The sequence below is a fragment of the Carcharodon carcharias genome (genome assembly GCF_017639515.1).
Source record: "Carcharodon carcharias isolate sCarCar2 chromosome 27 unlocalized genomic scaffold, sCarCar2.pri SUPER_27_unloc_2, whole genome shotgun sequence".
In the NCBI taxonomy this organism is placed as follows: domain Eukaryota; kingdom Metazoa; phylum Chordata; class Chondrichthyes; order Lamniformes; family Lamnidae; genus Carcharodon; species Carcharodon carcharias.
The window spans coordinates 1,842,043-1,895,229 of record NW_024470635.1 but is presented as its reverse complement, the minus strand read 5'-3'; the positions used below and the strand labels follow the sequence as shown (position 1 = coordinate 1,895,229).

The following is a 53,187-nucleotide window of genomic DNA, read 5'->3' as shown; positions in this document are numbered from 1 at the left end:
ATCTTAGTGCCAGGAAGTATGAGGAAAATCAGGGAAGTGATGAAATTGTAACGACATTTAAGGACACTCATAACTGATAAAATAGCTCAATAATTAAACACAGATCAAAACATTAAGTGCAAATAACAAATGAATGCATGAATGACTTTGTTAATCAGTGTAATCAGTGTTTCGGCATTGTACAAAATGGAAATATTGTGGATTCTTAAAATCTAAGATAAAATCAGTAAAAACTCGAAACACTCAGCAGGTCTGCAAGAATCTGTGGAGAGAGATACAGAATTAACGTTTCACATCTGTGAGCAAGTGAAAGGGGAGGTGGGAAGAAAAACAGAAGGAAATGGTTGTAAAAGGCTGCAGGGCGGGAGAGATTAACTGACAAAAGGTTTTATGATGCAAGATCAAAGAGAATGGAAATGGAACGAGTAAAAGTACAAAATATGTTTCCAGATGAGGTGTGAATGGCACAATAGCAACCGTCTGAATGCAAAGTAGAGATAATGAGAGCGGAATGATAAAGGAAAACAAAGAAACAAATAAACAAGAAACAAAATGGGGGCAAAGATTATGATATTATATTGTTAAACTCAATTTTGATTACTTAAGGTTGTAAAGTGCCCCATTTTCAACTGCTAATAAACAATTACATTTCTATCTACTCCCCATCAAGATGAAAGCTAACGTGAATTCTGTTTCTCTATCCATAGATGCGGGCCAGACCTGCCGAGGATTTCCAGCATTTTCAGTTTCATGTCGGATTGTAAACTGTGAGAGTTTCTAAATAATGAGACTGTCCCAAGTTCATTTGTCACATCTACAACAACTGCCTCGGCCTCCAGTCTCATTGTTTTATATTCAGGTCTGGGGGATAATGTTCACTGTTTTATATTCGGGTCTGGGGGATAATGTTCACTGTTTTATATTCGGGTCTGGGGGATAATGTTCACTGTTTTATATTCGGGTCTGGGGGATAATGTTCACTGTTTTATATTCGGTTCTGGGGGATAATGTTCACTGTTTTATATTCGGGTCTGGGGATAATGTTCACTGTTTTATTTCTGGGTCTTGTGTGCATCAGAAGAAGCAGCTGGACGATTGTAACTGCATTTTGAGTTCCGGTTTTTAACAAAATAAACTATTCTGGTGTGAGGGACAATCATTTTCGGAATTGCTGTATTCAGTTAAGGTGTGTTTGAAGCTCAATCATCTAAGTCCTTAAATTTAAACTAAATCCAGACAGGGGCGGGCTGGTGCTGAGGGAGCAGGTGTCTGTAAGATAAAATACCTCTGCAGGTCAGTGAGGCTCCCCAAGGTACATGAGCCATCTGCATTCAGTGTTTAAGGGCCCTGGGAGAAGGGAGGCAGGAATAATTGGAGACAGAGCAAATGGCGGGAGGTTACACCCACCCCCTTCCTGGTTACACAAACGACTCACCTTGGACTAAAAACAAAAACAAAAAAACTGCGGATGCTGGAAATCCAAAACAAAAACAAAAACAGAATTACCTGGAAAAACTCAGCAGGTCTGGCAGCATCGGCGGAGAAGAAAAGAGTTGACGTTTCGAATCCTCATGACCCTTCGACACTGTCCCACACCTGGGCAGGGCGGGGTCAAGGTGCAGGAAGCTGCAAGCTGGTAGGTTGTGCTGTGAACTAGGCGGAGTTGGGGGGTTTGAGTGACAGGTCTGGGTCTATATCCGAACAGGCACAGTCACTGCTCCCCCTTTTCCTCGTGGATGTTTTACTGGAGTCGCGTTGGTGAGTGTTTCTAAACTCTGTCTCACTATCCCGGGAATGGAGGTGGATTGGAGGTTGCTGTGAGTGTTGGGTTATATTGTTTCTCCTCATTCTTCCCGCTTCTCCCTCTCCCAGTCTCAGGCTGTAAGTTCTGGTGAAGCTGAATGCGGTTGGTTGTTAGTCTCAGCCCTGGTGTGGATGAGCAAGCATGAAAGAAAGGCTGAATGTCCTGCAGTATTGATGGGTGATGCTAACCAGAATGCTCAGCGAGCTAGAATACAGTCTATTTCCACTATCAGGAGCCCAGTCCGCCCTCATTTCACAATTTTGAGTTACCTTTCCATTTATCCATGCAATCAGCCAGTCTGTTTATGTCTTCCTATATTTTGATGCAGTTTTTCACCTTCTTAACTGGAATTACGGGACTGTTGTCATCTGCAGATTCCATCAACCAACATTCAATTAGCAAATGATAAGTTTTAGATAGAGCGGTTTATTGGATGCATAGAATTGTTGGAACAATGGCCATCATTAGTCAGCGACTGTCGCTGAGATTTTTCTGACAGTCTCACGGCCAAGCTCTGTTTCTCACTCGATTGATGCGGACTGACCTGTTCAATATTTTCAGTGTTTTATCTTTTAAATTTCAGATTCAGCCATGCAGAGCAAGGACATGGGAAGCAGAGTTTTTAATGACCTCATCTTTATGTGGGCAGCTAGGAATAGTCCAGTTTAGCGGGAACAAAGGAATGGGTGAGTTTCAGCAGCAGATGAGCTGAGGCAGGAGTGAATTTAGGCAAAGTTACTGAGGTACAAATCGGCAGTATTAGTGATATGTGGTCAAAAGCTCAGCTGAGGATGAAATTTGACACCAAGATAGTGAACAGCCTGGTTCAGCCTCAGAATTGTCAGAGAGATGGATGGCATTGATGGTGATGGACTGGAGTTTATAGAAGGGATGAAGACAATGGCTTCAATCTTCCCAATACGTAAATGGAGGAAGTTACTGTTCATCCAGTGCTGGATGTCAGACAAGTCAGGACGGTGTGTGACTTGGAGGGGAACTTGGAGGTGATGGTGTACACCTGCTACCCTGGTCCTGCTAGGGGGTGGAGGATGAGGGTTTGGGAGATGTTGGTCGAATTGCAGATGCATAAAATCCCTATCCTTCATCGCCTGCCTCTCCCATCTCCCTCTCTACTCCCCTCAGTAGATGCTGATGTTTTGTATAGTCCCTGGACAGTTGGCAGGTTCCCTTCCCTGAAGGACATTAGTGAACCAGTTGGGTTTTTATAACGATCCAGCAGTTTTCATGGTCACTTTTTCCTAGTGCCGGCCCCACAAATTCCCAGATTCATTCAGCTCAATTTGACAACCTGTTTTTGTGCTATTGTGGTTTCTCTCTCATTCACTTTTGTCTGTTTAAACTATTTCCCTAGGATTTTAAATCAGGAAACCCAGCATTTCATCAGAAACTGACAGTGTCGCATAATTTGTCATAACCTGAATTTCATTAAGCATGAAAGATAAAATTGCTTTTCCCACTGGCGAGAAACCATCCACGTGTTCTGTGTGGACGAGGTTTCAGCCAACCATCTGACCTGTCAAAACACAAGCACAGTCACACTGGGGAGAAACGATGGAAATGTGGGCACTGTGGGAAAGGATTCAATTATCCAACCAGACTGGATACTCACTGGCACATTCACACTCGGGAGAGGCCTTTCACATGTTCTGTATGTGAGAAGGGATTTGTTGATTCATCCACCCTCCTGAGACACCAGCCCATTCACACTGAAGAGTTGGCCGTTCACCTGCTCCGTGTGTGGGAAGGGATTCACTTGGGCATCCAACCTGCTGAGACATCAGTGAGTTCACACTGAGGAGAGGCCATTTACCTGCTCCCTGTGTGGAAAGGGATTCACTCAGTTATCCAACCTGCTGACACACCAGCGAGTTCATACTGGGAAGAAACCATTTACCTGCTCCGAATGTGGGAAGGGATTCACTCATTTCTTGATCTGTTGAGATACCAGCGAGTTCACACTGGGGAGAGACAGTTCACCTACTCCCACAGTGGGAAGAGCTTCACACAGTTATCCCACTTGCTGAGACATCAGCAAATTCATGCTGGAGAGAGGCTGGTCATCTGCCCTGTATGTGGGAAGGGATTCACTGTGTCCCCTGAACTGCTGAAGCACCAGTGAATTCACACTGAGGAGAGGCCGTTCAGCTCTCCAAGTGGGTGAAGGGATTCGCCCGGTCATCCCAATTGATGAGATACCAACGAGTTCACAAATAACAAACAGGATGTTGCTGTTAATCACATCCAGGACTGAACCTTGTTCGTTGGGGTCTGTTTCTGCTGATGATAAACTCCAGCCCAGTTATAGGGGCTAATATTCTGGATAAGGCCAATAAGATATCTGTGTTAAATACAGCATGTCGAGTCTTGTTAATATCTCTAGCACAAGTTAGTTTCTCTGGAAGGGCTGTCCCCCTCGTCTGTCTCCTCCATCCTCACCCCCAACAAGTGTGAGGAGCACATGGAGCTTCTTTGTCACTAAGATTGGGACAATCCAATTAGCTGCCTCTGCTGTTTCCCTCCCTTCCACTAGTGCACTGGGACAAACTGTCTCTATAATTTTCCTCCTTGTCCAAGTTTCTCTCCCATCTCTCTTCCTGCCCTCTCAGTGTTCATCTTGTCCATGAGACCCACCTCCTGCTCCATCGACCCTATTCCCACAAAGCTGCTGATCCCCCAACTTCCCCATGTTGACTGATATTGTTCACAGTTCTCTCCATTCTGGTACTATCCCTCTCTCCTTCAAATCATCACCCTTTCCTCAAAAATCAAATACTTGACTCTACTATCCTTACAAAGCATTGATCCATCTTCAACCCCGTTTTCCTCTCCAAACCCCTTGAACATGTTCACACCTCCCAAATCCGTGTCCATCTTTCCCAGAACTCCCTGTCTGAATCCCTCCAATCAGGTTTCTGCCCCTCCCACAAGACTGAAACAGCTCTGATCAAAGCCACTATTGACATCCTATGTGACTGGGAGAAAATAAACGATCCCTTCTCATTCTTCTTAATCTGTATGCAACCTTTGATAGGGTTGACCATACTATTCTGCTCTAACACCTCTCCACTGTCGTCCAGCTGGGTGGGCCTGCTCTCTCCTGATTCCATTCTTCTCTATCTAATCATGGTCAGAGAATCATTTGCAATGTCTTCCTTTCCCATTCCCAGTTACTTCTGGTGTCCCCAAAGGATCTACCTTGGCCTCCTCTTATTTCTAATCAACATTCTCCCCACAACGACATCATCTGAAAACAGTGTCAGTTATCACATGTACACTGTCAGTGCCCAGCTCTATCTCACCACCACCTCTCTCCATTCTCCACTTTTGTTAAATTATCAGACTGTTTGTCGGATATCCAGTGGTGGATGTGCAGAAATTTCCTTCAATACAATACTTGGAAGATTGAAGCCATTGTTTTAATTCCCTGGCTACCAGCTCCATTCCTTATCTTATTTCTATCAGGTCATCTCTCAACCTTCCCTTTTCGAGAGAAAAGAGCTTCAGGCTGTTCAGCCTTTCCTGGTGATTTTAACCTATCTGTTCCTGGAACATTTGTGATTGAACTTTTATTTTCCTGTTCATTGCAACATCCAACCGCGGTATAAACAGTTCCCAATGTCCAAGGGATTTCAATTTGGTCTATTTGTATTTACCAATTCATTCTCTCAATGTGTCCATTGCCTTAACCACTTAAACAGACAGAGTCCTTGTGGTCAAATGTTGCTCAGTGACAATTTCCATCATCCTCCACTTTGTACCTTTTGGGCACTTCGAAGCTGAAATGTCTCCACTCAAAAAACCCCAGAAATAAACCTTCTCTTGCATCTTTTGAAACTGCTCTTCATTGTTCCCTGTGCCATTTAACATGAAGCCATAAAGCTAACATCAATTTTTGGATGGCAAAATGGGGAACAATCTGATTGAATCACACAGAGGACCACACACAGACATGTACACCGTTTGTTTCTAAGCAGAGACAAACATCCAGAAAGCAAACATGACACCAACCTGGCTCCTTTTTTATTCCATTTCAGACTGCAACGTTGGTGAATGCTTGCAGACAAATGGAAGTTAGAGAACACTGGAGGCGTTTGGATTTAATTTGGATTCAATTTAACCGATAATTAATTCTGCAGGCACACAGTAAAATTCAGGAATGATAATTGAAGAGTAGTTGGCAGGGTTACAGCCACCTGTGGAGACCTCAGTGCATTCACAACCTGTCCCCTTAACCACTCTGCAGTGAACAGAGGACCTGCACTGACATCACTGCTGTTTGTATAAAATCATTGACGGCTACATCAGACGGTCATTCAGCGTGTCACTCACATGCTGACTCTCTGGAAGAGCAATTCAACTACTGTAATTCCACACCCCACCTTTTCCCCACAGCAATTCATATTTATATCATCTATCCTTGTACTTCCTATCAAAATAAAAAAAGGCAGCACACTCCGCTGGATTTAATGTGAACTGGTAGCTGTTTGTCCGGATAGAGCTGCCACAATTCCCAAAATAAAGATCACGACTATATTTGGCAGCAGGGCAATTCAAAGCCGAGTTTCCAAAGAGACTGAAACCTTAATCCAGCACCTTAGAGCGCTCGACCACACGACCATAGTGGTGCAGTTTGTTAATCATGTCATTCACTGGTATTTCCACCGAGCGAGAACAATGTCAAAGGAGTTGGAATAGGTCATTCGGAACTTCAGTCAGTTAATCAGGTCATCCTGCGCTTTGTATCAAACAGAAATCATCTCCACTCAAAAACATAATGTGCTGCAGTGAAGGGTCAGCACCATTTAAACTGTCATTCAACTGGTCTGGTTCCAAATCTCCTGCTAGAAATGACAAGGAAACTTCTCACTGAATTCACTCTGGGTTTTGACTTCAGAAGGACAGGTCACAAGGTAACAAAGTACATTTCAATCGAATGGGTTATAAAATGGCAGAATGACTGGAAAAGACATTCGTGTTGTTAAGAAACATAAAATGACAGAAAGTTCCAGCAAAGAAAGAGGCCATTCGGCGTGCTGCTTTCAAAGAGCAATTATGATTGGTTCATCAGGAGTGATATTTGTGCCACTTTAAACAGCCGGCAGTAAAATCAGTTCCATTACTCCCCACATTGAGTCTTGCACCAACATCTCTGTAGTCAGTTCATGTCTCAGGCCTTGCAGTCTGAGAGGTGATGATGTGGTGGTATTGACACTGGAGTTGGGGTCAAATCCCACCATGGAATTTGAATTTGCATTCAATAAAAATTAGGAATGAAAAGTCTGTTGAGGACCAAGAAACAATTATTGATTGTTGTAAAAACCCATCCAGTTCACTAATGTCCTTTGGTGCGGGGGGGGGACATCTGCCTCCATGTGACTCCACATCAATGTCCTCTGAGGTGGCCTAGCAATACACCCAGTCGTATCAAACTGCTACAAACTCTCAAAAAAGGAATGAAGCTGGACAGACCACCCAGCATCGACCTAGGCACTGGAAACGACAATGGCAAACTCAGCCCTGCTGACTCTGCAAAGTCCTCCTTACTAACATCTGGGGGTGAGTGTTGAAAAAGCTGTCTCACAGGCTGGTCAAACAAGAGTCAGCCTCACGGAATCAAAACTTACAGATAATGTCCCAGACACCACCAGCACCAGCAGAGGTGGCAGCGCACTGACGTACAGTCAGGAGGGAGTTGCCTTTGGAATCCTCAACATCATTTGTTGGTCTCATGGCATCAGGTCAAACATGGGCAAGGAAACCTCCTGCTGATTACCATGTACTGCCATCCCTCCCTGATGGATCAGTGGTCCTCAATGTTGACCACCACTTGGAGGAAGCACTGGATTGACAAGGGTGCAGAATGTATTCTGGATGGGGGACTTCAATCACCAACAGTGGCTCAATAGCATCACTACTGACTGAGCTGGGGGAGTCCTAAAGGATATAGCTGTTAGACTGGGTCTGCAGCAGGTGGTGAGGGAACCAACAAGAGGGATAAACATACTTGGCCTCATCCTCACCAGCCTGCCTGCCACAGATGCATTTATCCATGACAGTGTTGGTAAGAGTGACCACCGGACAGTCATTGTGCAAAGTAGCACCTTCACATAGAGGATACCCCCCATCATGTTTTGTGGCACTACAACCATGCTAAATGGGATCAGTTCCAAAAAGATGTAGCAACTCAAGACTGGGCATCCAGGAGGTGATGTGGAGCCAGCACTTTGCACTGGAAAATCTACTGAACTCCATCTTAAACCTATTCAGCAACTGAACATCCAGCGCTTCCTGGGATAGAAATTTCCAAAGATTCACAACCCCTTTGTGTAAAGAAATTCTTCCCTATCTCATTCCGAAATGATCGACCCCTTATTCTGAGACTGTAATCCCCATGTTCTACATTGCTCAGCCAGGAGGGAAACATTTTCTCAGCATCTACCCCCCCAGGCCCCTTAAGAATGTTCCGTCCTTCAATGAGATTCCCTCTCATTCTTCTAAACTCCATTGAAAATAGGCCCAGTCTCCTCAATTTCTCCTCATTGGACAAACTCCTCATCCCAGGAACCAGTCTGCTGAAGAGTTGTTTCAACTCCCTTTGGGGCAAGTATGTCATTCCTTCGATAAGGAGAACAATACTGCACACAGTATCCAGCTGAAGCCTCACCACTGCCCTGTCAAATTATAGTCAGATTTGTTTGCTCATGTACTCCACTCCCTTTGGAATAAAAGCTTTCAAACAATTTCCCTTCTTATCTGTTTGCTGGATCTGCATGTTAACTTCCTGTGATTCACTGGACCATGGAAGAGCTAGAAACTGGTATATCTAGTCTAAAACACGGGAAAGCAATTGGTCTTGACAATATAGCGATGGAGCAGATAAAGCATTTTGGACAGCAAGCAGAGAAATGGCTCCTACAATTGTTCAACCACTGTCTGGCAACACACAAGCTACCTAATATTTGGCAGAAGGCACATGTAATAGCACTATTAAAGGCCGGAAAAGATCCCTCAGATCCTAAGAGTTTTCGGCCAATTTCACTGCTTTGCCACACCAATAAGCTGTTTGAATGCCTGATACTCAATAGGATAGTACCAATTTTAGATGAAAAGATCATTCCAGGGCAAGCAGGTTTCCGCCCCAGCAAATCAACAAGAAGCCAACTGCTCAACCTCACACAACATATCGAAGATGGTTTTGAGCAAGGGATGGTAACAGGTGCTGTTTTTGTAGACCTGTCAGCAGCATACGAGACAGTGAACCATAGATGTCTCCTCTGCTAGATCCTAGAGATGACAAAAGATATTCACTTAACAGAGCTGTTAGAAAGCATGCTTCAGAATTGCCGGTTCTATGTTGAACGAGGTAGGAAGTGTAGCAGGTGGTGTATTCATAAGAATGGTCTTCCTCAGGGAAGCGTGCTTGCACCACTGCTGTACAACATCTACACGAATGACCAACCTATAGACGGTGTCACACGCCGTTTTATACATGCTGATGACTTATGTGTCACTCCCGAAGTACTGATTTTAACACAGTGGAGAAAACGCTTTCTGAGGCCTTGGAGGGACTAACATCCTACTGTGAAGAAAACCACCTTCGCGCAAACCCATCAACGACGCAAGTTTGTGCATTCCACCTCACAAACCGTGAAGCCAAACGCCAGCTTAAAGAAACCTGGTGTGGAGCAACACTGACACATTGCGAGCACCCTATCTACTTAGGAGTCACCCTTGACAGATGCCTCACCTTCAAGAACCACATCAAAAAGACAAAGGCAAAAGTGAGCGCACAAAACAACATCCTGAATAAGCTCACTAACACAAAATGGGGAGCAAGCTCGAAAACATTGCGAACCAGTGCACTTGCTCTTTGCTATTCCACTGCCGAATATGCCTGCCCTGCATGGGAAAGATCTACTCGTGCTAAAAAGATGGATGCCGTTCTGAATGCAAGCTGCCGACTTATCACAGGTTGCTTAAAACCAACAGCCTATATATCCTGTCAGATATCGCTCCCCCTGATATAAGAAGAACGGTAGCCAGCAAGAAAGAGCAACTCCGTCAAACATCAGATGAGAGGCACCCCCTACATGGTCATACACCTACACCCAGCCACTTAAAGTCAAGGAAGAGCTTCATGAACAGTGTTGTTCCATTACAATCAACCCCATCTGAAGCCCGCATCGCCTTGAGAAAAGACCGGCTCACCAGTCTCGAACAACCCCCAGCAATGGAAATTCTACCAGATGAAAGCCATCCCCCAGGAGCTAATTGCAACTGGGTAACCTAGAAGTGCCTTAATAAACTTAGGACTGCTGTAGGTTGTTCAAAGGTGTCACTAAGCAAATGGGGATGTACAACCAGCCCGACAACTTGTGAATGTGGAACTGAGCCACAGACTATGCAACATCTCCTGCAATGCCTATCGCTAGAGGAACCCTGCACTGTTGCAGATCTTGCCGAATTCAACAACAAGGCGCAAAAATATGTCCAGTTCTGGCTGGGCCATGTATAGAATGTCTGTGGACACAATAAGATGACGACACAAATCTGATTTATTTGATTTTTATATTATCCATTATCCTTTATAACTAGGCTGCATTTAATTAACATCAGCAGAAATAGACCCAATGACAAAAATTCATCACAAAATCCAATCACTGTGGTTACTTGTGAACTCGCTGGTGTCTCAGCAGGATGGACGACCGAGTGAATCCCCTCCCACACTCAGTACAAGTGAATGGCCTCTCCCCAGTGTGAGTGTGTTGGTGTGCACTGAGTTGAGACGACCACTTGAACCCAGTCCCACACTGAGAGCACCTGAAGGGTCTCTCGTCAGTGTGAACACGTTGATGGGATATCAGTTCTCCAGAACTTTTCCAGCACTTCCCACAGTCTGGACATTTAAAAGGTCTCTCTCCAGTGTGACCTCGCTGGTGTTTCAGCAGGTTGGATGATCGAGTGAATCCCTTCCCACACTCAGAGCAGGTAAATGGCCTCTCCCCCGTGTGAACTCGCTGGTGTGTCAGCAGGTCAGATAACTGAGGGAATCGCTTCCCACACTTGGAGCAGGTGAACAATCTCTCCTCAGAGTGAACTTGCTGGTGTCTCAGCAGGTCGGATGACCGAGCAAATCCTTTCCCACACTCGGAACAGCTGAACGGCCTCTCTCCAGTGTGAGCTCGCTGGTGCATAGTGAGTTGAGATGATTGCCTGAACTCAGCCCCACAGTGAGAGCACCTGAAAGGTCTCTCGTCAGTGTGAACACGTTGATGGCATATTCGTTCCCAGGAACTTTTAAAACACTTGCCACAGTCTGGGCATTGAAAAGGTCTCTCATCAGTGTGAACACGTTGATGGTACATCACTTCGGCAGAACTTTTAAAACACTTCCCACATTCTGGACATTGAAAAGGTCTCTCATCATTGTGAACCCGCTGGTGTGCCATGACATGAGATAACTGAGTGAATCTCTTCCCACACTCTGAACAGATGAATGGTCTCTCTCCAGTGTGAACTCGCTGGTGTGTCTGCAGGGTGGATGAACGAGTGAATCCCTTCCCACACACAGGGCAGGTGAATGGCCTCTCCCCAGTGTGACTGCGCTGATGTATTTCCAGCTTTGATGGAAAATTAAATCCTTTCCCACAGTCCCCGCATTTCCATGGCTTCTCCCTGCTGTGGCTGTATTTGTGTTCTGACAGGCCAGACAATCGGCTGAAGCCTCGTCCACACACAGAACACGTGTACGGTTTCTCCCCACTGTGAATGGTGCTTTTTCCTTCCATGTTCAGGTTACGATAAATTGGGTGACTCCGTCAGATCCTGATGTGAGGTTTGGTTTCAGTTTCCTGACTGCAATTCCTCCGCTTCTAATCTCCTGTGAAATTGATTTAAAACAGAAAATAGGGAGTGAGAGAAAACCCACAAAAACACAAAGGCGGGTTGTGAAATTGAGCTGAATGAATCTGGTAATCGGTGGGGCTGGCACTAGGAAAAAGTGACCATGAAAACTGCTGGATTGTTATATAAACCCAACTGGTTCACTCATGTCCTTCAGGGAAGGGAACCTGCCACCTAGTCTGGGCCTACACAGGAGTCTGGCCTCTATGTGAGGAATGGGACTAAGAGAGATGGGAACAGAAGGGGTGAAGCAAGGCATTTTATATATCTAAAACAAGACTAGAACTTTGTCATTGCTTTAACAGAATCTCTGAAAGGCCTTTACCTCCACCACCTAGAACCAGGGTAGCAGGTGAATGAGAACACCATCAGCTCCAAGTTCCCTCCAAGTCACACACTGTCCATTGTCTTCAATCCCCTACAAACTCTGGCCACCGACTCCATCATTCTCCCTGGCAACTGTCTAAGACTAAACCAGACTGTTCACAACTGTGGTGTTTTATATATAGACACGTACATAAATGGATATATAAACATTTTGTATAAATATGTTATACATACATATATATGTACATATGAATATATATGTTACACCAAAGTTGTAAACAGTGTGAAATAAAAACAGAAAATACTAGAAAGTCTCAGCTGGTCTAACTGTGTGGAGAGAGAGCTTTTCCACAGATGACGTCTTCTGTGCTCATTTCAGCCAAGGGAATGGTTAATTGTGGTTTCAGTGCTGTATCATGTCCGATCAGCTGATGGGACAAGCTTTTGTTTGTCAACCTTATCGAAACTCGTACACCCCGATCCAATCTCCCCTCAAATTCCTTTGCTCCGGAGAGAACAACCACAGTTTCTCCTGTTATCTGAAGAAGCGTCATATGGATTCGAAACATTAACTCTGTTTCTCTCTCCACAGATGCTACCACACCTGCTGAGTCTTTCCAGCATTTTATGTTTATTTCAGATTTCCAGTATTCTGCTTGTATTTCTGTGAACAGTCTGGTTCAGTCTCAGACAGTACATATAAATATCACCCTGTCCTATGTACTGAGTCCCAGTCACTCACACATCACCCTGTACTTACTGACCTAGACAGGCTTCCAGTTAAACAGAAATCAATTTAAAATTCTCACCCTTCTTTCCAAATCCGTCCATGACTTTGTTCTCCCCTATTTCTAGTCACACAGAGGCTTGAGGTGACAATAAGCAAGTAACATACACACCACACAAGTTGTGGGTGTGTGCAAATAAACTAACCCTTTGAATTCATCCTATCTTGACTTTGCTGTGGGGTTACTAATAGAAATTATATCATATGAAAACCAAGGGTTGGAAAATACTTAAAAAGAGGGAAGCAAATCAAAAACACCTTTCTGTTTGTGGATGGGAAATGAAAGAAATCAGTGTGGTTTAAATTAACCCCCATCTTGTTCATAAAATGTTGCAGTAATGTTACTTGTTTTGGCCCTGTCTCAGCTCATGTTTCTGAGCTCTCATCTATTCGTTATGACCTCAAGTCTTGACTGGCTGGCCTCCATGATAAACTTGAGTTTATCCAAATCTCCGTTGTCTATGTCCTCTGCACGAGTCCCATTCACTCACCCATCACCCTGTCCTCACTGACCTATACAGGCTCTGGTTAAACAGCAACTCAATTCAAAATTCTCATCCTTCTTCTCAAATCCCTCCATGACTTTGCTCTCCCCTATTACCAGTCACACAGATGTTTGAATATTTTACCACAGAGAAACATACATTAGGTTCTGATGAATCGAGTGACTCTGTCAGGTTTTGATCTGATGCTTGGTTTGAGTTTCCCACTTTCAAATTCTGCTCAGCCAATACCCTGTAAAAAAAAAAACATTGCTGTCAGTCCAATAACGAGCAGAGACAAACATTTGTCTTGGTTTGAGTTTGCTGTGTGCAAATCCTCCCCTTCTAACCCTCTGTAAAAGGAGTTTCCAAAATCCATCCCTGTCAGTCCAGGATAGAAAGTCACAACATTCTCTCCTCCTGCTACCTGGACCAGGATGACTGCGCATGCGCCCTGCTGCATTAACTCGGGCCTTAAACTGTGGACGCGACCCTGCAGCTGTTACCGGCCCGTTCGGTGCGAACGCGGGCCTGATAGGTTCTTATTCAGGTTTTGAGGCCTCCACTGCGTGTTTATGAATCCTTCCCACCCACTCTGCCACCTCCATTACCCTCCTACAATCGGCCGCTTCTCTCCGGCCACAGAATCGAGATGTCCGCCTCCTCGCAGCTGCAGAACCAGCACTGCGCATGTGCTAATCTAAAAGCGAACTGCGCATGCCCGACTCACAATGCAACTACGCCTGCGCAAGAGGTTCCTGCAATGAGAATAGGGCACATTCTGTCTCGCGACGACTGCCGGGCGAGAGAACAGCCATTGAAATTAAATATTGTTCAATCGCAAATTATGTTATGTGATCCGATTAAGATTAGCGACATAGGGAGATATATAAAATTATTAAATCAATTTATGCAGCACCCAAAATGCACGTTCTGTACTGGGTGTAATTAACAGCAGAACAAACCCCTACAGTTAGATGTGAACTCCCTGGAATCTCAGCAACTGAGGTGAACTAGTGATTTTTTTTCATCACATACGAAAAATCTAATCTGTGTCTTGCCAGAATGCACCATTTGTGGATCAAATTCTTCGAACTTTTAAGGCCGTAATGTTAACAGATGGAGAAACTGACTAAATCCCTCCTCACACGTGAAATACCTCTCTCCATTTTGACTGTCTCAGTAAATGGGATGACTGAGTGAATTCCTGCCCACTTTCAGTTGATGAACTGTCTTTCTGCAGTGGGATTTTACCCATGGGTTCCTATCTCAGACGTGGATCTCTAACCATTCTGAGAAGAGATTCCAGATTCTCAACACTCTACATTGATAGAAAATCAAAATACTGCAGATGCTTTTAATCTGAAATTAAAGCAGAAAGTTCAGAAATCCTCATCACTTCTGATAATGAACGTGGACACAGAATCATAGTTCACATTTTAGGTCGTGACCTTTCATCAGAACTGGATAACTGGATTCAAGTTCAAAGACCGGAATCATTCATTATGTTTCCGTTTCCATAGATACTGCTGAATGCTTCCAATATTTTCTGTTTAAGTTCGGATTTCTGGGTCACTGTGAATCAGTTTTCTGTCACTTAACGTTACCTGGTTAAATAGGTAAAAGATTGAGGTTTTAAATAATGAGACAGCAGTCACTGTAACTCTGTTCAGCATGAAATGAAACAAAATGGCAATTGCTCATCTTTTAAAAATTCTTTCATGGGATGTTGGTGTCGCTGTCAAGAGCAGCATTTGTTCACCATCCCTAATTACCCTTGAATGGGGTGACTTGCTCGGCTATTTCAGAGGGCAGCTAAGAGTCAATCACATTGCTGTGGGTCTGGAGTCACATGAAGGTCAGATTGGATAAGGACACCACATTTCTTTCCTGAAAGGATATTAGAACCAGATGGGTTCTCAGGACAATCGAAGAAAGCTTCAATTCACCATTATTGAGACTAACTTTCAATTCCAGATTTATTAATTCAATTCCCAATTCATCAAGGCTCATTCAACAGCATCTTCCAAACCCGTGACCTCTACCATCTTGAAGGACAAGGGAAGAGGAGTATAGCAACACAACCACCTGCAAATTCCCCTCCAAGACTGATTTGGAATTGTATCAGCGTTCGTCCACTGTCACTGGGTCAAAGTCCTGGAAGCCCCTCCCCAACAGCACTGTGGGTATACCTGCACCACGTGGACTTCAGTCATTCAAGGACAAGCTCACCAACAACTTCTGAATGGAAAATTAAGGATGGGCAAGATATGTATTGGCTGAGCCAGCTATGCCCACACCCCATGAAAGAATAAAAAATCAAAATGTCAAGTTGTGGTGGAATCTGAAGCCTTATGCCTGGGCCTCTGGATTAATTCTCACTAATTTTATTACTGTACCGCTTCCATCCCGAAACAATTGAAGGGTAAATCTTCCACGTGAGACCTAACCGGGTAATTTCATGTTTAAAACAAACACAATGACCACAGCACAAGAAAAACAAAAAAATACTGGAAAAACTCAGCAGATCTGACAACACCTGTGGAGATTAAGACAGAGTTATCGAGTCCATGTGACTCTTCCTCAGAGCTGGGTTTCGAGTCATACGGACTCGAAACATTAACTGTCTTTCTCTCCACAGATGCTGCCAGACCTTTTTCCAACATTTTTTGTTTTTGTTTCAGTTTTCCAGCATCCACAGTATTTTGTCTTTATCATAATGACCACTGCACTCGGGAAATCAGTGTCACATATTCTGTATAGAGGGGCCATACATCTATCACTCTCATTCACAACCAGAAAATGCTGGAAATACTCGGCAGGTCAGGCTGAGTCTGTGCAGGGAGAAACAGTTAATGGTTCAGGTTGCTGAACTTTCATCAGAACTGGGAAAAAGTTAGACATGTTACAGATTTTCAGAAAGTTCACGGACAGGGCAGTGGGAAGTGGGAGAGAACAGAAGAGAAGGTTTCTGATCAAATGGAAGACAGGAGAGAATAAATAACAAAAGGGATGAGGATGTAAGGGAAAAGCGATGGTGATGGAACTAGTAAAGAAACTAAAGGTTGGAGAGTCATTTTGTGTCTGTCATATCTTTCTGCTCTGATTGGAAATATGTTGCTTCTCTGTTGACCCATTTCACTTCTGTCCCACACCGAAAACCCTCAATCCTTCCCCACCGTTACCTTTTACTAACATTTCATTGAGTAAACACGCAAAAGACACACGGGGGTTTTGTGGGGGCGGGGGGGGGGAAGGTGGGGGAGTGTCGGGGGGCGGGGAGTGGGGGAGTGGGTGACGATGATTATTTTGAGACATCGAATCAATGAAAAGTAGAAACCTTTAGGAGGCCATTCGATCCACCATGCCCATGTTGGCAGTAAAAGAACATTCCAGTCTAACCCCACATTCTAGCTCTTGCTCTATATCTCCTGTGGGTTCCCACACCTCAAAGGTTTCACAAGTGTGTTCTTTGTTAATCCTATTGAGATTTATGTCTCAAACAAGCACAAGATCAACGTCTGTAACAGTGGCTGAGCAGTTAAGGTGATGGTTTTGAAATTCATTGCGCTCTCCCTGCACAGCTATGAATTCCGCTGACTACACTCTTCATCATTTCCAATTTTAATCAGGTGCCGACAGAGTTAATTATCGGTAAATGGAGCAAAAACCATCCCAAAACTCTTGTTTTTTTCTTATTTGCGCTCATCTGCTATCATTCACCAAATTTCCACTTGGAAATGGAACAAAAATGAAGTCAGGCTGTTGGCATTCTTGCGTTCTAGGTGTTTGTCTCTCCTTAGAGACAATCCCTTGCCCTCTGTGACTCTCGGTGCCTATGTCTGTTTGTGTTCCTCTGTGTGTGTGTGTCAATGTGGTTCAGCTCCCCATTTTTAGCATCCAAAAATCATTCACGTTACTTAGTGTAGCTTCATATTAAAGTCGTATAAGATGGGAGTGGGAGGGGGCGAGGAGCAATTTTAAAACATGCAAGGGGAGGTTAATTTAGTTATTACTTGATTTATTTTAATGGACGCTGTCCATCTACTAAGTGCTGTAAGTTTCAAATAATCATCTAATCTATTGCCATCTTGAATGCTTCGATTGAACCTGCCTCCACCACAATTCTAGGCATTGCATTCCAGACTCTAACCACTTGCTGTGTGAAAAAGTTTATTCTCACATCATCTTCTTTTACAAATCACTTTACGTCTGTACCCTTTTGTCCTGTATCTCTTGGTGAGGGGGAACAGTTTCTCCCAATCTACTCTATCCAGGCCTCTCATGACTTTGAACTCTTCTATCAAATCCCCTTTTAGCCTTCTCCTTTCCAAGGCGAACAGTCCCAACCTCTCCAATCTATCTTCATAACCGAGCACCATTTAAACTGACAGGTACTGAGTCCTTGTGGTCGAATGTTTAAGGCAATGGGCACATCGAGAGAATGAATTTGTAAATACAAATGGTCCAGACTGATATCCCTCGGACATTAGGAACTGTTTACATTGCTGTCAGGTGTCGCAAGGAACAGGAAGATAAAAGTTGATTCACAAATGTTACAGGAATGGATAGGTTATAATCACCAGGAAAGGCTGGACAGCCTGAAGCTCTTTTCACTAGAAAAGAGAAGGCTGAGAGATGACCTGATAGAAATGGGATGCTTTTTCCCTGTTTCGTCAGGGGTTCGAGGTGAAATTTATTCACTCAGCTGCAGATTTACATCTGCTGATCCTTCATCAAACAATGAAATGTTCAGAGATATAGAAAGAAAGATTCTACTTTGAGATGTGATTCTTAAAATTGGATTTTGTCATCTGCTGAATTAGCATTTTTTCAAACTCTCTCTGTGATTAGATTTCAACAGAAAATACACTTCAAAAGGATTTCATTGGCTCTAAAATGCCTCCTGTTGTCCTGAGTTGGTGAAAGATTCTGTTTAAATATAAATCTTTCTTTCTCTTCTTTCTGTCTGTCTGTCAATCTAAGTTAACGATCGTATGAAACTGTAATGTGTATCTCTTCCTTTCAGTGTCTACCCCACTCTCTATCTGTCTCTCTTTGTCACTGTATATCTGCCTTGCTTTCTTTCACTCTCCCAGCCTCTCTGTCTGTGTTTCTATCCCTGTTAACTCTTGTTCTCTTTGTTCCCTCTATTCTCTCACTGCCTGTGTGCAGCCAAGATTCACTAGATTGATTCCTGAGATGAGGATGAGAGATTAAGTGGGATGAGTCTGTTCTCTCTGGAGTTTAGACTAATGAGAGGTGATCTCATTGAACATTCTGAGACAACTTGACAGTGAACATGCTGAGAGGCTGTGTTTCCTCTGGCTGGAGCGTCAAGAACTGGGCTCACATTCTCTGCATAATGTGTCAGCCATTTAGGACTGAGGTGAGGAGACATTTCTTCACTCAAAGGCTTGTGCATCTTTGGAATTCTGTAGCCCAGAGGTCTGTGGATCCTCAGTCAATGAGAAGATTGGAGGCTGAGATGGATGGATTTTTGGATTTTAAGGGAATGAAGGGCTATCGGGGTCAGGGGCCAAATTGGTGTTGAGGCTGCAGATCCACCATTATCTTATTTAATGGTAGAGGTGGCTCGATGGGCTTATGGTCAATTCCTGCTGTATTGCTAATCTTCTATTTCAGTGGCAATGCCAGTCAAGGTAACGGCACAAAACCAGGCTGGTCTGGTACTGTGACCAAGTGGTTTAAAGTCCTGGATTCAGGTTACTGTCTTTCTGGAGACTTGGGTCCGAATGTTTCTCCTCTCAACGTTATAGGTGGTTTAACCTCGGGTTGCTTTGCATGCTATCTTTTGTACAACAAGCGCCACCTTAAGCTGATGCAGATTGTCTTCCCTTTTAGCAGGAAAAACGAGGAGAGAAAATACAAATACAATTGCTGTGGGGAAAAGGCGGGATTGTGGAATTAGTTGAGCTGATCTTCCAGACAGCCAGCAAGGGCATGATGGGCCGAATGTCCTGCTTCTCTGCTGTAGTCATCTACGATTTTATAACAACATCACCCTGTACATTGGGCCAATCATCGTGGCCGAGTGGTTAAGGCGATGGAGTCCAAATTCATTGCAGTTTCCTGCTTCTCACTATTCTTGGTTTTAACTGTGTCTACAGAGTTAATTATCGGTTAAATTGAATCAAATCCACCCAAACACTCGGGAGTTTTTCTATTTCTGTTTATTCACGAAAACATTTCCGAAACTTGGAGTCAGAAATGGATCAACAACGGAGCCAGGTTGGTGTCATGTTCGCTTTCTGGGTGTATGTCTCTCCTTTGAGACAAACCCTTGCCCTCAGTCGCTGTCGGTGTCTATGTCTGTTTGTGTTCCTCTGTGTGCGTGTGTGTGTGCGTGTGTGTGTCTGTGTGGTTCAGCTCCCCATTTTTAGCATCCAAAAATCATTCACGTTAGTCAGTGTAGCTTCATATTAAAGTCGTATAAGGTGGAAGGGGAGGAGTAGTTTTAAAACATGCAAGGGGAGATTAATTTAGTTATTACTTGATTTATTTTAATGGACGCTGTCCATCTACTAAGTGCTGTAAATTTCAAATAATCATCTATTGCCATCCTGAATGCCTTGGGAGTGCCTCCACCACACTTCTAGGCACTGCATTCCAGACTCTAACCACGTGCTGTGTGAAAAAGTTTATTCTCACATCATCTTCTTTTATAAATCACTTTACGTCTGTACCCTTTAGTCCTTGATCTCTTGATGAGATGGGACAGTTTCTCCCTATCTACAGGCCCCTCATGACTTTGAACACTTCGATCAAATCTCCTTTTAGCCTTCTTCTTTCCAAGGCGAACAGTCCCAACCTCTCCAATCTATCTTCATAACCGAGCAACATTTAAACAGACAAGTAGCAAGTCCTTGTGGTCAAATGTTTAAGGCAATCGACACATCGAGAGAATGAATTTGTAAATACAAATACTCCAAAATGAAATCACTCGGACATTAGGAACTGTTTCTACTGCTATCTGGTGTCGCAAGGAACAGGAAAATAAAAGTTGATTCACAAATGTTCCAGGAATGGATAGGTTATAATCATCAGGAAAGGCTGAATAGCCTGAAGCTCTTTTCTCTAGAAAAGAGAAGGCCAAGAGATGACCTGATGGAAATGGGATTCTTTGTGCCTGTTTCGTCAGGGTTTTGAGGTGAAATTTATTCATTCAGCTACAGATTTACATCTGCTGAACCTGCATCAAACAAACAATGAAATGTTCAGAGATATAGAAAGAAAGATTCTACTTTAAGATGTGATTCTTAAAATCGGGTTTTGTCATCTGCTGAATTAGCATTTTTTTCAAACTCTCTCTGTGATTAGATTTCAACAGTAAATACACTTCAAAAGGATTTCATTGGCTCTAAAGCACCTCCTGTTGTCCAGAGTTAGTGAAAGATTCTATTTAAATATAAGTCTTCCTTTCTCTACTTTCTTTTTGTCTGTCAATCTAAGTTAGTAATTGTATGAAACAGGGAAGTGTATCTGTTCCTTTCAGTGTCTACCCCGCTCTCTATCTGTCTCTCTTTGTCTCTGTACATCTGCTTTGCTCTCTTTCACTCTCTCAGTCTCTCTGTCTGTGTCTCCATCTCTGTTAACTCTTGTTCTCTTTGTTCCCTCTATTCTCTCGCTGCCTGTGTGCAACCAAGATTCACTGGATTGATTCCTGAGATGAGGGCGAGAGATTAAGTGGGATGAGTCTGTTCTCTCTGGAGTTTAGACTAATGAGAGATGAACATTCTGAGCCAGCTTGACAGTGAACATGCTGAGAGGCTGTTTTTCCCCCTGGCTGGAGCGTCAAGAACTGGGCTCACATTCTCTGCATAATGTGTCATCCATTTAGGACTGAGGTGAGGAGACATTTATTCACTCAAAGGCTTGTGAATATTTGAAATTCTGTAGCCCAGTGGTCTGTGAATCCTCAGTTAATAAGAATATTGAAGGCTGAGATGGATGGATTTTTGGATTTTAAGGGAATTAAGGGCTATTGGGGTTAGGGGGAAATTGGTGTAGAAGCTGCGGATCCACCGTTATCTTATTTAATGGTAGAGGTGGCTCGATGGGCTTATGGTCAATTCCTGTTGTATTGCTAATCTTCTATTTCAGTGGCAATGCCAGTCAAGGTAATGGCACAAAACCAGGCTGGTCTGGTACTGTGACTGAGTGATCTAAAGTCCTGGATTCAGGTTACTGTCCTTCTGGAGACTTGGGTCCGAATGTTTCTCCTCTCAACGTTATAGGTGGTTTAACCTCGGGTTGCTTTGCATGCTATCTTTTGTCCAACAAGCGTTGCCTTAAGCTGATGTAGATTGTCTTTCCTTTTGGCAGGAAAAACGAGGAGAGAAAATACAAATACAATTGCTGTGGGGAAAAGGCAGGATTGTGGAATTAATTGAGTTGATCTTCCAGACAGCCAGCACGGGCATGAAGGTCCTGCTTCTGTTGTAGCCATCTACGATTTTATAACAACATCACCGTGTACATTGGGCCAGTCGTTGTGGCCGAGTGGTTAAGGCGATGGAATCCAAATCCATTGTGGTTTCCTGCTTCTCATTATTCCTCATTTTAACTTTGTGTCTACAGAGTTAATTATCGGTTACATTGAATCAAATCCATCCAAACACTAGGGAGTTTTCCTATTTCTGTGCATTCACAAAAACATTCACGAAACTTGCAGTCAGAAATGGGCCAACAATGGAGCCCGGTTGGTGTCATGTTTGCTTTCTGGGTGCTTGTCTCTCCTTCGAGACAACCCGTTGCCCTCTGTCACTCTCGTTGTCTATGTCTGTGTGTGTTCCTCTGTGTGTGTCAATATGGATCAGCTCCCGAGGGGGTGAAAACAATTTTATCATCACAAGTTTTAATCACATTAGTTGCGCAGCCTCAGATGAAAATGTTACAGAGAAAAATGTCAGGATGAAAGATGTAAGAGGAGTTTGCAATGTTTGGAAGGAGGTGCAGCTAAGAAGTGGAAGATGTGAATGATGTTATTGATGATTGAGAGGAATGCATTGCAACCTTGTGGATTTTGTAGCTCGATTACTTTCTATGCTTTGAAGTTCAGAGAAGCTGAGGCTTCAGTTGGTAAACAAATTTTTTCTCCACGTATGTTGGCATATGGATCATTTTTTTTCAAACTTGCCCGGCTGACTCAGTCGGTAGAACATAAGATTATTAATCTTTGGGTAGTGGGCACCATTGTGTTTGTTTCAAATTTTGCTGCTTTCAAAATAGCCACCAACCTCATCACTGTGGCTCTTGTGAAACCTACAAGACAGACATTCATGACTCAAAGCAGCTGAGACACATCAAATTCAAAACACTTTCACGTCACACCTCTTTCTGCTTCTGTCCCTGCCTAGAAATGAGAAGATAACTCGCTGAAGTTACTCAGTATTTTGGTTTCAAAAGAGCCGAATACAAGGTAATCTCGCTATAATGACTGTGAATGAAGCAACAGTGGTGTTAGGGAACATAAAATTATAGAAGGTTACAGCACAGAAAGATAATTCGGCCCTGCATGCTGCTTTCAAAGAGCAGTTGTGATTGGTTGATCCATCAGGAGTGATATTTGTGTCAGTGCAACCAGTAGGCAGCAACATTTGTCCTTCTCCCACCCATACTTTGCCTCGCATCACCATATTTTTGATCAGTGCTTTGCAACCAGCCCTTCTCTTCTCCTTTTTTCATTCACTCACTCTGCATCCATATTTGTTCTTGACCTGTTCCAGCTGGTTCCAGATTGCTGGAAAATGGGAGTAGAATAGTTCAGTATTTGTTTGATCGGCACAGACTCGATGAGCCAAAGGGTTTTTTTCTGTGCTGTGGCCCTCGATGGCTCTGTGACTATGACTCTATGAGTGGCGACATTTTCAGCTGTGAGATGAGATTTCAACTCTCACTCCACTAAATGTTTCAAAAAGTGAGGGATTAACACTCGTTTTAACAATTTCACAAGACCAATAAATTTTCATTCCCTGACCAATAACCGAACCCCAGCTGCAGCGAGAGTGCTGAATGCTAACCAATAGGCCACCAGGGAAACTGGCAAGAAGCTTATCAGTTTGCCTTATCCACGCTGCTTTTGCACATTTTTTTTATTTCAGATCTCTTTTACCACAGATCTCTTTTGCCTGTTTAGGTGGAACACAAACGAATTCTTCAGCCAGTGACAGCAACAGTTATTGTGATCTGGAACATGAAATTGACAGTGCGGTGAAAAAGTCCCTCAAGCTGCTCATGTGTAACTTTCAATTTCCAAAACCCACCAACCTCATCACTGCGGCTCCTGTGAAACTGACAAGGGAACACACGGCAGAAATTCATCACTGAAAGTAACTGACACACATCAAATTCTGCTGCTTTCATGTCACATCTGTTTCTACATCTGTCCCTGCCCACCCCCCCGGTCCCTGCCACCCACCACCCCCTGTCCCTGAACCCCCCCTCCCCGCCATGACCGTCCAGCTCCCTCTGCCCATCCAGCTCCCAGGTCAATTCGCTGCTTGATGTAGACACAGTCAGTGAACACGGGCTTTCCCTGGAAAGCAGGGAGAGGGAACGTCAAACCCAAGAATTTTAGAGGGATGGGTTTGAAGATGACATGGTAAAGATAAACCAGGACCTAATTTTCCTGATTCTCTCACATACATGAATGTGCACAGTGCTGATTATCCACAGTTACAGACTCCTTCTGGTCTTTTACACGTTGTTAAGGTTTGAACCCACTCACGAGAGTGGATTATAAAATGGCAGAATGACTGTGAAAGGAGTAACCATTGTTTTAGGAAGTAACAATTCATGGAAAGATATAGCAAAGAAAGAGGCCATTCGGCCCTGTGTGCTGCTTTCAAAGAGCAATGTGATTGGCTGACCTCAATATTCAAGGATATTCATCATTTAGGAAGGACAGGCAAAAAGGACACGGAGGTGGGGTATTGTTGTTAATAAGGGACAAGATCAGTACATTCGTGAGACAGGATCTTAGATTGAAGGATCAAGTAGTAGAATCAGTTTGGGTGGAGCTCAGAAACAGCAAGAGGGAACAAATATTGGTGGGTGTTATTTACAGGCCATCAAACTGTAGTGGTAATGTTGGGCACGGTATATATCAGGAAATTAGACCTGCAAGTGACATGGGTAATACAGGAATAATATTCTGCCTTGCACCACCAGCTCTATAGTCAGTGCTCTGTAACCTATCACAGCCCTTCCCTTTTATTTCCACTTCCCCTCTCCATCTTTGTGTTTGTTCTCAATTTGTTCCACGTGTGACATTTCTAACACATGTGAAACTTCAAATCTCATTCTCCAGTTGACTCGGTGTTGGACTTCCTCATCGATGAATGGTCCCTTGGGAGAGATGGCTGCTGCGATAAGGGATTTGCTGCACATACTATATGCCCACCCCATCCAGGTGGATGGCACGAGGGATGCTTAACTGGCCCAGGGAAGGTTGCTGAAGGACCTTCATCTTGGCAATGTTTAAGGATAGGCCAAGCCTCTTATGTGAGATGTTGAAGAGGCCAAGCGTCCTTTGCATATCCCCTACAGCGTAAACCATCATGCAGCCGTCATCCTCAAACTGAAGGTCGTGGATGTCCATGGTGGTGAGTTTTGGTTTTTGTCCAGAAGCAACCAAGTTTGAAGAGCTGCCCGTCCAGATATTGTTGAATGTTGACACTATGTGGTAGTTCATCTTGGATGAGGTGGACGATGACAGTCAGATAAATGGTGAACAAGTTGGGGGCGATCACACAACCTTGCATGGCCCTGGTCCGAATGTGAAAGGAGTCAGTTTCAGATCCTTCACTCAGGACGGAGGTGGTCATGCTGTCATGCAGGAGTCGCAGGATGGTGACAAACTTCAATGGGCAACCAAAGCGCTGGAGGAAGATCCATAGCACTTCATGACTGAAAGAATCAAACACCTTGGTCAGGTCGATGAAGATGAGGAACAATTCTTGATTTTGTTTCTGAACTTTTTCGTGAATAGCATTTGAAACTGGGGAACTGAGCCACATTGACACACACACAGGGGAACACACACAGACAAATACACCAATAGTGACAGAGGGCAAGGGGTTGTCTCTAAGGAGAGACAAAAACTCAGAAAGCAAGCATGACACTAAGTTTTGTTTCAGTTCCAACTGGAAGTTTCGTGAATGTTTTCATGAATGAACAGAGATAGGAAAACACCCGGGTATTTGGATTGATTTTATTTAACTTAATCGATAATTAACTCTGTAGCCACACAGTTAAAACCAGGAGTAATGAGAAGTGGATTTGGCCTCCGTTGCCTTACCGACCCGGCCACAATGGTTGGCAGCAGTGATGAGGTTGGTGGGTTTTGGAAATTGAAAGTTGCACATGAGCAGCTTGTGGGACTATTTCACCTCACTGTCGGTTTCATGTCTCAGCTCACAGCAATCGTTCTTGTCATTTGTAGTCTCAAGTGATGAAATGGCAAAAGTGGCATGGATGAAGCAAGCTGGTCAGGCAACTTCCTTGTGATCTCATGGTTAGGATTCTGTGCTTTCACCTCCACGGCCTGGGTTCAATTCCTGGGCAGGGGTTGAAAATAGTTGCTCTTGTGCAATTTCTCCACATGCATATGAACTCCTTCCTGACCAGCACCATAAATACTGTCAGCTTCACCAGAATCAGTCCAGCTGGGTTTAAGGTTCGGCACTAATAATGGAAATGTCGGCTGAGCAATAAATCTGGAACAAGTACAGAGGTGAAGAGATTTAGTGAAATGAAAAGAGACGGACAGTGAAAGGCTGCAAGGAACCAGACATGAACTGACTACAGAGATGCTGTGTCCTTTGGCTACAATGAAATAACCAAACTTTGCCAGACCTGCTCTTATTGATTCTCTGATTGCATATCCCGAACTGGAACACACCATCACACCGAGTGGATCCATTGTTTGTTTAAGTGTTCTCCACTGTGTAACATGTGGGCACTGAGTCAATTAGCAGACTGAAGTCAATTCACCGTCTGAACTAAAAAAAGCACATAAACAGTCAATCTCCTTTGGAAACGTTTGAACCCGCTGTTATTCTCTGTACTATTTACCATAAAGTACATGAATAATATTTGGAATGGTAAAAAAAAAATGTGTTCAACACCTCGGGAAACTGAAGCACATTGACACACACTGAGGAACACACACAGACATATACACGGAGAATGACAGGGGCCTAAGGAGAGACAAACACCCAGAAAACAAGGATGTCACCAAATTGGCTGTTTGTTCCATTTCTGACTGCAGATTTGGTGAATGTTTGCAGATGAACAGAAATGAAGGAACGCGGAAGTGAAGTGGGAAAAAAGACAGGAGTGTTTGGAAGGTTTTGATTCTATTTAACCAATAATTAATTCTGGAGATACCAAAAACGCAGTTGGCAGGTATGGGGGGAAATCCCAGTAGGTTTCGAATCCATCTCCTTAACCACTCAGCCCTGACTACAAACATTAGGTAAACCGTAATGTTGTTCAAATAAAACCGGAGAATGGTTACAACAGAGAAAGCTGGACTCGGTCCCTGCCAAATCCGGTCACCCTGCAATTAATCCTTGTTCTTCCGACCAAAATGAAGCACTGCAGGCATCAGCTACCCCAAGCACACCTTGACGGATTTGTTGTAATGTCAGATGAGTGGAAATGTTTGCTGCTGTGGGACTTGAACCCATGGGTTCCTGAAAAAGCTGGAGTTCGAAATCGAACGCCTGAGACTGCTCGACCACTCAGTACGCCACTGTAACCATTGCCTTGAATGATATCAGCATTGAATTAGAACATTACAGGAGCATAATTTGAACCATTTTGTCACTGGAGCCACTCAGTATTAGAGAAGCAGAGCCAAGGTTACACCACAGATAGAGGCCATTTGGCTCAGTTCATAGGGACATAGGAGTTATGAACAGGAGTCGGCCATTCAGCCCTTTGAGTTTGCTCTGTCATACAGTAAGATCATGGCTGATCTGGTTGTGATCTCAACTCCACTTTCATGTCTGACCCCATAACCCTTGACTTCCGTGTCTGTCAAAAATCTGCCTAATTTTTCCTTGAATAAATTCGGGGACCCAGCCTCCACTGCTTTCTGGGGAAGATATTTCCACAGACTAATGGCCCTCGGTGGAAGAAAAAAACATCCTCATTTCTGTCTGAAAAGGGAGGCCTCTTACTCTTCTGGAAACTAACTCACGTAGTCCCACTCCCCCGCCTTTTACCTGGAGACCTGCACTTTCTGGCCAATTCTCTTTTGAAATCCGCGATTGAATCTGCCTCCCGCACACTCGCAGATAGTGCATTCCAGATCCTAACCACTCACTGTGTAACAGACACCCCTTTGGAATTGTACACTTTATGTGATGTTGCATCTCCTCATTCTTCAGACCAAAATCAATCACTTCATACTTGCTACATTAAATTTCGGCTGCCTCTTGCCCACCCAAATGGATTTATTGAAGAGCCGGAAAGGAGAACCAACTCAAACTAGGAATGAAAGAGTGAGAATGAAAGAGGAAGCGAAGTGACGGGTTTTGTAGATCCCAAGGAAAAGAGACTCCACGATCAGTTCATTGTGACAGTTCACACAGCAACAAGAAAACAATATTCCATGATGAGAGCCAAACCCGGGCGGCAGGAGTGGGAGCGCCAAATAATAGCATGTTTAGTTCAAACACAGAAGACTTGTTCAGCCAATAACAGCATCGAGTGTGTTAGACATGAACATGAAGTGAACAGTGAGGTGAAATAATGCCACAAGCTGCGGTTGTACAGCTTCCAATTTCCAAAACCCACCAACCTAATCAATGCGGCTCTACTGAAACTTTCAAGGCAAATATTGATTCTTTCTAAGGTGCTGTCCCCAGAACTATACACAGTCCTCCAAGTGTGATCTAACCAGGGCTTTGTATAGCTGTGGCAAACCTTTCCCTCCTTTCTATAACAGCCTCTGTTAAAGGTTGAGCAGCAAGGGGAATTCGATTGTATTTATCGGCTGAGAAAAATGGGGACATACTTGATCAGAATAAACATCATTTAAAAAAGTAAATTGTAAATAATAGCTTAAATAAATATTTTTTGATTGAAAAACAGTATAATAATCCCCAGTCCAACTATTTGTGTCATTGGGTCAAGGAAATTTTGTTGGCACTGAAGAACTTAGCAGACCGGGCACTGCAGAAGCTCCTACTCATCTTTCAATGCTTTAATTTTTTTCAAACAAGTACAGAGTCAGGGAAAAGAGAGTGGGAAAGGAAGAAGGAACAAACGGTTTTGTGAATGGATGGAAGGCTGGAGTGGTTAAATGACAAAGAGGATGTTGGTCCAAGGCAACATTGGGTGATAATGAAATAAGGAAATAAACTAATGAGACAAGTGAAAGAAAGGACAGGACTAGAGGAGGGATAAATGTTCACAGCAGAAACATAACCAGCACCTACTGTCTGAAAAAAAATTGTAGTGATGGTTATTATCTGTAATTCTTGAAATGAATGTTGAGTCTGGAAAGTTAACCAAAGATGAGCTGCTGTTCCTCGAGTTTCCTTTGAGATTCATTGGGACAGTGCGGGAGGCCGAGGACAGAGAGTTCAGAGTGGGACTGGGGAAGAGGAGAATTAAACTGGTAAATGCTCAGAAGCTCAAGGCCACACACACAGACCGAATAGTGATGTCTCACAAAGCAGTCACCCAATCAAGAGTTAGTCTCCTCAGTGTAGGGGAGGTCATACTGTGAGCAGTGAATACAAAATATTAAATTGCAAGGACAAGCAAATCACTGTGTCACAAGCAAATCAGTGTATCTCGGGCCCTGGTACATGGGGTGGGAGGAAGGGAAATGGCGTTTGCTCCATCTGCTGTGCTTGAATCGAAATGATTCACAGTGTTGTTCAAAAAACACAAGAAATAGGAGCAGGGCTAGACCATACGGCCCCTTGAGCCTGCTCCACCATTAAATGATCTTTCACGTCAACTCCACTTTTCCACCCATCAATTCCCTTAGTGTCCAACAATTCCTGCATTTCCATGTGAATATACTCAAGATGGAGAACGATAGGTTCAATTCAAGTTTTAATACAGGAGATGCACAGTCAGTATGGAGATGACTTCCTAATTCTTCCTCTAACTACTCCTGCTCCCTCTCTCAAAGTTTACATTGTCAATTCTTCCCCCTCCTTCCAATTCCACAGTGAGATTTCTCCCCCAACCAATTCCACACTGACATTCATTCCGCCTCCCTCCAATTCCATAATGAGATTCCTTCCCCCTCCCTCCAACTCCACACTGACACTCCTCCCCCCTCTCCAGTTCCACACTGACACTCCATCCCCCTCCCTCCAATTGCACACTGTCACTCCTTCCCTCTCCCTCCAATTCCACACTAATACTTCTTCCCCCTCCCTCTAATTCCATACTGACACTCTTTCCCCCACCCTCTAATTCCATACTAACATTCCTTCCCCCTCCCCCACTTTAATCTCCTGCTGTCACCTTCCTGCGCTCACCATTACTCACTGCCTTCTTGATGAGGTTTAAACAACTGATTGCTCCTGCACACTCTGGGAAAGAATTCCTGTACACAATGCGGAGTCGTGTTTAATCACTTGATAGAGCAATAGGAGCAGGCAGGAAACAGCCAAGGTGTGTGGGAGCACCAAAGGACAAGGAGAGGCCGGAGCTGTGCTGAGGGGGTGAAGAGCAGCCGACAATGGTGTTTCATGTCTGTGGATGTGTCGTGGGCCAGATCAATGGGATGTTTTGTGGACATCCCTGAACTCAGAGAAATATATTGCTGCAGAAAACTAATGCAATGTTTTATGTTTCAGACAAGAATATTTAAAAAGCTGTACCTCCAGCATTGTACTCAATAACCAACATCAGCCACCGATGTGTTCTTGTGTCATTATGTTAGCTCCTGTTACATGAACAATGAGAAAGAGATTTTGCTGAGAACAAGTATCATAAAGTTTATTCATAGGGCAACTACATACATGACAACTCTATCACTGACACCTATAGGTCTGGGCTGTATCACTGAACAGGCTGATTGACAAACTGACTTTCCTGATGGATTCCAAAGTGCAGGGGCTGTCATTCAAGGTGGGACTGGTACTTATATACAAGAATGTCACACGGTCTGATGTCACAATATCACTTGGTCTGACGTCACAATACCACATGATCTGATGTTACAATATCGCATGGTCTGATGTCAGAATATCGCATATGTATTATGTTACCATCAGCTCTCTTAAAGTTACATGCCTGTCTGATCATAGATACATGCGATATTACATGACCTTTCCAACGTAGATTATTTGGAGAGAATGGTGAATTTGATGTTCAAATTAGCTCAGACCCCATGTTATAAAATAGATATAGGAACATTGTACAAGGTACAAGAAATATTTGCTGGAATGATGCAAGGACTGGCAAGTCAGAACTATCAAGACTGAACAGGTTGAATATGTTTTCTCTGTTAATGAGAGGGCAGGATGGCCTTGTCGAGGCCTTTAAGGTTCTGAAGGAGTTTGACAGGGGAGGTGTTTCTACCTAAGAATCAGCAAGAATAAAAATAAAGGCAAAGTACTGCGGATGCTGGAAATCTAAAACAAAAACAAAAATGCTGGAAAACTCAGCAGGTCTGACAGCATCTGTGGAGAGAAAGGCAGAGTGAACGTTTCGAGTCCACATGACTCTTCTTCAGAATAAAAATAAGTTAGCCACCAATAAATCTAACGTGCAATTGTGGACCAACTTCATTAACCAGAGATAGAAATAGAAAATGCTTCAAATACTCAACATATTTGGCAGCATATGTGGTTTGAGAAACAGAGTTAATGTTTCAGGTCTGTATACTGATGCAGTGCTATTCTGATGAAAGGTCACAGATGTATTCACAGATACTGGCAGATCTGCTGAGCGCTTTGAGCATTGCCTGTTTTTGTTTCAGATATCCAGTATCTGAAGCACTTTGCTTTTTTTTTAACTGGGGTTTTTTAACTGGGGAATATTATGAATGTGGAATTCATTAGCAGAAGGGTTTGAGATTCCTGTCTTAGCTGTAACTCATGGATAAAATCCCACCATGAAGAGATCATTCAGCAGCTGAAAGTGGAAATAGAGTCACTGTATTTACTGACACAGTAGCACAGTCACACCAGAGGGAGACCAATTTGGTGCTTTGAGAGAGACGCTAGCATAGTGGTAATGTCATTATGAGAATTAATACTTGAGAGACCAGCTAATCTTCTGGGAATATGGGTTCAAATCCCACATCAGCTGGTGAAACTTTAAATTCAGTTAATAAATTCTGGATTTAGAAGCAAGTCTTAGCAATGGCGATTATGAAACCATCGTTAATTGTTCTAAAAATCTATCTGGTTCACAAACGTTCTTTAGGGAAGGAAATCTGCCCTCCCTACCTGGTCATGTAAATCCAGACACACAGTATTGTGATTGATTCTTAAATACCCTCTGAAATGGCCCAGCAAGCTACTCAGTTCACGGGAAAATCGGGATGGGCTTTAAATGCTGACCCTGCCAGTGACACCCACATCCCATGGAAGTTTTAATGTCTTCATGTGGGCCGGCCTGTTAACACTTCAAGTTTAGACATATAAGGGTTTTGATCCTGAATTGGTGCATTATTAACAGGCAAGACACAGTTTAAATGTTCTGTGTATGGGGGGGAGAAAAATCACTGATTCATCCCACCTGCTGAGTTTCCAGTGAGTTCACATCCAACTGTAGGGCTTTGTTCTGCTCTTAAGCATACCCAGGACATAAATGCCTGTGCACTTTGGTTGCCGTATTCGTGTTTTTAATAATTTTATATCTTGGGCCTATGGTTCCAATTGTAATTGGGTCACAACATCTAATTTTCTATTTAACAAGATGAGGTGTCAATGGCAGGCCTCTTACGCAGCATTCACGGCAAATCAGAAAATGCCCTATATAAAAACAAAAACCTGCGGATGCTGGAAATCCAAAACAAAAATAGAATTGCCTGGAAAAACTCAGCAGGTCTGGCAGCATCGGTGGAGAAGAAAAGAGTTGACGTTTCGAGTCCTCGTGACCCTTCAACAGAACTAGGTGAATCAGAGGAAGGGGTGAAATATAAGCTGGTTTAAGATGTGTGTGTGTATGTGGGGGGTGGCGGTGGTGGGTTGGGTGGGGGGAGAGAAGTGGAGGCGGGGGGGGGTGTGGTTGTCTGTGACATCTTTTGATGATCTGCTTCTATCACTGCTTGTTTGTCCCTACAGTTTTTCCAGGTAATTCAGAATATGCCCTATCTTCACTACAGGAGCACTCGCGCAGACGCAGTGATGAGTTGCGATCTGAGCACGCGCAGTGGGCGTTCCATTTGGCGCATGCGCATTGTGAGTGCTGCAGTGGTTGGGAGGTGGTTGTCTCGGTTCCGGAGCCAGAGAAAAAACGGCCGATGTTTGAGGGTAATGGAACCGGTGGAGTGGGTGGGGAAGGTTCACAAACACCCAGTGGCGATTCAAAGCTCCGAAAAAAGAACCAACTGATTCGGCGCTTCCACTAAAACAGGGCGACAAATGCAGGGCCCCATCTCCGCTGACAGCCCCGGGTTAACGGCCGCCATCTTTATCACTGTGTGCAGCAGGGCGCATGCGCGGTCATCCTGGTCCAGGTAGCAGGAGGAGAGAATGTTGTGAATTTCTACCCTGGACTGACAGGGATGGATTTTGGAAACTCCTTTTACAGGGGGTTAGACGGGGAGGTTTGGAACACAGCAAACTCAAACCCAGAGAAACGTTTGTCTCTTCTCATTGTTTGTTCTTAGGCTGACAGTGCTGCCATTTTTTTGACAGGATAGTAGAAGAGCAGTTTTGAAGGTGGAAAACTCAAACCAAACATCAGATCAAGATCTGCCAGAGTCACTTGATTCATCATGACCTAACCGTATGTTTGTTTTATGTGTGCTGAAAGTCTGTGACTGGCATTAGCGAAGGGCAGGAAGGGATTTGAAAACAAGGATGAGAATTTGAAACTGAGTTCCTGTTTGACCAGGAGCCTTTGTAGGTCAGTGAGGACAGGGTGATGGGTGAACGAACAGGACTCAGTGCAGAAAACATAGACAGTGGAGATTTAGAAAATCTCAATTTTCTGACAGTTTGAATGTGGGAGGCCATCCAGAAGTGAATTAGAATAGTCAAATTTGCTTCACTAATGTCCTTCGGGGAAGGGAACCTGCCACCCAGTCTGGGTCTACACAAGATTCTGGCATCTATTGAAGGACAGAAAGAGGGAGAGAAGAGAGAGACTGAACAGAGAGGTGGGAGCAGCAGGTAGTGAAGGAGATGATCTTATTACCCGCTTCTCGTCAAGAATTCTCTTGGAATCTCCCTCCATCTCCATCCAGGGTAGCAGGACCATGTGAACCAGTTGGGTTTTTATGACAATCCAGGTTTCATGGTCACTTTATCCTCGTGCCGGCCCCATAAATTACTAGATTCATTCAGCTCAATTTCACAACCGCCTTTGTGTATTTGTGGGTTCTCTCTCACTCCATTTTTTCCTCTTTTAAATCAGTTTCAGAAGGGGAGGATTTGCAGTCGGGAAACTGAAACCAAACATCACATCAGGATCTGACGGAGTCGTCCAATTTATCGTAACCTGAATATCATTGGATTTTGAACATGGAGGGAAAAAGCACCGTTCACAGTGGGGAGAAACCGTACACGTGTTCTGTGTGTGGACGAGGCTTCAGCCGATCATCTGGCCTGTCAAAACACAAATGCAGGGACAACAGGGAGAAACTGTGGAAATGTGGAGACTGTGGAATGGGATTCAAATCCCCGTCTAAACTGGAAACTCATCGGCGCAGTCACACTGGGGAGAGGCCGTTCACCTGCTCTGAGTGTGGGAAGGGATTCTCTCAGTCATCCACCCTACTGAGACACCGACAAGTTCACACTGACGAGAGACCTTTTAAATGTTCCGACTGTGGGAAGTGCTATAAAAGTTCGCGGGAGCTGATATCCCATCAACGTGTTCACACTGACGAGAGACCGTTCAGGTGCCCTCACTGTGGGACCGGGTTCAAGACGGTAACTCACCTCAAGATACACCAGCGAGTTCACACTGGGGAGAAACCGTTCACCTGCTCTGAGTGTGGGAAGGGATTCTCTCAGTCATCCACCCTACTGAGACACCGACAAGTTCACACTGACGAGAGACCTTTTAAATGTTCCGACTGTGGGAAGTGCTATAAAAGTTCGCGCGAACTGATGTCCCATCAACATGTTCACACTGACGAGAAACCGTTCAGGTGCTCTCATTGTGGAACTGGGTTCAAGCATTCACCTCAGCTCACTGTACACCTGCGAGTTCACACTGGGGAGAAACCGTTCACCTGCACCGTGTGTGGGAAGAAATTTGCTCACTCATCCAACCTCCTCTCACACCAGCGAGTTCACACTGATGAGAGACCTTTTAAATGCCCCGACTGTGGAAAGTGCTACAAAGGTTCCCAGGAACTGGTTGTCCATCAGGGTGTTCACACTGACAAGAGACCATTCAAGTGCTCTCATTGTGGGACTGGGTTTAGGCGATCATCTGGTCTGATTGTTCACCAGCGCACTCACACCGGGGAGAGACCATTCAGCTGCTCTGAGTGTGGGAAGAAATTCACTCGGTCATTCCACCTGCTCATACACCGGCGAGTTCACTCTGCGGTGAGGCCATTCACCTGCTCCGTGTGTGGGAAGGGATTCATTCAGTCATGCCACCTGCTGACACACCAGCGAATTCACACGTAACTACTTGTGATGTGATTTTGATGTTAATCACATCCGGGACTGAACTATGGTCACTGCGGTCTGTTTCTGCTGATGCTAACGAACTCCGGCCTAGTTATAGATGTTAATATTCTGGGTAAAGAAAAATAAATTACCTCTCTGTTCAACACACATTAGAGTGTCGAGTGTTTCTAATATCTCAAATACAAGTTACTTCCTTTTGAAGGGCTCTCCCTCTCCCCCGTCTTCTCCATCCTCATCTCCAACAACAAGTGTGAGAAGCTCATGGAGCTTCTTTGTCACTAAGATTGAGACAATCCAATCAGCTGCCTCTGCTGCTTCCCTCCCTTCCGCTAGCCCGCCAGGACAAACTGTCTCTGAAGTTCCTCCATTTGCAAGCCCTGAACTCACTTCTTTCTTCAGTTTCTCTCCCACCTCCGCTCATGTCCTCTCTGTGCTCACCTTGTCCATCAGGCCCACCTACTGCTCCCTTGGCCCTTTTCCCTGTTGGCCAGCCAACTTCTGCATTTTAGCTGGTATTGCTAACAATTCTCTCTTCTGGTACCATCCCTCTCGCCTTTAAATCCACCATCACCCATGCACAAAAGAAAACCTTTGATCTCATTGTCTTCACAAACTGCTGCCCCATCTCCAACCTCCCTTTCGTCTCCAAATTCCTTGTACTTGGTGTCCCCCAAGGATCTATCCTTGGCCCCTCCTATTTCTCAGCTACATGCTGCCACTCGGTGACATCATCCAAAAGCACCGTGTTAGTTTTCACATGTACACTGACAACACCCAGCTCTACCTCACCACTCTCCCTCTCCATTCCTCCACTGTTACTTAATTATCAAACTGCTTATCCCACACCCAGTACTGGATGAGCAGAAATTTCCTCCAATTAAAAATTGGGAAGACCAAAGCCATTGTCTTCAGTCACCACTACAAATTCCATTCCCTAACTACCAAGTCTATCCCTCTCCCTGGGAAATGTCTGAAGCTGAACCACACTGTTCACAGTCTTAGTGTCTTATTTGACCCCCCAGATGAGATTCTGACCACATAGCCACACCATCACTAATACCAGATATTTCAATCTCCACAATGTCGCCTGTCTCCACCTCACACCAGCTCATCTGCTGCTCAAACCCTCATCCATGTCCGTGTTACCTTAAGACTTGATGATTCCAATATATTCCTGGCCAGCCTCTCACATTCAGCCCACCCGTGCGGAAGCGTGAGATCATCCAAAACACTTCTGCCCATGTGTTTTTTCACACCAAGTCCTGTTACCCATTACCCCTGTGCTCACTAACCTACATTGGCTCCTGGTGAAACAATGCCTCGATTTAAAACTCACATTCTAGTTTTCAAATCCCTCCAGAGTCTCGTTTCCTCCTATTCCTGTAATCTTCATACCTTCTTCCATCTCCTTCCCTGTCACCCTGACAGTGATACACATCCCCTGGCTGGGATGGTTGTTTCTGCTCATTCTCTTCACTCTATCAGTGTCAGTCCTGAGCCAGGATGAAGGAGAGCTCAAACGTCATTGTGACGTCAGACTGAGGGCAGCATTGAGATCCAGCCCCATGTCCCCCTCCCTGAGAAAACTACAAATCTCAGTGCTCAGACCCAATGGATTCCACATGTGATCTCAGCCAAAAGGCTGAGAAACGATTATGTAACACGTTTATCACTGGGATGTCTCATATTTTGAAAAAAAAACAATCAGACTTATTGATATGGAAGTACCTGATCTAACAGGATGCTGGAAACACTCCTCCGGTCAGGGTGTATCTGGAAAGAGAAACTGAGCAAAAGTTTTAGCTCGATCATCTTTCATTCGAACATTCCTATTCCCAGCATCTCCAGTCTTCTGATTTTCTTTAATCAGTTACAGTTTGACCTTCTGAACATTTATCTAACATCTTATTATCCATTATTCACGTGGATAAAATGGCCAACTTTTAATTCCAGTTTAGCAGTAGCTAAAGTGAAGTCATATTGAAGAGGAGTCATATTGAACTGAAAGCATTAACTCTGCTTCTCTCTCCACAGATGCTTCCAGACCTGCTGAGTGTTCCAGCATGTTCTGTTTAAATTCAGATTTGCAGCATCCATGGTATTTTGCTTTTATTTCTTTGTGGTTAAGTTAGTCTTGGGGTAGATGGTAGGAGGAATAAGGGACTGAAGGAATGGTTGCTAAATTAGCTGACAACACAAAGGTCGGTAGGATAGTAAATTGTGACGAGGACATAAGGAGGCTTCAAAGGGTTAAGTGAGTGGGCAAAGATCTGGTAAATGGAGTACAGTGTGGGAAAATCTGAAATTGTTAATTTTGGCAGGAAGAATAAAAAATAAGCTTATTATCAAAATGGTGAGAGATAACAGCGCTGTAAGATTCAGAGGGATCTGGGTGTCCCAGTGCATGAATCACAAAAGGCTAGTATGCAGGTACAGCAAATAATTAGGAAAGCTAATAGAATGTTATCATTCATTGAGGGGAATTGATTCCAAAAGTAGGGAGGTTAGCTTGAATGAGATCTTCTCTTATTTTTCTAAACTCCAGAGAATAAAGACCCAGTCTATTTAATCATTCCTCAATGGACAATCCCTCCACCTCAGGAATTAATTTAGTGAACATTTATTGCATTCTCTCTATGGCAAGTATATCATTCCTTCAATAAGGAGATCAAAGCTGTACACAATACTCCAAGTGTGGTCTCACCAAGGCTTTATATAATCGCAGTAAGATATCTTTACTCCTATACTCAAATCATCTTGTTACAAAGGCCAACATACCATTTGCCTTCTTGTCTGCTTGCTGTACCTACAATAAATTACCACTGTCAGAATGAACATGGTTCAGTCATGAATGTTATTAACAGCAGCAAAAACAACTTATGTTTATATAACATCTTTCACACAGTCAAACATCCCAAGGGGCTTCTCAGGAGTGTGATCAAACAAACCTCAACGCCAAGGCACAAAAGGAGATATTAGGACAGGTGGCCAAACACTGGGTCAAACAGGCAGGTTTTAAGGAGCCTCTTAAAGGAGAGGAGAGAAAGTTAGAGAGGTGGAGCTAGTTAGGGAGGGAATCCAGAGCTTAGCACCCAGGCAGCTGAATGCACATCTGGCACTGGTGGAGTGATGGGAATCGGGGATGTGTAAGAATCCAGAAACGGAGGAGCAGGAAGATCTCGGAGGGATGTCAGGTGGAGGCGTTTCCAGAGATAGGGAGGGATGAGACCAGGGAGGGATTTGAAAAAAAAAACACAAATTGTCAGAACGGAAAGCAATGTAGGTCAGTGAGTAATGGGTGAAAGTGACTAACTGCCAATTAGGATACAGGAAGATGGAGGCAGAGTGACAATGTCACTGGACTAGTAATCCCGAGACCCAGGCTGACCTTCTGGGTTCAAATCCCAGACTGGTGGAATTTAAATTCAAGGAATAAAATCTCAAATTGAAACCTTGTAATTGGACCATGAACCCAACATCGATTGTTGTAAAAGACCATCTGGTTCACAAATGTCCTTTAGGGAAGGAAATCTGCCGTCCTTACCCAGTCTGGCCTCTATGTGACTCCAGCCCCACAGCAATGTGGTTGATTCTTAACTACCCTTTGAAATGGCTGAGGCAGCCACTCAGTTCAAAGTACAATCAGGATGGACAACCAATGTTGGCCTTGTCTGCCCAATGTCCCATGGGAAATTTTTTAAAAGGCACCAGTGTTCCGGATTGACAGCGGGTGGAATAGGAGAGGAGGGTTAGGATAGTCCTGGAATAGCCAGAGTGAGAAAAGGCAGGAATGAGGGTTTCAGCAGCAAATAGCCTGAAGCAAGAGGAGAGATGGGATGTGTCGCAGATATGGAAGTTGAGAGAGAAAACTGTTCACAATATCAACTCACCACCACCTTCTCAAGGGCAACTAGGGATGGGCAATCAATGCTGGCTGAGCCAGCGAAGCCACATCGCTAAATGAATAAAGACAAAATAGTGAACATGTGGATGTGGGTGACTAGCAGTTTAGTGAGAGTAGGGAGATAGAGACAGTTTGTCCCAGTGGGTTAGTGGAAGGGAGGGAAGCAGCAGAGGCAGCTGATTGGATTGTCTCAATCTTAGTGACAAAGAAGCTCCATGAGCTCCTCACACTTGTTCTTGGAGATGCGAAAGGAGGAGGTGGGGAGACCCCTTGAACCAACTTGCATTAGAGTTCCTAAAAAGACTCAATATACTGTGTTTAACATAGAATTAGTATAGTTGACTTTTATCCAGAATATTAACAAACTCGAGGCCAGTTCTATGTATGAACATTGGCAGAAACAGGCCCCAGTGAACTCGGTGCAGTCCTGGGTAACTAACAGCAAAATCCAATCACTGCTGTCACTTGTGAACTCGCTGGTGTCTCAGCAAGTCATATGACAGAGTGAATCCCTTCCCACACTTGGAGCAGGGGAACGGCCTCTCCCCAGTGTGAATTCGCTGGTGCTTAGTGAGTTGAGATAACCACCTGAACCGAGTGTGAACTCAGGTCCCTCAAGCTTTTACAGCATTTCCCACAGTCTGGGCATTTAAAAGGTCTCTCCTGAACGTGAACTCGCTGGAGGGATAAACCAGGAAATCCCTTCCCACACGCAGAGCAGGTGAATGGTCTCTCCCCAGTGTGAACTCGCTGGTGTTTCCGCAGGTTGGATGTATTAGTGAATCCTTTCCCATATGTGGGGCAGGTGAACGGTCTCTCCCCGACACAGTCTGACTGTGTCAATGGGTTTCTAGTTGAGACGGGTAATGGAATTCCTTCCCACAATCCCCACATTTCCATAGTTTCTCCCTGTTGTGACTGTGCTTGTGTCTCAACAGGTCAGATGATCGGCTGAAGACTTGTCCACACACACAACACGTGTATGGTTTCTCCCCACTGTGAACGGTGCTTTTTCCTTCCATGTTCAAAATCCAATGATATTCAGGTTTTGATAAATTGGGGACTCTGTCAGATCCTGATGTGATGTTTGGTTTCAGTTTCCTGACTGCAAATCCTCCCCTTCTAATGCCAGTGAAATTGATTTAAAACAGAAAAAAGGGAGTGAGAGAGAACCCACAAAAACACAAAGGCAGGTTGTGAAATTGAGCTGAATGAATCTGGGAATTTGTGGGGCCGGCACGAGGAAAAAGTGACCATGAAAACTGCTGGATTGTCATAAAAACCCAACTGGTTCACTAATGTCCTTCAGGGAAGGGAACCTGCCACCAGTTTGGGCCAAAGCAAGACTCTGGCTTCTACAGGAGGATAGGGAAGGACAGAGAGAGAGAAGAGAGAGAAAAGAACGAGAGTGAGAGCGAGAGAAGATGAGGGATTTTACATATCTACAGCTCATCAGAACTTTGACAGAATCTCCAAAATGCTCAATATCCATGCATCTATCCATGACAGTATCATTAGGAGTGACCACCGCACAGTCCTTGTGGAGACAAAGTCCCACCTTCACACTGAGGATACCCTCCATCATGTTGTGTGGCACTACCACTGTGCTAAATGGGATAGAATTCGGGGAGGCGATGGTGTGGTGGTATTGTTGCTGGACTAGTGATCCAGAGACCCAGGGTAATGCTCTGTGGACCGGGGTTTTAATGCTGTCATGCCTAACGATGACCATGAAACCATTGTCGATTGATGTAAAAACCCATCTGGTTCTCTAATGCCCTTTAGGGGAAAGAAATCTGTTGTCCTTACCTGGTCTGGCTTACATGTGACTTCAAATCCACAGCAATGTGGTTGACTCTGAAATGGCCTAGGAAGGTTGTAACAAACTGCTACAAAGTCACAAAAAAGGAATGAAACCGGACGGACCACCTGGTATCGACCTCGACACCGGAATCGACAACGGAAATCTCATCATCAGCTCAACCCTGAAAAGCCCTTTCAAAATTGGGAGAGCTGTCTCTCAGACTAGTCAAGTAACAGCCTCATGGAATCATACCTTACAGATAATGTCCCAAACACCACCCATCACCCTCCTTGTCCCAGCGAGAGGACAGGCCCAGCTAGAAGTGGCAGCACAGCAGTATACAGTTGGGAGGGAGTTGCCCTGCAAGTCCTCAACATGAAGTCTCATGGCATCAGGTCAAACATGGGCAAGGAAACCTCCTGCTTATTACCATGGACCACCCTCCTTCAGCTGATGAATCAGTGCTCCTCCATGCTGAACACCACTTGGAGGAATCACTAAGGGTGGAATCACTGAGGGTGGCAAGGGTGCAGAATGTACTCTGGGTGGGGACATCAATGTCCATCACCAGCAGTGGCTCGGTTGCACCAAGCTGGCCGAGTCTGAAAGGATATAGCTGCTAGACTGGGGCAGGTGGTGAGGGAACCAACAAGATGGAAAAACATACTTGACCTCATCCTCACCAACCTAACTGCCACAGATGTATCTGTCCATGACAGCATCAGTAGGAGTGACCACCGCAGTTGCTGTGGAGATGAAGTCCCGGCTTCACATTGAGGATACCCTCCATCGTGTTGTGTGGCACTACCACTGTGCTAAACGGGATAGATTATGAACAGATCCAGCAACTCGAGACTAGGCACCTGTTGAGTGCTGTGGGCCATCAGTAGCAGCAGAATTGTACTTGAAGACAATCTGTAACCTCATGGCCCGGCATTTCCTCCACTCTACCATTATCATCAAGCCAGGGGATCAACACTGGTTCAATGAAGAGTGCAGGGGGGGGCATGCCAGGAGCAGCACCAAGCATACCTAAAAATGAGGTGTCAACCTGGTGAAGCTATAACACAGAACTACTTGCGTGCCAAACAGCATAAACAGCAAGTGATAGACAGAGCTAAGTGACCAATGTATCAGAACTGAGCTCCACAGTCCTGCCACATACAGTCATGAATGGTGGTGGACAATTAAATAACCCACCGGAGGAGGCGGCTCCACAAATATCCCCTTCCTCAATGATGGAGAAGCCCAGCACATCAGTGCAAAAGATAACATTGAAGCATTTGCTACAACCTTCAGCCATAAGTGCCGAGTGGATGATCCATCTCAGCCTCCTCCAGAGGTCCCCAGCATCACAGATGCCAGTCTTCCACCAATTCAATTCACTCCACATATCAAGAAATGGCTGAAGGCACTGGATACTGCAAAGGCTATGGGCCCTGACAATATTCCGGCAATAGTACTGAAGACTTGTGTCCAGAACTAGCTGCGCACCTAGCCAAGCAGTTCCAGTACAGCTACAACACTGGCATCTACCTGGCTATGTGAAAAATTCCCAAGGTAAGTCCTGTACACAATAAGCAGGACAAATCCAACCCAGCTAATTACTGCCCCATCAACCTACTCTACATCATCAGTAAAGTAATGGAAGGGGTCACTGACAAGTGCTGTCAAGCAGCACTTGCTTAGCAATAACCTGCTCACTGATGCCCAGTTTGGGTTCCACCAGGGCCGCTCAGCTCCTGACCTCATTACAGTCTTGGTTTAAACATGCACAAAGAGCTAGACTCCCAAGGTGAGGTGAGAGTGACAGCCCTTGACATCAAGGCAGCTTTTGACTGAGTGTGGCATCAAGGAGCCCCAGCAAAACTGGAGTCAATGAGAATCGGGGGAAAACACTCCGCTGGTTGGAGTCATACCTAGCACAAAGGAAGATGGTTGTGGTTGTTGGAGGTCAGTCATCTCAGTTCCAGGACATCACTGCAGGAGTTCCTCAGGGTAGTGTCCTTGGCCCAACCATCTTCAGCTGCTTCAACAATAACCTTCCTTCCATCATAAGGTCAGAAGTGGCGATGTTCGCTGATGATTGCACAATGTTCAGCACCATTCATTACTTCTCAGGTATTGAAACTGTCTATGTCCAAATTCAACAAGAACTGGTCAATATTAAGGCTTGGGCTGACAAGTGGCAAGTGACATTTGCACCATACAAATGTCAGGCAATGATCATCTCCAACAAGAGAGAATCTAAACATCGCTCCTTGACATTCAATGGCATTACCATCACTGAATCCCCCACTATCAACATCCTTGGGGTTACCACTGACCAGAAACTGAACTGCACTAACCATACAAATACTGTGAAATAGTGCGATGAGTAACCACCTCCTGACTCCCCAAAGCCTGTCCACCATCTACAAGGCACAAGTCAGGAGTTTGGTTGAATATTCCCCACTTGCCTAGCTGAGTGCAGTTCCCACAACACTCAAAAAGCTTGACACCATCCAGGACAAAGCAGCCCATTTGACTGGCACCACATCCACAAGCATTCACTCCCTCCACCAATGACGCACAGTAGCAGCAGTGTCTACTATCTACAAGATGCACTGCAGGAATTTACCAACGCTCCTTCAACAGCACCTTCCAAACCCATGACCACTACCACTTAGAAGGGCAGCAGACAGATGGGAACACCACCAACTGGAAGTTTCCCTCCAAGTCACTCACCATCCTGACTTGGAAATATATCGGCCATTCTTTCACTGTCGCTGGGTCAAAATCCTGGAGCTCTCTTCCTAACAGCAATATGGGTGTACCTACACAACATGGACTGCAGCAGTTCAAGAAGGCAGCTCACCACCTTCTCAAGGCCAACTAGGGGTGGGCAGTAAATGTTGGCGCAGCCAGGGAAGCCCACATCCGGAGAATAAAGAAAAAAAAAATGACCAGGAACTCAATGCTGACACTCAGAGGCCGATTCAGGTCCTGAATTTCTATCCTGGACTGACAGTGGCCGGTTTGGGAAACGGTTGGTACAGAGCATTAGAAAAGGACGATCCAGGTCCTGATGAATTGAATGACTCTGTCAGATCTTAGTGAGATGTTGGGATTGACTTTGCCATCTGTAAATCCTCCCCATCTAACCCCCTGTAAAAGGAGTTTCTAAAATCCATCCCTGTCAGTCCAGGATAGAAATTCACAATATTCTCTCCTCCTGCTACCTGGACCAGGATGGCCGCGCATGTGCCCTGTTGCACACAGTGATAAAGATGGCGGCCGTTACCCCGGGCCTGGCGAAAGGAGAAATCCAGACTTTTTTGGGTCATTCTTTGCAAACACAAGACCGTTACCTTGTTATTTGGGGTCTACGGCCTATATTGTGTCGTTATGAAGCCTCCCTGCCCACTCCGCTGGCTCCATTTCTCCTCACACACCCACTAACCCTGTTATAAAAACAAAAAACTGCGGATGCTGGAAATCCAAAACAAAAACAGAATTACCTGGAAAAACTCAGCAGGTCTGGAGAAGAAAAAAGTTGACGTTTCGAGTCTTCAGTTCCCCCTTACACACACACACACACACACCGTAATGCGCATGTGCAGGAAGCTCCTGCAGTGAGAATAGAGCACATTCTGCTTCCCTTTGAATGCTGGGTACCTCGGCTGCCATTGAAAGCCCCCTTACTTTGAAAAGGAAATTATGTTTTTTGCGATCCGATGACGGTTGGGGCCAGACAGCCAAGATATAACATTATTAAATTAATTGCTATGACGAAAAAGGTGCACGTGCCTCTGTCCCGGGTGCAAATAGCAGCAGAACAATCCCCGACAGTTAGGTGTGAAGTCGCTGGATTCTCAGCAGATGGTGTGAATAAGTGATTTTTCTTCCCATACACTGAACATTGAAACTCTGGCTTGTCGGTAAGAATGCAACAAATCATTTGGCAAATGGTGCTTTTACAGTGTGATGTCACCCATAGGCTTTCAATTCACACTGGGATTTGAAATCCTTCTGACAACAAGTTCTACATTCTCAACCATCCAGTTATCAAAAAAGCGGGTGTTGTAAATCGCAAATAAAAATGGAAAATGGAGCAATTTTCAGCAGACCTAGTGGAGTCTGTGGAGAGAGAAACATAGCATCTCTGGAGAGCTAAACACAGTTTACATTTCAGGGCTATGACTTTCTATCAAAACTGCACTGCATCAGTGCACAGACCTGAAAGTTTAACTGGTTCTCAATTCACATATTCTCCTTGATCTGCTGAGAATTTCCAGCATTTTCTGCTTTTATCTCTAGTGAAAGAAATTGCTCCTGGTTTACACATTAGGATTTGTTAATGACTATCTTACATTTATTCTCATCCACTCACAAATGGAAACATCTTCAATTTGTCTACCTTGTCAAACCATTTCATTATCTTAAAAGCTGCGGTCATTTCATCTCTCACTCGCTATTCTAGACAAAACCTTTTCAAACTGTTGAATCTTTGTTGATTGGTATAACGTTTCAATTATGGTATCATTCCAGTAAATCTTTTTTGCCCCTTCTCCAGTGCTTCTTGATCTATCCATCATATGGGAACAGAGCTAAACTGAGCATCAAAGTCACTATTGCCCCAAATTCCTGGATGTTGGAAGGATCAATAGCGCAGAGGGGACTGTGGTTTCAAGCTGTTATTCACCATCCTCTATTTCAGCAATTCTCCTATTAGCTTAAAATAAGAGGAGACGAAATTAGCAGATACGACGAGCCGGCCTGTAATGTTATGAATCATTTACAAAGTTATTTCTCACCCTTACAGTGAAGCAGAGGGCGTTTTTCATTCTAAATTTGCCAATTATATCACCAACAATACCTGTCAGAGAATGAATAGGTTTCAGCATGGGACAAGTGGAAAGTTCAATTAACATGATTAGCAAGCAGCAAGCAAGTGAATTTGCAATTTGTGTGCACCTTGTTTGTGCATTTTCCATATTACTACTTGAATTGAATACGTCACTCTCTGTCATGAGTATGTTCAAGTTGGGAATCCCTGAATATTTGGACAGTAAGGAAGTCAATGGATATGGGGATAGGGCGGGGAAGTGAAGTTGAGCTGGAAGATCATTCAGTGGTGGAGCAGGCTCGAGGGGCCGTGAGGTCTACCCCTGCTCCTGTTTCTTGTGCTCTTATGAACATCACTGTGAATCATTTCCATACAAGTACAACAGATGCAGCCCCCGCCCCTTTAAGCTCCTCCCTTCCCACTTTCCTGTGCCCTAAACATACTTTCTGGGTGACACTGTGATTTACTTGTACTTTTCACGTTTTGGTATTGTGTATTCATTGCTCACAATGTGATCTGCTCTACACTGAGGAGACTCAATTCAGATTGGGTGACTGCTTTGTGGAACATCACTATTCAGTCTGCAAGTGTGATCCTGAGCACCCGGGCATTTGTTTTTATAATTCTCCATCCCACTCCCAATCTGACCGCTCTGTCCTCGGCCTCCTACACTGTTCCAATCAAGCTCAATGGAAGCTGGGGAAACAGCAGCTCATCTTAAATTCGGCAATTTATAACCTCCCAGGCTCAATATTTATTTCAACCATTTCAGATCATAACCAATGCTCCCACATTTTTCGACAGTAGATGCTGGTAACGGTCCTGCTGTTGCAATGCATACCTCTTCTGGACCTGTCTTTTGTTTCTTCACTTGTCCCATTAGTTTATTTCTTTGTCTCATTGTCACCCAATGTTGCCTCACACCATCATCCCCTTTGCCAGTCAATCACTGCAGCCTTCCAACCTGTCACAAGACCGTTTGTTCTTTCCTTCTCCCCCCTCTCTTACCCCACCTGAAACATTCACTCTGTTTCTCTCTCCATAGAAGCTGTTTGACCTGCTGATTGTTTCCAACATTTTCTGTTTTGAGGTCAGATTCCCAGCGCCTGCAGTATCTTGTTTTGGGGTCACAGTGGATCAGTTTTCTCTTGCTTATTGTTAACTGTTGTTATGACACGACAGGTGGTATTTGCTAGGCTGACCAAAACCACAAGGGAAACTTGTCCACGCTATCACAACGATTCTGCAATTTGTATTTATTACGAGGTTTGTGCACTGAATTCAGAGGTAATGAGTCCACTCACACCTTTAGAGATTTTAAAAATTAAATTAAAACATTTATTAACAAAGGAAAGGAATAAACACACACACAAATGACACTTTCTTAAAATTATAACAAATCCCAAAATTCATGAGTAACCTGACTCCCAACTACTTAACCACTTTAAGGCAACAGTCCAAAATAGACTTTAGATCGAGAGAGGCATCCAGCAAAGTTACCACAAGCTCCCACTCGACAGTGGAATTCCAAAGTCTTTCAATACAACTTTGGTTCCTGGAACAGCAGGCTTCTGAAAAAGTGGTGAGAGGCGTTTCCACAAGTCTGTTCCATACAGTGTATCTTTTAGATCGTACACGGGCACCCTTCATACAACTTTGATCCTTCTTTAAATATCTTTCATCCTCTTTCATCAGTAAATCCCATTGTTCCCACACGTCTTTGGAATTTACTTTTCTCATAGTATAAAAATCTTTCATGTTGTCATTATGGTCTTTTCCTTTTGGGAAAAGTAAACATAATAATCTTGCCGTATTTATCCTGTCCGTTGTAAAACATTATCATGTTTCTCTGAAAACCAAACACTTCTCCGCTTCTCTATAAATTCAAATTTCATTCACACCCAATCTACTGACTTTACCCCAGCTCACTCATGAGCATTTCAAATGCCCTTTTTACACCTAACTCTTTTGATAGCATCAACCTTGCAGTCCATCCGACTCTAATTCAATTAAATCAGGCACACGGAGAACCAATCACACACACACAATATCCCACAATAATATTATGAAAAATATGAGAGTTTCGTGACACTGTTTAAAAGTGAAAATGGAGCTTTAGAGAATGAGACAATAACTCTCACTCTGTTTGACATAAACTCACTGTTAATTCTTCCTCAGTAACAATTGTAAACACAAAGCTTCCAGCCGAGGTTGAACCCAGGACTTTCTCATGTAACGTAAATGTTGTGGGGAGGCAGTGGTGTTGCAATTGGACTGGTGATCCAGGTAATGCTCTGGGTTTGAATCCCACCAGATGGTGGAATTTGAATTCAATAAGTATCTGGAATTAAAAGTCTAATGATGATCAGAAAACCATTGTCGATTGTCACAAAAAAACATCTGGTTCACTAATGTCCTTTAGGGGAGGATATTGTCTGGCCTACATGTGACTCCCGGCCCACAGCAATGTGTTTGACTCTTAAAAATGCCCTCTGTACAAGAGCAATTAGGGATGAACAATAAATGCTGGCCGAGCCAGTCATGGCCACATCCCACAAGCGAATAAAAAACTGTGATAGTCCCCGCACTAGGGAAATGAGTGTGAATCCCCCCCGGACAGAGGGGAACTGACCATCCATCTCTAGCTCTAATTCCCAAACAGAAAATGTTGCCAAGAATCAGCAAATCAGGCTTAGTCTGTGGCCGCTCTCACCATTTGAAAGCGTCACAATGCCCGGCTGATTGACGGCAGCTTCGGGCCAATAGGAAGAGGGGGTGTGACCGGAGGACCGAGCGGTAGCGGCTGGTCCTCCAGCAATCGGAGTGAATGAGGGGCGGGGCCGGGCTGAGAATGAAGCATGCGCAGTGTGAGTAATGGCGATGGAGCGATGCTTTGTTCTCAGATCCGGAATCGGTGAGTGTGTGAATGGTGGAGCAGAGGGAGCAATAGATCCGGACGGTGTGTGGAGCGGATTCGTAAACATGTTGTGTAAGCAGCAAATCTCGGAAAAGAACTTCCCGGTCCCCCGTCTGCACGGACCAGCGGCCGCAACTCCCAGAGTTGGGCCGGGTTATCGGATGCCATCTTTATTAGGGGCTTTATGCAGCACGGCGCATGCGGAGCCGCCATCTTTGTAGGGGGCAATTACATTCCTTAGATAATATCACCAGCTTCAACACCTCTTTGTCCTTTTCTCTATGACATCTTTTGGTTATCTCCACCAATCACTGGCCCTCTATCCAGCTCTACTTGTCCCACCCCCCTTAAACCAGCTTATATTTCACCTCTTTTCTATTTTTCCGTAGTTCTGTTGAAGAGTCATATGGACTCGAAACGTTAACTGTAATCCTCTCCGCAGATGCTGTCAGACCTGCTGAGTTTTTCCAGGTACTTTTGTTTTTGTTTTGTAGGGGGCAATGTTTTGAATCCCTAGGAGGAGCTTGTTCCCCATTGTTCAGAATGGAGACAACTTGTCCATCAAGCTGCAATACCCTTTGAGTGCCAGTGTCTTATTGATGAGGCAGAGCGGTGGTAGAGAAGAAATGAAAAGGAAGTAAATCCTGCTCTTTGGATCCCACTACCCCGTGGGACCTCCTGCCCCATGTGTATTTTGGTCTGTTCAGTCACATAAAGACCCCGGGTAGAAACCCACAACCCTGCCTCCAATGCCTCCAATTGAGGCATTGACGATGATGACGAGGGGCAAGGAGCATGCGCAGTCATCCTGGTCCAGGTAGCAGGAGGAGAGAATGTTGTGAATTTCTATCCTGGACTGACAGAGATGGATTTTGGAAACTCCTTTTACAGGGGGTTAGAAGGGGAGGATTTACAGACGGGAAAGTCAAACCCAACATCTCACTAAGATCTGACAGAGTCACTCAATTCATCAGGACCTGGATCCTCCTTTTCTAATGCTCTGTACAAACCATTTCCCAACCCGACCACTGTCAGTCCAGTATAGAACATGGATTTTGGAAACTCCCATTACTGGGGTTAGAAGTGGAGGATTTACACAAAGCAACTCAGACCAAGAGAAATGCTTATCTCTTCTCAATTTATACCTTGGACAGACAGTAATGTCTTTTGTAAACTTCTTTTGCAGGATAATAGAAGAGAAGAGATGGGAAACCCAAACCAAACATCACTTAAAAATCTGACAGAATCACTCAATTCATCAGGACCTGGATAGTATCGGCCTCTGAATGTAAGTATTGAGTTCCAGGTCATCATCACTCACTATATAAAATATGTTTCTCACTTGCTCCCTCTGTCTCTTATCCAAAATCTTAATCTGTGTCCTGTAATCCTTTTGCAATCAGCTAATGCAAGCATCTTTACTTTATCTACCTTATCTAAACCTACAATAAACTGGTACACCACTATCAAATCTCCCCTCAATCTCCTTTGCTCCAAGGAGAACAACCCCAGTTTTTCCACCCTCACCTTGCAACTAAAATCCCTCATCCCTTGACCCATTCTGGTAAATCTCCTCTGCCCCCTCTCAAGGACCCTCACATCCTTCATAAAGTGTGTTGATCCCTGGTTTGCACAGACCCAGATGTTCTGTGTCCGTGGCTGTGACATCATCACACATTGACAATTACACTGTGACATATTCACACATCGACAATTACACCGTGACATCACCCCGCTCCCCAGGTATTTCCTCAACTGAGATTTTTCTCTGACTCCAGTGCTTCTGATATCTTTCCAGCTGCGGGATCCAGCAGGAGATTTTAAAATTGAAAACCATGAATTTGTTTCATAGTTGAGTATTTTTGACCATTCGTCTAAAATTTCAGCTTTTAGTGCCATGTTCTGTTATCTGAGAGAGTTCCTAGGGCTCTGGGGCTAGTGTGATTCTTTTACTGTGGATCTGAATCCATGTCCATCTACTGCTTTGTTATCAAATTTCAGAGTCTTGTGTTGGCCCAAACCGGGTGGAAGGTTCCCTTCCCTAAAGGACATTAGTGAACCAGTTGGGTTTTTATGACAATCCAGCAGTTTTCATGGTCATTTTTTCCTCGTGCCGGCCCCACAAATTCCCAGATTCATTCAGCTCAATTTCACAACCTGCCTTTGTGTTTTTGTGGGTTCTCTCTCATTCCCTTTTTTCTGTTTTAACTCAATTTCACAGGGTATTAAAAGGGGAAGATTTGCAGTTGGAAAACTGAAACCAAATGCCACATCAGGATCTGATGGAGTTGCCCAATTTATCATAACCTGAATATCACTGGATTTTGAACATGGAAGGAAAAAGCACCATTCACAGCAGGGAGAAACTGTATGCCTGTTTCATGTGCAAACGAGGCTTCAGCCGATCATCTGGCCTGTCAACACATAAAGGCAAATGCAATGGGTAGAAACCATGGAAATGTGAGGACTGTGGGAAGGGATGCAAATCCCCATTGGAGCTGGAAATTCATCTACGCAGTCATACAGGGGAGAGGCCATTTAACTGCTCTGAGCGTGGGAAGTGATTCTCTCGTTCATCTGACTTGCTGACACACTAGCTAGTTCACACTGATGAGACCTTTCAAATGCTCAGACTGTGAGTCATGCTATAAAAGTTACAAGCAACTGATGTCCCATCAGCGTGTTCACACTGAGAAGAGACCGTTCAGGTGCTCTCACTGTGGGATTGGGTTCAAGGCATCATCTGACCTCACTAAACATCAGCGCACTCACACTGGGGAGAAGCCGTTCATCTGCTCAAAGTGTGAGAAGAGATTTACTTTGTCATCCCACCTACTGTCACACCAGCGGGTTCACAGTGGGGAGAGACCATTCACCTGCACCGATTGTGGGAAAGGATTCATGTAATCATCCCACCTGCTGATACACCAGTGAGTCCACACTGGGGACAGATTGTTCACCTGCTCCGCATGTGGGAAGGGATTCACTCGGTCATCAAACCTGCTGAGACATCAGCGAGTTCACAAGTAACTGCAGTGAATGGATTTTGCTGTTAATCACATCCAGGACTGGATCATGTTCATTGGAGTCTGTTTCTGCTAAAGTTAATAAGCTCCACTCATATATAGGGGTTAATATTGTGGCTAAAAATCAAAGAAATCAGCTTTTTGTTGAATGCACACTGTTATTATCTCTCACAGAAGTTAGCTTCTTTTAAAGTGCTCTCCCTCTCCCCTGTCTCCTCCATCCTCACCTCCAACAACAAGTGTGAGGAGCTCATGGAGCTTCTTTGTCACTAAGATTGAGACAATCCGATCAGCTGCCTCTGCTGCTTCCCTCCCTTCCACTAGCCCGGTCATACTGTCCCTAAAGATCCCCCCCGTCTGAGCCCTGAACCCACATCTTTCTTTAGTTTCCACCCCCATCTCTCCTCATGCCCTGTTAGTGCTCATGTTGTCCATGAGACCCACCTCCTGATCCATTGACCCTATTCTCACTAAACTGCTGATCAACCAACTTCCCCATGTTCACTGAGATTGTTAACCGTTCTCTCTCTCTCTCCAGGTACTGTCACTCTCTCCTTCAAATCTGCAAGCATCACCCCCTCCTCAAAATCCAACCTTTCACCCCACCCTCCTTGCAAACAACTGCCCCATCTCCAACCTCCCTCTCCTCTCCACACTGTTCCAACATGCTATCACCTCCCAAATACTAGGATTCTCAGTGTGAACAGGGTGGGATGTGTTTGGAGACAGGATGTCCCAGTTCTTCACCCTGGGATTCTCAGTGTGAACAGGGTGGGATGTGTTTGGAGACAGGATGTCCCAGTTCCCCACCCTGGGATTCTCAGTGTGAACAGGGTGGGATGTGGTTGGAGACAGGATGTCCCAGTTTTCCACCTTTAAAGGGACAGGGAGGGGACCAGCTGGGCTGAATGATGCTGCTTTATGACATCACTGCAGTGCCTAGTAACCATTCTCCCTGAGCCCTGCTCATTATGGGCTGGCTTTAGCTCAGTGCTGTTACAGGGAGGGAAACAGGAGGATTCGAGCTGTGTGGAGCTCAGGATTAATGGGGAGAGATACAGGATCAATTTCTACCTGACTGAGTGAGAAATGTTATTGTCCCGGTCACTCCCTGTCCCTCAGTATCTGTATCCGGGGGACAGGCTGATGGGTTTACTCTGTATCTAATCCGCGCTGTATTTGACTGGGGAGTGTTTGATTCTGACAATAGTCGTTCACCTCGATGATGATGAGATAAACCCATCAGCTTCTCCCCTAGACACAGATCCTGAAAGATAAGGAGTGTCTGAAATATCTTGGACCATGTCCTTGACCCAGTTTTGAACTCCTTGCTCACATCTCCCCTCATCGTGCTTTGTTCTAATGAAAATACCCTCCAGTGTCTCCTCAATGGAAACAGTTGAACTAAGTTAGAAACTCAAGCAGGAGCTTCTCAGCAGACAGGTCACCATGAGAAAACATTTCATTCCACGGTCAGTTGTTATCATCTGGAATACACTGTCTGAAAGTTTGGTTGGAGCAGGTTTAACAGTAACTTTTAAAAGCGAATTGGAGAAATGC

General features: G+C 44.4%; 2 protein-coding genes and 1 long non-coding RNA gene across 4 annotated transcripts; 2 read left to right on the top strand and 1 right to left on the bottom strand.

Annotated features, from left to right (window-relative positions):
* Window positions 1-9,102: 9,102 nt before the first annotated feature.
* LOC121273851 (zinc finger protein 239-like) lies at window positions 9,103-13,705 on the bottom strand. The gene is made up of 3 exons (XM_041180990.1): window positions 13,487-13,705; window positions 10,844-11,705; window positions 9,103-9,109 (listed from the first exon to the last, which is right to left on the bottom strand). Exons 2-3 carry the CDS (start codon window positions 11,611-11,613, stop codon window positions 9,103-9,105), a joined length of 777 nt encoding a protein of 258 aa, XP_041036924.1. The 5' UTR covers window positions 11,614-11,705; window positions 13,487-13,705.
* A 19,038-nt stretch (window positions 13,706-32,743) lies between these two features.
* On the top strand, window positions 32,744-35,302 carry LOC121273876 (zinc finger protein 239-like). The gene is made up of 2 exons (XM_041181026.1): window positions 32,744-32,808; window positions 33,196-35,302. Exon 2 carries the CDS (start codon window positions 34,024-34,026, stop codon window positions 35,143-35,145), a length of 1,122 nt encoding a protein of 373 aa, XP_041036960.1. The 5' UTR covers window positions 32,744-32,808; window positions 33,196-34,023; the 3' UTR covers window positions 35,146-35,302.
* Window positions 35,303-48,536: 13,234 nt separating this feature from the next.
* LOC121273879 lies at window positions 48,537-51,404 on the top strand. 2 transcript variants are annotated; one of them, XR_005942099.1, is made up of 3 exons: window positions 48,537-48,598; window positions 49,788-49,889; window positions 50,823-51,404. It is a non-coding gene; the product is annotated as an uncharacterized LOC121273879 (long non-coding RNA). The 2 variants fall into 2 exon arrangements; XR_005942100.1 differs by having other exon boundaries at window positions 48,558-48,598; window positions 49,796-49,889.
* Window positions 51,405-53,187: the final 1,783 nt, after the last annotated feature.

Coding starts and splice junctions, on each gene's coding strand:
- LOC121273876 (XM_041181026.1), top strand. CDS start 34,024: ATGGAGGGAAAAAGCACCGTTCACAGTGGGGAGAAACCGTACACGTGT.
- LOC121273851 (XM_041180990.1), bottom strand. CDS start 11,613: ATGGAAGGAAAAAGCACCATTCACAGTGGGGAGAAACCGTACACGTGT.